The 51,114-nt window shown below is 47.1% G+C and overlaps 18 protein-coding genes across 18 annotated transcripts; 9 read left to right on the plus strand and 9 right to left on the minus strand.

Moving 5' to 3' along the window:
- The first annotated feature begins 1,642 nt into the window (after positions 1-1,642).
- POJ06DRAFT_258495 (uncharacterized protein) lies at positions 1,643-2,285 on the plus strand. The gene is given in 2 exon segments (XM_056188270.1): positions 1,643-1,719; positions 1,730-2,285. The coding sequence occupies 1 exon segment, from the start codon at positions 2,035-2,037 to the stop codon at positions 2,197-2,199; it is 165 nt and encodes a 54-aa protein (XP_056041535.1). The 5' UTR covers positions 1,643-1,719; positions 1,730-2,034; the 3' UTR covers positions 2,200-2,285.
- A 542-nt stretch (positions 2,286-2,827) lies between these two features.
- Positions 2,828-5,453, plus strand: POJ06DRAFT_239831 (uncharacterized protein; the record flags this gene model as incomplete). The annotated part of the gene is made up of 5 exons (XM_056186057.1): positions 2,828-2,860; positions 2,893-3,126; positions 3,187-3,235; positions 3,259-3,518; positions 3,579-5,453. 5 exons carry the CDS (start codon positions 2,828-2,830, stop codon positions 5,451-5,453), a joined length of 2,451 nt encoding a protein of 816 aa, XP_056041536.1.
- Positions 5,454-8,237: 2,784 nt separating this feature from the next.
- POJ06DRAFT_270063 (uncharacterized protein) lies at positions 8,238-8,507 on the plus strand (the record flags this gene model as incomplete). Its single annotated transcript, XM_056189417.1, has 1 exon — positions 8,238-8,507. One exon carries the CDS (start codon positions 8,238-8,240, stop codon positions 8,505-8,507), a length of 270 nt encoding a protein of 89 aa, XP_056041537.1.
- Positions 8,508-8,638: 131 nt separating this feature from the next.
- POJ06DRAFT_258505 (transferase family-domain-containing protein) lies at positions 8,639-10,545 on the minus strand. Its single transcript, XM_056188271.1, has 2 exons — positions 10,075-10,545; positions 8,639-10,019 (listed from the first exon to the last, which is right to left on the minus strand). The coding sequence occupies exons 1-2, from the start codon at positions 10,441-10,443 to the stop codon at positions 8,916-8,918; spliced, it is 1,473 nt and encodes a 490-aa protein (XP_056041538.1). The 5' UTR covers positions 10,444-10,545; the 3' UTR covers positions 8,639-8,915.
- A 308-nt stretch (positions 10,546-10,853) lies between these two features.
- Positions 10,854-12,509, plus strand: POJ06DRAFT_302830 (Alpha/Beta hydrolase protein; the record flags this gene model as incomplete). Its single annotated transcript, XM_056190783.1, has 4 exons — positions 10,854-11,636; positions 11,690-12,037; positions 12,100-12,235; positions 12,309-12,509. Exons 1-4 carry the CDS (start codon positions 11,107-11,109, stop codon positions 12,507-12,509), a joined length of 1,215 nt encoding a protein of 404 aa, XP_056041539.1. The 5' UTR covers positions 10,854-11,106.
- A 2,871-nt stretch (positions 12,510-15,380) lies between these two features.
- Positions 15,381-16,406, minus strand: POJ06DRAFT_277366 (uncharacterized protein; the record flags this gene model as incomplete). The annotated part of the gene is made up of 1 exon (XM_056189713.1): positions 15,381-16,406. The coding sequence occupies exon 1, from the start codon at positions 15,942-15,944 to the stop codon at positions 15,381-15,383; it is 564 nt and encodes a 187-aa protein (XP_056041540.1). The 5' UTR covers positions 15,945-16,406.
- Positions 16,407-17,521: 1,115 nt separating this feature from the next.
- On the minus strand, positions 17,522-17,934 carry POJ06DRAFT_258515 (uncharacterized protein; the record flags this gene model as incomplete). The annotated part of the gene is made up of 2 exons (XM_056188272.1): positions 17,522-17,745; positions 17,766-17,934. Coding segments are annotated over 2 exons (318 nt in total), but the record flags the coding sequence as incomplete, so codon positions are not given.
- An 8,789-nt stretch (positions 17,935-26,723) lies between these two features.
- On the minus strand, positions 26,724-28,742 carry POJ06DRAFT_145307 (uncharacterized protein). Its single transcript, XM_056184585.1, has 3 exons — positions 28,649-28,742; positions 27,005-28,598; positions 26,724-26,953 (listed from the first exon to the last, which is right to left on the minus strand). The coding sequence occupies exons 1-3, from the start codon at positions 28,692-28,694 to the stop codon at positions 26,872-26,874; spliced, it is 1,722 nt and encodes a 573-aa protein (XP_056041542.1). The 5' UTR covers positions 28,695-28,742; the 3' UTR covers positions 26,724-26,871.
- A 1,367-nt stretch (positions 28,743-30,109) lies between these two features.
- POJ06DRAFT_213346 (uncharacterized protein) lies at positions 30,110-30,969 on the plus strand (the record flags this gene model as incomplete). The annotated part of the gene is made up of 2 exons (XM_056185486.1): positions 30,110-30,395; positions 30,422-30,969. Coding segments are annotated over exons 1-2 (621 nt in total), but the record flags the coding sequence as incomplete, so codon positions are not given.
- Positions 30,970-35,300: 4,331 nt separating this feature from the next.
- Positions 35,301-36,356, plus strand: POJ06DRAFT_258536 (uncharacterized protein). The gene has a single exon (XM_056188273.1). The coding sequence runs from the start codon at positions 35,593-35,595 to the stop codon at positions 36,268-36,270; it is 678 nt and encodes a 225-aa protein (XP_056041544.1). The 5' UTR covers positions 35,301-35,592; the 3' UTR covers positions 36,271-36,356.
- Positions 36,346-37,518, minus strand: POJ06DRAFT_226058 (uncharacterized protein). The gene is made up of 3 exons (XM_056185717.1): positions 37,318-37,518; positions 36,898-37,265; positions 36,346-36,845 (listed from the first exon to the last, which is right to left on the minus strand). Exons 1-3 carry the CDS (start codon positions 37,487-37,489, stop codon positions 36,384-36,386), a joined length of 1,002 nt encoding a protein of 333 aa, XP_056041545.1. The 5' UTR covers positions 37,490-37,518; the 3' UTR covers positions 36,346-36,383.
- Positions 37,519-37,976: 458 nt separating this feature from the next.
- POJ06DRAFT_296685 (NAD-binding protein) lies at positions 37,977-38,836 on the minus strand (the record flags this gene model as incomplete). Its single annotated transcript, XM_056190561.1, has 2 exons — positions 37,977-38,668; positions 38,726-38,836. 2 exons carry the CDS (start codon positions 38,834-38,836, stop codon positions 38,006-38,008), a joined length of 774 nt encoding a protein of 257 aa, XP_056041546.1. The 3' UTR covers positions 37,977-38,005.
- A 454-nt stretch (positions 38,837-39,290) lies between these two features.
- POJ06DRAFT_282832 (uncharacterized protein) lies at positions 39,291-40,057 on the plus strand (the record flags this gene model as incomplete). The annotated part of the gene is made up of 6 exons (XM_056190063.1): positions 39,291-39,385; positions 39,414-39,464; positions 39,514-39,604; positions 39,695-39,758; positions 39,819-39,940; positions 39,974-40,057. The coding sequence occupies 6 exons, from the start codon at positions 39,291-39,293 to the stop codon at positions 40,055-40,057; spliced, it is 507 nt and encodes a 168-aa protein (XP_056041547.1).
- A 1,508-nt stretch (positions 40,058-41,565) lies between these two features.
- POJ06DRAFT_258544 (uncharacterized protein) lies at positions 41,566-42,553 on the plus strand. Its single transcript, XM_056188274.1, has 2 exons — positions 41,566-41,775; positions 41,878-42,553. The coding sequence occupies exons 1-2, from the start codon at positions 41,653-41,655 to the stop codon at positions 41,932-41,934; spliced, it is 180 nt and encodes a 59-aa protein (XP_056041548.1). The 5' UTR covers positions 41,566-41,652; the 3' UTR covers positions 41,935-42,553.
- A 532-nt stretch (positions 42,554-43,085) lies between these two features.
- POJ06DRAFT_258545 (uncharacterized protein) lies at positions 43,086-43,681 on the minus strand. The gene has a single exon (XM_056188275.1). The coding sequence runs from the start codon at positions 43,608-43,610 to the stop codon at positions 43,242-43,244; it is 369 nt and encodes a 122-aa protein (XP_056041549.1). The 5' UTR covers positions 43,611-43,681; the 3' UTR covers positions 43,086-43,241.
- A 545-nt stretch (positions 43,682-44,226) lies between these two features.
- Positions 44,227-44,621, minus strand: POJ06DRAFT_292717 (uncharacterized protein; the record flags this gene model as incomplete). The annotated part of the gene is made up of 1 exon (XM_056190404.1): positions 44,227-44,621. One exon carries the CDS (start codon positions 44,619-44,621, stop codon positions 44,253-44,255), a length of 369 nt encoding a protein of 122 aa, XP_056041550.1. The 3' UTR covers positions 44,227-44,252.
- A 2,407-nt stretch (positions 44,622-47,028) lies between these two features.
- On the minus strand, positions 47,029-47,409 carry POJ06DRAFT_177982 (uncharacterized protein; the record flags this gene model as incomplete). The annotated part of the gene is made up of 2 exons (XM_056184734.1): positions 47,029-47,316; positions 47,359-47,409. Coding segments are annotated over 2 exons (339 nt in total), but the record flags the coding sequence as incomplete, so codon positions are not given.
- Positions 47,410-49,188: 1,779 nt separating this feature from the next.
- POJ06DRAFT_296687 (uncharacterized protein) lies at positions 49,189-50,479 on the plus strand (the record flags this gene model as incomplete). The annotated part of the gene is made up of 3 exons (XM_056190562.1): positions 49,189-49,461; positions 49,490-49,689; positions 49,751-50,479. Exons 1-3 carry the CDS (start codon positions 49,362-49,364, stop codon positions 50,477-50,479), a joined length of 1,029 nt encoding a protein of 342 aa, XP_056041552.1. The 5' UTR covers positions 49,189-49,361.
- Between the last annotated feature and the right edge of the window lie 635 nt (positions 50,480-51,114).

The raw sequence follows: 51,114 nt of genomic DNA on the forward strand, positions 1-51,114 counted from the left end.
AACGAATAAATCACTGAACTGTCTCCGCTGCCAATCTCTCTAGGTAGTGTAGAGATCATGGTTGCGATTGCTAGTTCAAAGGAAACATTGCCCTGTTTTGGTCGGGTCCTGGAATTTCTCTTACTGTCTGTAATTCAGATAAGATGGTAAGTGCAGGATACAACTTGCAAATGACAAAATCAAATACTAACGAGAAGGGCAGTAATGAATCGGAAGTCGCATGTTGTATATAGAGAATAAGTGAGCGAAGGCGCGTGTTTTCAAGTTTGACGTGACGCGCGCACCAGAGAGAACCCTAACCCACAGGACTTCCAGCTCAGCGCGTGATTGGAGACGGCCGTGCGGGGAAACCGGCTAGAAGTCTCCTGGTCCCGCACCTTGCTGACTTGCTGCTCCCCGCACGCGCTTTTTAAATCAGCAGTATTGTGGATACGGATTGTGGTTAAATCGTTTACAGAACCGTTGGCAAATGAACGAAGCTAACGATTGACATTCGAAATCATTCTTCTGTACTGGTCGGATGAGAGGTTTATTTGATTGTGTCAGGTCTATTCGTCTCGTGTTAGACGCTTATTGCTGAGTTCAGAGTTGCTCGATGCGTCGGAGAATGTAACAGAGGAGCACTCAGAAAATTATATGCACATGCGGATCATAATGTTTCAGATAGGTTGCCGTTGTTATTACTGTACTTGTGATGAATGCTGATCCTCTACTAACAGAGTATACTTTCCTTGCCGTTCTTTACCATGGTGGTACCTTGGTCATCTGCGTTGCATTTTATCAGTCTAAGTATCAATGTGTGTTGTCGTATTTGCTAACACGCTAGGGTCTTGGTTCCATTTGAATGAGCATGGCTGTTTTACTTCGCCTTCAGCAAAGTAGACCCGTTTTGCGCTATATGTGCGCATCTGTAATCGGACTTGCATTGGTAACTTCCTTGGTAGGTGATAGTTGCTAGTAGGGGTTAACCGTTTACTGTTATGGCTGACGTGATTGTGTCTCTTTTAGGATACAAAACCGCCGGCAGTGATTAATAATTACTGTCGTAGGCAATCTTATATCCTGTTCTAGTGATATCTCTTATACCGCTACAACCAATACATACCTTAGCTGCAGATGTGCTGTCTACTTCGAGAACCTCTACTTTCTGGTTTACTTGTTTAACCTAGCAGCGAGCTATTGAGGTTTTGTATTTTGGCCTGTATTGCATCTCTGAAGGGATCTGAACCCGCTGACAGTGATTAATGACTACTGTTCTCAACGTCCTTTCTATGGTATCTGTCATACTGCTACAACCGATACACTATCGGTACGTACTGCAGATGTGGTGTAGTCTAATGGGCTGTACCCTGTTTCTTCTTCAACCTAGCTGCGAGCTGTTGTGCTTTTGTTTTCAGGTTGTGTTACGACATTTGCAGAATTTTACCACTCTGTTGCCGGTTCACTGAGGTGGTGGATCCGGGGAAAGGTCAGCGTAATGGTAGCCGGCAAGAGTACAGAGGGCACAGGGATTGGGAATGATTGGGTGGTCTGGTATATATACCTGCTGTATAGTACATGTCGAATTTGTCATCTATATGAGCAGGCATGCATATATAGTAGATGGGTCGTATATATCTGTATCTAGTTAGATATTCAATATATGTAGTTATTTATTTAGCAGATATTACAGCACAATGGAAACCAAAACCCCTGAATCAAGGAATGCGGTCTGGTACATCACCTTGATGAACTTGGCACGTCAGTCTGTTGCACTAAGTACTAGTGGACTCAGTGTGTCATTGTGTTTTCGCTACTATGGCCAAATTTTTCAAGTGACACACTGGGGCCAACTACAAAATGACGGACCTGGTCCTTCCTGCTGATATGCTCTGTACATCAGAGTAGCGTACCTAGTCATCGTCTGAATAGCGCACCTAGTGCCTCAGAATGACCAATCCGGTGCAAAATCTCTTTCCATAGGGAAGTGTCAATTGATGTTATGGAAGGTCGAGGTAGGAATCCAGGGTCTTTCATCTAATTCTCACGGAAGGAATGCACTCTGTATTACGCAGTGAACCTTTGATCACGCGGTACGACACTGTCGCTGGTGAGGGGGATTGTGGAGATACTCTTGCCTGTGGTGCGAATGCCATACTCTCGGCGTTGACGTCGGACAGTAGCATTCAAATGGACTTAGACGATGTTTGCACTTGGTGACATTGCCGAGATTATTGAAAGTTCAATGGACGGTGCATCGGGTGGAATATATGATCGATTAGAGGATATTGTTGAGCTTGACGTTTCTATGCTTGGGAAGGGGTGTGAGTTAGCGCTGGCTACTTTGTACAAGTACACAAATGCGCGAATTGGAGATCGGACTTTGATAGATGTACCTCTGGGGAAAGTGTAAAAGATGCCGCAATGAAAGCTTCCAATGGCGCTGATAGTACAAGGAAATTGGAAGCTAAATTTGGCTGACCCGGATACGGATCCGCCAGATTTTTCGGCGGATATCCGCCAAATCCGCCATCCGTTCTCTTTGGTAGTAAGGTAGATTGCCTTCACCAAGCAAGACTAAAAGTAATACTATGTAAAGCTGCCAGTAACTCCTTTCAGGGCGCAGTCTGCCTTGATTGACTAACCATGCCATTTCAAAAGATTTCTGTCCAATACATTCTCCAGAGCTCCAGAATGCAAGTGGTAACAGCCTAGGGAGACGGCATACGAGATGATGTAACTTACTCAGAGGCCGGTCCAATTGGGTCTAGCGCCCGCCAAGAAGGGTTTAGCGTCCTGGGTGGCGGAGACATTTACGGTTAGATGCTGACCCTAGACAGGGTAGAAAATGGTGGATAAGGCGAATGTTGTTGATTGGCGGGTTTGCTCAAACAATTTCTAAATGCGTCCTAGAGCATCCCGTATGATGTCTGGTCTGCAGTTGCCCCGCTCAGGATTTACTTGTCTTCTGCCACGACCTCGCTTCTCCTCCGCATTTCCGCCGCATTTCCGCCGCATCTTTCTCATCGTATAGAACAACACCCGTTTGTGAGTCCATGGATCAAGGGCTTCCACCGAATGTCAGCACTGTGGAAATCTCCGCGCCAAGACGGACGTTGCGTAAAGGAACCCACAGCTGTGCTGAATGTACGGGACAGACCTGAGCCATGTTAGAACTCTTTGATTAACACTGATTATCTACTTCAGGCAAGAGACGAAAGATACGATGCCACTTCGACCGTACCTCCGCCGCCGTGTGCGTCGAATGCCATCGTCGAGGGTCCCCTTGCATGAGCCAGGACTTCGTCGATGTTCCCGCACCGGAAGATGAGGACCTTGGAGAGAGACTGAAAAGGGTAGAACAGATGCTTGAGAAGGTCACGGAGAAACTTTTCACACAAAGTCTCGGAAGCCAGCATATCGCATCCACCGCTCAGGCTCGTCCATCGGTCGCCTCGTCGGAAGACCAAAGACACGACACCCTTAACGATCACGGACAGTTCTTAGTGATTAGCGACACAACCACTGATGCGACTAATGTGCGTGCCGTCTTATAACATTGCATTTTCGAGTCTCCAGTAAGCTGATGTGCATTCTAGACAGCATCGGAGAGCTCTGCGGAGACACCAGCTTCGCACATCAACTCCCAGAGTCCTGAGCGATTGCCCGCCGAATTGAATCGGTTCGCCCTGCCGAAGTATGCCGATTCATGCCGAGTTCTCCATGCAGCCTTTCCGTCACAGCATGATGCGCACATTCTCTTCGAAGCTGGTAGAGCCGCCGTCTTCCTACAGGCGCTCTGTATTCCTTACAATGAATTATTCAATGAAGGGAACACTCAAACCTCGGCGATGCTATCTGCAATACCTCCCATTACAGCGCACCCAGTTCTTCTCGCAAGAAAGCTACTGCACCACTCCCTGTGTATCCAACAACTGGATCCTTCCTTCGATCGACGCGCACTCCAGGGCAACGATGATCTCCGCTCTGCCATGCAGAGATACTACGATCTCGCTTCTACCATGGTAACCTGCCACGACGAGCTTCTTGATTCGCTTGAAGGCCTCGAGTGCCTTATATGCGAAGGCGTCTATTTGGTCAACTGTGGAAATCTCCGCCAAGCATTGGCATGTCTGCGTCGTGCCTCTACGCTAGCCCAGTTCATGGGCCTGCATCGAAAAGCGCTGTATAAAGGGACACTGAAACAGCTCGACCCGATGACTCGTGTTTCAGGGGAGTTCACCTGGGCTCATATCGCCTATCTTGAGCGGTACATATCTCTTCTACTTGGCATGCCGACATCTATTACGAGCGCCCGATTCGGAAATGAGGAAAAGTCAGTTGGGCAAACAGATGCGGAATGGTTTGAAAAGGTGCAGATTGACATATGCGAACACATCATCGGAAGAAACCAAGAAAGGGACTACGATTTCTCAGCGACTCATAAGATCGATAACATTCTGAACCGAATGGCAAGCAGTATGCCAGCAGATTGGTGGACGCCCATGGACCTGCCACCGGGCACGGGACCGGACGAAATGATGTCGCGCGTCATATGTGCGCAGATGCAAATCGTTCACTACAATCTGATCACAGTCCTGCACCTACCGTACCTCCTGCGGAGTGACACACCGAACCATCGCTTCGACTACAACAAAGAGACGTGTCTGTACGCAAGTCGCGAAGTGCTTAGCAGATTCATTACTTTTCGTTCGGTCGTTCGGGTGGTATACTGCTGTCGTCTCGTGGACTTCTGTGCGTTCACAGCCGCCATGACCCTTTTGCTCGCGTATTTGAATGGAGCTTGTCACACTTCTAGCATGCAGTCTACCCATCAGCGGGTCGGCGATCGCGCGCTGATAGGCAAGACGTTAGAGACTCTCGATGAGCTCAATCGGCTAAACGGCGACGAGCTGTCCCGCGAGACAGCTAAGCTAACGAGGAGGCTGATGGATCTGGAAATAGAGACTGCGAAAGGAAATAATGCATATACCTGCAGAATTGCCGAAGAAGACCTAAAGAACACTACCGGAGAAGACCAAGGACGGGCCTTATGCCTTACGATTCCGTACTTTGGGTGCGTCAGGCTTGCATCTGAGCCTCTATCTCAAATATGGGCCTTGGAAGTTCTGCCGACCGGTCTTCCTTCCGCGCCATACTCTTCGTCCCCGCAAGCAAGCATGATATATCCCCTCAGTATGACGGCTACACATCCAGTACAGTCATGGCAACCACAACAGCTTCCGCTACCCGGCGGTCCGCAGATTCCCTTTTCAGTCTATCATTTGGCGAATATCCATCAGCAAGGCGAGCAGGAAATATTGTTCGACTTACCAATGCCGGACCTCATGGCCGGGGCGGAGGACTGGGCATTCCAAGGCGTTGATGCAGCGTTTTTCGATAGTCTGACTGGTGGTGCTGGTACCAGTCTGATTAACCAAGGTAGTTGGGATACTCATTGGAGCGGTATTTAAAGCACCAAGCTTCTGCAAATAATCTCTGCATAGCACTGCAACGATGCGTGTAGCTATTTGCTACGGGTGCCGAAATAGGAGGCTGCAGTGAGAAGTTCGACTAAAGGCTATATCAATCAAGTGAGTGCCTTGACGCTCAAACAACGGAAAATTATAAGTGTCCTTCTTTCATTATTCCGAATGTGTTCACGACGCTCAAGGCCTGCAAATTTGCTTCTCTGCGCTGTCGAAAGTATGCGTTGATCCCACTCCACGGGCAGTGAACATGTGACATCCGTCTTCAGATCCACGGCGGCCCGTTTGGAGTATTCCCGATGTCTGCGCGATTACGGAAGGTGGAGGATAAGAGGTGTCAGGAAGAAACGCGACTTTCTAGCGGACCAGCTTGTAAACATTGATTGAACAAGTATTCTCCTTACAATCGCCGAATCACACACATTTCTGCTTTGACGGTTCGTATAAAGGTAATACAAATACAGATATACATTCTAGAACATGTATTTTGCAAGAAAATTCTTAACTTTGGTGAAGCCTTTCCCTATTAGAGATATTTTGCCACACAGTTCCTTAAAAGTTCCGCAGCACCCTAAAGAGGTAACCCTAGCCTTAAAGTTATTTCTTGCGGCGATTCTAAAACAAAATTTTGCACATTCAAACTTCCGTAACATTACATTAAGGTTTAAGCACAAACTCTCTGGGGCTTTATAGACGGTACGTTCAGACCAACTACGCGTCCCGACTGAGAACCAAAGGCTTGTGTACTCTCGGTATAAACATGCCCATGGCTTTAAGTACCAAGCAGTGGTGAGTCCGGACGGCATTATTAGATGCCTCTTTGGACCCATGGAAGGGAAAGTTGGAGACTGGATGATGCTTAAAAATCACGACTTGAAGACATCCTTAAGCAAGTGGATTCTATGTTCCCTGCTGGCCACCATTTGTGGATATATGGCGACGCCGCATACTCCAAAGGTTATGGTATCATGGGACCGTTCAAGACTAAGCATCATCTGACGCCGGATAGCCTTGGTCTTGGCTTTAACTTCAGCCATGTCCTCTTTTTTTGGCCAGCAGATCTTGCTCTTCCCTTTCGACGTCGTCAAATCGTTGCATGAACGCATCGAGAGCCTGTTTAAGCTCAGTATCTCAGCGGCGCCTGACCGATATCGGAGCTGTTCGCGGCGTTCTTTAATAAGGTTTTCCACCGTCTGGCCGGGTTTTCTAATGGGTACACCTGTACTAGTGAGATTCCAACGTATGCATCTGTAGCAACTCGCGTACCTGTCTCGGCTTCAAATACTCGCGCAATATCTTTCCAGAACTGACCCTTTCGCCTTAGCACATACTCGCCTTGGTGCAAGACACAATGCCGCATAAGCTTCACCTTCAGGTCTTCGTTAAAATAGCTTCGCTTTCGAGATCGGTTACCTAGCGCCGGTTCTGGTGTCGGTGAGGGGCTTGGATCAGTCCGGGCCGTGGAGCAAGTCGCGGTTGACGGAGCAGCTGTGAGACTTGGCGTAACGGGCAAGTTTGCAGCAAGATGTGTGGAAATGTGTAGAACACTCTAGCCTACGATCGTAGATTCTGGAAGATTCCATTGTGTTCCTAGAAGGTTCCAGAAGACCAAGTCCCAAGTATATATAGAGGACTTAGGAACCTGTCTTCTGTATGTGGTTTAAAGAGTGTGCTTTAATATATAGTTTTATATATATATTTACAACACAAGAACGTGCGAGATTGGGGGCGATACCAGAGACAGCCCATCTCCAGAAGACTCTAGATCCGAACTTTCTTGTCTAGACCGACTTCTAAACAAATTTCTCGATGCAGACTTCGACGGCCTCTCCGCAGACGAGCCGCTTGATGACGACGAGCTTACGCGAAACGTATTGAATATTTTCGAGCAATGCTATGGATAATCTTGATATCTCTAGCAAACTACCAACGCTCCGTCCAAGTGCGGTAGGTGAACGTCAGCCGCGGGTTCTAAGAGACGCGAAGTAATGTACTATGGATGCGCAACACACGTCAAAGTGTAGTATCATAGTACAAGATTGAAACGCGTAAGGTCAAGGTTTGAGCTAGTCCAAAGTAGGGATAGTATTATTTTCTAAAGTGAGATAAGGACACCTCCAGAAGTTCCTTAACGCAAGGGAGCTTTGGGATCACCGTATTCCTAGGTAAGACGTGCGCGTGGCGATGCTGACCTAATAGGGTAATTTTGTAAAGGAACTTTTAAGGAATTGGTGGCAAAATATCTTTATTGATTTGAATACCCCGGAGAACTGAGTATCGTTAGCATGATTCACCAAAAGAATTATGAAGAAAATTCCTATCATACTCCGCCCTGCGTTTTGACCGACTTAGAGCTGCGCATGTTATCCCTTTCAGTGGGAGCAGTCGTCGGCGGTTAAGGCGTCTGTTTTCTATATTTGCGGGCCAGTGGCGGGAAGATATGGAAACTTCATTGACTGGCCAAAGCATCAACGAATCATCAAATGGAATATTATTAGATGCTCTGAGCCATGAGGCTTTTGATTTATATCTATTCGGTGTGGAATGCCAGGACAAGCACTACCGCATTAGAAGATTAGTTGACGAAGAAAGGCTTGCTGCCTGATCAGATTTTCCGCCATAGTGATGGTGAAGAAGTTCTCTTTGGTCAGGACCCTCAACATCATACTCTTCCTTCGGCTCTCTTTTGCAATATCCATTTAGCTATTGGCCGGGTTCTGCATGAGGCTGGGATAGCTGGAATGATAGATGAGGTCCTTCAAGACGAAGATGAGTTTAATCATGGGAACATGGACGGTGAGGCATGAGGCTGGGATAGCTGGAATGATAGATGAGGTCCTTCAAGACGAAGATGAGTTTAATCATGGGAACATGGACGGTGAGGATTGTGTTCGAGTGGGTGCTTCATATCTTGAGAGAGAGTTGACAGGTTTGCAACAGTCCGATGACTCAGTTATCGATCTGCAAACCGATAACACGGACTCAGAAAATGAGAATGGTTTTCCACCAAAGTCTTCGTACAATATGCCCCTAACTTAGCCAATTACTTCTACCAGTCCCTTCTCTACCAAAATCTATCCATACTCTGAACAGCTGAAATGCCGAAGCTTCGTCATCGAGTCTCTCAGCTACTGTAGGGACCAGATCCTCCGCATGTGAACTTAATGGAGCTGTTTTTTAGAATATTTTATTATAACATGTACAACATCGGGGAACTACGCCCCAGGGTCAGGGTTATATATCCCCTGGGCCGGCTCCCAGACTCATGTAAAATGCCGGAAATGCAAACCACGCAAACAATACACAAAGCCACAAACCACAAAGCCGCAAACAAACCCGAGCACAGACAACGACAAGGACGACAAACGGCAAGGTTCACAGTTACGTACAAAAGCCCCTCAGCCCACCGAAACGCTGATTGTCCAGATCACCTACTGTTTACCTAGACTATGGGCCTCTTGGGTGAGCATACGCTAAAAGCGTCTCGTCCTTCATCAGCCTGTCCATACAGCTCTTTTCCAGGCAAACGCACACCTCGATGCCTTCATCCTCCGAAGGATACTTGTGTGCCGCTCGACTTGGGTACAGAAACACAAAGCCTTCAAATGGAGGACTTGGCCATCTCAGTGCTTTGGGCCATCCGAATCCGAAATTGTGCTTCTCGTATGCCGTCATCCCCTGCCAGCTAGAAGCCCCAAAGTCCATGCCTAAGAAAGACTTAAGGCTGATCTCGAGCCAGCGCTTGTCGTCGCGACCCGCAATCCACTGTAGCAGGCCCGTAAGATACTGCGGTGTTACAGTATTGATGGATGCTCGTACGGTTGCCGCGACCTTGGAGAGGTTGTCCGGCGCGATGATGTCCTTGATCGCCAGCGGCTCGCAGCGCGCCCCGCAAGAGCCAACACCGAGAAATCGTTCAGGGAGAGCTGGGTTCCACACCTTCCTCGTGTCTACGGCGTGGACTAGGATGGCCTTGGAATCCAGATTCGGCTTGAGCATTTCGAGCTTCGCGCGGGACACGCTGCTCCAAAGAAGAGCCATGACCACATCATAGGTCGATACCCAGCCGTCCTCTACCTTGCTCGATACTTGCAGTTTAAGTGCCTCGGCTTTGCTTTTGGGAAAGTGCCACATCTGGCAAACGAGGGACGGCATCTTGAAGTCGGCTGGTGGTGGTGGCATGGGACCACCAGCGTCCTTGACCAGCGGAAATGCGGTTTCAAGCTTCTCCATTTGCTGAGGCGTAGGCTTCTCAACGTCAAAGGGAGATCCTTGTAACTTGAATTGGTGGTTTGCAGTAACGAATGGGGTCCCACTTGCGGCGGCCGCACTGTTCTCTGCCCATGTTGTCAGGAATCCATCACAGCCTGGACCATCAGATAGGGCGTGATGGACGGCAACGCCGACAATAAGGCCACCTCTGATGAAATTAAGCTGGAACGCCGCAACGGGGATTCCTTCCTCGTTGTTATCACCAAGGGGAGAGTGCAGCTGTTTTGCTGTTACGGACTCGGGAAGTAGCTTGTTGCCGACAATCAAGCTTGCAGGGAACTATGTCGTGTCAATAAGCTTGAAACTGATAGTAAGGAGAACAGTAGTCTCATACATCTTCCTTGGCAAGATCTTCATAGCTAGGGAATTCGTCTTCGCGCGCCATGTGTTTGATGTGCAAGTTAACTGTCGAGTTCCTTTTCTTCGACACCCACATTCGGCCACTGTCCGCGTCCATTTCGAGAACGCCAGTCAGAATCGGAAATTGGGACAGCGCGAACTCCAATCCGGCGGCCATGCTTTGAACAATTGCCCCAGCGTCTGCGTCTTCCGGCAAGCTGAACACTTCGGCGATCAGGACGTAAATCTTTGGCATGATATGGCCCATAAGTGACAATGGGAATTGTTCGGATTCTGGACTGGATTCCCATCCTGTTGGACGAAGCCGGAGCTCTGTTGAAGGATTTTCACCACTGACGGTCATTTCGATCCACTGGTGGTTCAAGGTGTTGGCTCAGATGATTGTATTTATTTAACGATTTGTCTACAAGACGTTCAATGCGAAATGTAAATGTCACCTAGGTACACCCGACCGAAGCCTTATATACAATTACTACGGCGGAGAGCGGACTGAGATTTCTACATCTCGACAAGAAACAAATTCTAGCGAGAATAATCAGCCGCGATTCTCCGGAGGAAGATTCACCCATACCAGCGAGTTCGTCTCCAAAGGGGTTAGGATGTGACGAGAGCCAAGAGAAACCCTAGCGAGCTTCGGCGGAGCACGGCGGAGCACGGCGGAGCACGGCGCCTGCCCAGAAGGGTTTAGCGTCCACCCTGTTGACAAGCTCAGGGTCAACATTTCGCACGGGAGAAGACTAAGCTTGCCGGCGGAGCTGAAGCTCAGCTTTTGGACAATCAAATTATCCCTAAGCTGAATCTCCATCCTGATTCCAAACAGCTTGCTTGCGCAGAAATATGTCCAGCACCACTATAAATAGGCCTCTTTCCACCATGCTCAATGTTCTATCTCTCCTTTTCTCTCCTCATCGATCATATAGATTCGTTTTCTAGCCTGATCTTATTTGATTCTAAGCCGAGTCTTGCAACGACCGTCCTCTCGCATTAGCCCTTCACAACCGTCAGAATGAAGCTCTTACGGAACAATATGACAATGGGCCTGGCCGTTATGTGCTCGTTAAAGTCAGTAGCTGGGAATCAGGCATGTTCCCAAATTCCTACTCCTAGCTGCTTTTACGGGAGCTTGACGCAGCCATACTACCCGCCCAATGCTGTTTGTAACGACTACATGATTCCGGTGGACATCGAATACACCAATGTCGCTTTCAATGCCACTAGGTGGGGTGATGACTACGGGCTCAACAACTTCTTAGATGTTTTGACTACCCGTGCTGGCGTTGACAATTCCCCACCTGTTGGCCCTGCTTCGCCGTCGACGCAAACGGCTACGGTGAACATTGCCGCAACATTCTGCACTCCTAAGAATAAAAACGGAAAGGAGAAGACTGTTATTCTTGCAACGCATGGTGTCGGACCAGCACGCGCCCACTGGAATGCACCTGTCCAGCCAGGCCAATACAACTTTGTCCAGCATGCGATTAGTCAGGGGTACTCGGTCTTCTTCTACGATCGTCTTGGAACTGGAGCTTCCGACAAGTAAGCTAGACCGTAATATCGAACTTTGACGGAGGAAAGCTAACTTCGATCAGAGTTTCAGGATTTGACAATTCCATCTTCAAGGCCATTTCCGTGCTCCAAAGCATCTCCAAACTCGTCAGAAATGGTCTCTACACGGGAAGCTTAGGAAAGCCAAAAAAGATTGCGGTGATTGGATTCTCATTTGGTTCATACGCAACCCACGGAGCGATTGCAATGGATCCAACTATTGCGGATGCCGTCATCTTAACAGCGATCGGATTCAACATGACTGGCATCAACGTCAATGGTCTACTTCGCTCGTTTGTTCCACGCGTTGCTTCACTACAAAACTCTGCTCTCTACGGCGACCGTGACCCTGGCTATGTGACCTGGGTTGATAAGTATACTCAGATCTGGAAGTGAGTGTTGATCTTCAATCAGAACAACGAATTGAATGCGAACAAGTATTAATATTCAATAGCTATTTCAAGTATCCCAACTATGATCCCGTCATAGCTGATTATGCCGAAGCCGCAAAGCAACCATTCGCTATAACGGAGTTCCTCTCTTTGCTCAGCGGTCCTACGGACGCTAGCGCATTCAAGGGTCCTGTCCTGGTCAGTACACCTCATGTTCCCTATGGCACCAGTATAAATTTTCTTTACAAAGCTTGCTAATAATACAAATTAGGCTATCACTGGTGAATATGACTATATCTTCTGTGATGGATACTGCCCCGGACTCTTGGAAGAGCCTGGGAGAAGTTATTACAAAAATGCAAAATATGTACCTTATATTCACCCCGGGGCTAGTCATCAGCTCTTTCTTCATTACAACGCTACCGGGGCGTTCCAGGTTATTACTAACTTCTTGAGTGACAATGGGTTGTAAACTGTTTCGTCTTGTCCTGGATATTGTTCTCACTACCGACAGAGAATCAATCGATCCAGGACTTGGCGAACCCCCTGAGGAAGCTGTTTCAGTGTGTGCAGTTGTAGTTTGGTGAGCGCGGGGATGGACGACAAGATCGTTGAGGCATTAGCTAAGAACTCCATGTTTAAGTTGTATTTAGTGTCCAAAATGTTCGTAGGGAGAGGCCTAGGGAGACTAGCTAACAAAATAGCTGTACTGCTAGAATCAATAACTAAGATAAACTCGACAGCGCATACATAGACGTCAGGTGCTCTGAGCACCCTTCCTCTTTTACTTCTTGCTTGGTGTCTGTAGAACCTCGATTTAGTGATCGTATCACTAACCCTGCTGCGACAGTAAACTGAGCTACTTTCTTTATTCCGGGTACCAAGGTATGTCAAGGATCACTATAAGTGTAATTTACTTTCTGTACGCAAAATTCCTAATTAAGAATTTTTGGGAGTTTGCTTGTGGTCACTAATCGATAATTCGTTGTCACTAAAGCTTTGAAAGCGTAACTATGACTTGGTATGGAAGGCTGAATGAATTTTCAATGCTCTCCCATAAGGGGACAACTGGTAGGTGTAGACACCCGCCCAACGCCCACAACACGAAAGGGTTATTTGGTGCCCAAATGGAATACGTATATTGCATACATTACAACGCCGGATATAGGCATTTGTTTTTAATACCATTGCGCAAAAATCCGTCCTTAATAATGCTACATAAATGTCCGCTTGTACACTGGCAGTTTGTCTGGTAGTAATGACATGATGACGCCGGCGTAGTCTGGCAGTCGATTTATACTGTAAAATGCGCTTCGGCAGACGGATTATACGCGAATGTGCGAGCTTTTCGGAAGTTTCGCTTTTTCTACCATTCTTCCATTCGAATCACTAGTTTGCAGCAGCTTGACCATCAAAGTACTCATTTTTAAAATGAAAGAATTCAACTATTGTAATGCCCTGACCTTTGCACCTGTTATGGTATTTCTTTGCGCTAAAAAGATTGTTTTGCTACGGTAAGAAAGTCAAGGCCATGATCTGGAAGCGACGCGAATCAATTCACTGGACGACAAAGTATACCTCGCCATTATACCTTTCGAACCAGTAGCACATACTGGAACAAAATAACAACGTCAGGTGAATATTAGCCGGCTCTGGACGGCAGGACTTTCGGCTCCAACGGTATCATGTGACTCAATGGTACGGCATATTCCGCATCCATCCAAAAATATTTGTCTTCGTTGATTCACAATTAATACGAGAATTCAAGTGTGCTGGCAACGGCCCCCAACAAAATAATGATGATGAACCCTGGATTTCATGGCAGCATGGAGGATCCATTTGATTTCGGCCTGGACAATTATATTGCGATTATACAGATCTTATCAGCACCGAAATTGAACAGGAGATCGCCCAGGCACTCGGCACTGTCATAACGGTGAGACTTGATATTGATCCAGTCGTGCTGCCAGTGAACACCATGAAGATAACCAAAATTTAAATATTGATAAGGGACATTACGCAATACATATATGTCAACTCTTTTGAGATCGGCTTTTGGATGGCAATCCTGATCGATTGATTGATTTGAACTCCCCATGGATATCGCCCTTTCTTTCGCCCTAACAGATACACCAATCACTCAGCAGGAATCGTAGCCGACATCCCAGATACTTTAGCGACATGATGGTATTATTGCGAGTCGACTTACTTCATTTCATTGTCCATCTCCATGAGAATGAAAACTTCAGCGCACTCTGTGGGACGCACTCACATCATTCTTCGTCCACGCAGCCGCGGGATTCGAGAAACCACCTTGCATTACTGTAGTGGCAATTGACTCAGCCCACATAATTGCGAGAAGGCTGGCTTTCAAATATTGTTTCTGTAATGAGTCACAGCAGCCGAATTATCCAAGCTTTCTCTTTTTTTGCGAAGATGAATATTCCATCTCCCGCGCTATGAGTATTCTCTGACCTGTTAGCTTAAGACCAAAAGAGCATGCAATGAAATAATATTGGCGATCTTTTCTTCGGGGCTCAAAAACAAGTTGCCCTTTCCCCTTCTACACCGAGAATAGCCTGGTCTAAATATCTGTGCACGTTCCATATGTCTCTTCATATACTTCAATCGTGGTGTGGTGTACGACTTCTCACACGGTGGTGGTCGAAGCGAATCCGGTTGTGGCTGCAAGAGCAGTCGGGTTCTAATCAGCGGCCGAATCCGACAGCGTGATTGAACGCTCTAATTAATATTTTATGGCTGCTACCTCGAAGCAGCTGGTATTGTGCCATCGTAATTGTTAACTCTAGTGAACCTAGTTAAGCCGTAGTTGACTTCCAGTTACGTGTCGAGAGCTGGGATGACTTGCTCCCAACCGTCGCGCGCCTGCGAAAATTGTCTTCGTTATTGATGCTTTAAGAACTGCTTGGTTCGAACTGGCACCACCCTTCCATTGCATTCCACTTTAGCCGTTGTTTACTAGAGACCTAATCGCGAGCGAAGCAAGGCGTCATAAGAAATCAGCCAATCGAGTTACTGTACGGAAATCCTGTGTTTCCCATTTACTGTATTTGCTAACGATATTCAATAGGAGGTGAGGGATAGCAAAAGTCTTAACCCTCAGCCAAGTTTGGGCTGGGTTTTGTCCGTCATACGAGGTGTCGTGACTATATATGATGCCATTCTACCAAAGGGGAACAGAAGCATTATTGAGGATTCGTAAGATCGATACTTCAATTATTACGGGAACAACGACAACAATAGCGACAACTACAACGACGAAGAGAGGCCCAGCAATCCGAATAGGATCGAAAATATATTAGCAATATAGTTTATACGTTGACTAACTCTTTCTCGGCCGTCCTTTGCGCGGCGCATCTCTTGGTGGATCACGCGATGCCTGCAGTTCTTCGGGACTACATGGGTCCCATTCACTGCAAAGGTCGTCAGTCATACTTGGCAAATCCACACGCCAGCGCGCGTGAATGGCGTCCAGAAGGATGGGTCGGCCGAGTATTATATCGTGCCGACACGGGAGAAGAAAGCGCTGCTTTGCTGTGCACTCGCACGGTGTGCCCAAGTCATATCCTTCTGCCATCTTCTTCTTTATTTCCTTCTCAATAATTCGCAGGGCACTGACACTGACGCGTGTGATCAGGTTGGTAAGCTCAATTCTTCCATGAATAGAAAGAGGGATCCTAAAGTTCTCGCTTGACTTTGCTATATCTTTGAGCTGCTCGCTCCAGGCGTCGTGTTCTAACAACCGCAGCGCCGATGCATGCAAGGTAGCGGACGCTGATAGCGTGCCTGCCTTCATAGCATGGTGTGACGCTTCGACAGGAGACGTTGTACTATATCCGAAGTTCACGTTGTGCCGGATATACTGCTCTAGCCAGCATTCTTTCATCTCGCCACCCAACGAATCTAGCCATTGTTCTTTGACGTAAGATATGACTGCAGACTGATGATGATCTATTCAAGCTATTCTCCAAGCTTTTGAGCAGGTCTCGTGAATGGGCTGAGACTAGATTCAACATGTCATCTTCATCATCATCTCGAATGCCAGATTGCGAATTTGCTCCAGCTCGAGGTGCCGACCTTGACACAATCGCTGTCAATAATAACATCCGGATATGGATCAGATATCTTGGATTCAAGCGATGAATTTGGAAAGTGAGAAGTGGTTTGAGGATGTGTTGGGCTGGTCTTAGGTTGCTCTTTAGCTAACGTGATCGGCAAGCGAGTGGAATCGACCCAGCGAGCGGATCGGTTGAAATTCCATACAAAGTAGCGATTTTTAAACCTCTAAAACTCGACTAAATCTTTCTTAATTACGCTCAATTTAAAGAATAGAGTAGCTAGATATCGACGACTTACATTATCGCTTTAAAAAACGATTGATATTTATATTTACTGAAATCCTGTAAACCCTGAAACCCTTTAGCCGTAATTTAAGATACCTGGGTAATTAATAAGATTATCTCTAAAAGAAGAGACATTGATAATGATTTATAGTCCATTATTTATAAAATTTAAAATTTAGATAAGAACTGCTAGCGTGGCTAAGATATACATGTTTAAATATCGCTACTTTGTATGATATGGAATTTCGACCGATCGGCCCGCTGGAACGATCCACTTGCTTCCCGATCACGTTATTTCTAATTCTATATAACTATATCACTTAGGTAGAAAAGCATTGTTGAAATAATCAACTTTATACTCATTAGAGTCTTGCACATAAGGAAATGAAACACACTGCGGAAACAAGAAAATAAGCTCAGTACCGAAAGTTAGATCTGAGTATCGAAGTTTTGCTGATGGTTTAACAGTAAAGGTTGAATATACTCGTGGAAAAGCACCAGAGTGGCTTTGAAAGCCTATTGAGCATTAGCTCTAAGTAAATATTGAGCCGCACCATCAGAAGAAAAGCTACGGCCTCGTAAAGTGGTTCTCAGAAGTTCAATTCGATCCTACCCACTCACAGTCTAGGAAGCGGGAGACACATTGGCCGCCTGATGCGGAACCTATCATCTTCCCGTCTACTGATAATCCTTTATGGGAAAGACGAAACTTCTCCAGTGCACGGTCTTGGTGGAAAGGTTGATACCAGATACCGCAACGTCGTCTTCTCGCTCAAGCGAGCCCCCAATGTGCTCGTCCATCAGGTTCTCACAAGAGGATTAAGATTCAGGTCTCTATGGATGATTATTTTAGGACTGAGAAGCGATAAACTCTCAACTTGGAAGGAACCACAAACGGACGCGTTCCCTAGGCTCACTAGGGAGTTTGAAACTTAAAAACTTCGGGACGTCTTTAAACGGCCGACAAAAATCGTCGGCGAAAATCTAATTTTGAAGGCGCAAAGAAACCTGATTTTGGTTTTGAGTTTTCCTCCTTAAAAGTGGCCCTAACCACCACCACTGGCTCGGTTGCGAGTGCGTATGAAAAGTCTCGCTTAGGTTTGTTTATTTTGCTACCATACAACAATTCGCCAGTCCACGCCATCGGCTTCTAATCAGCTTCTAATCAGCTTCTAACATGCAATCTACCGTCAATCTACTCCTCACCACCAGTTTCTCGTCGCTCACGTTCAGCATTGATAATACATGTTGTGCCTTCTTCGGTTAGGAAATCGGCACTCGCTCTCCGCAGAGATCCAAGCCAGAGATTCACCAGGTTTTCCCGCTGGTCAGGATCACTATCTCCTCAAGCTCGTAGTAGCGACTGCGTAGCCTTTCAAGGGTCTCCTTAAGCGTTAGTGCACGCCGAGTGGGAGCACCAATATCGCCACGATCTCCTTCTCGTGAAGGCTCACGTCCGTGGCCCTCATAAACTTCGAAACCACGGTTTGCAAACATGACCACGAAATCGTTCCAGTGGTCTTCCGTCAAGATCTCGTACGTACGATCTGCTAGAAAAATATGACAGCATGGCAGATAGTACTTCCTGAAGAAAAGACAGTCGCACTGTACATTGTCTTCGTCGATCCGATCAGGATCATCGTCGCCCATATGAGCCAACGCACCTAGCTCCTCAACAATCAATTTCTGCACAAGTAAAGGGAACCTTTTCAACTGTGGCAATTCGTCGGCTTCCTTGAGATGCTGTGTTCGGAAGTTTTGAGCAGAGCGCTTTGCGTCTTCCTGGATGCGTTCACCTAAGGCCAACAAGTGTGCCACAAGGCCCTTGATTGAATATCTGCACTTTTAGACACTGCGACTATAGATGCGGAAATAGGATAGGATACATACTTCTGTCTTAATGACTTTCCACTATTGTGTTTCTTAATCACGCTATGGAAATTCTCAACACCATTGGTCGTATCGATCTGTAACAGGATGGCCGAATGTTGGCGAGCGTACGCTGCCCACATTTTTTCCGATCCTTCCATTCCTTTCGAATATACTGTCGCTCATGATCGGGAGGAGCAGCTCGCAGTGCAATCGATTTCATTATCACACCCGACTTCCGTGGTCTTTGAGACCAATGCACTAAGTAGGCGTCGCTGGCAGCGTTTTGTGGCAGCAGTATTGAGCCTCCTCTTAAATGTTCTCATAGCGTGCACCTTGCACAGCAGATGCTCCTCTCTTCCCCCACCAGCTTCTAGTCCTGGAAATGCCATTTTAACGGCTTTCTGCTCGGTAGCGCTATCATCTGTCAGTATGTACCTAGGTCTCCAATCATCGGCCCACAATTTCAGCGTCTCCAAAGCCTTGCACACAATATCCGATTTCTCGCTCTGAACAATTGCATGGGCGCAAGGGATAAGAATCCCACACTCGTCTCGAACCATGAAAGTGAACAGAGGATAGTTATGGGCATTGGTAGCGTAAGTGCTGTCAAAAAGAGTCAGGTAGCCTCGTAGGCGAAGCTTGATGATGTTCTCCCTTGCAGCAAATACGAAGCCGTCAATTTCTGCATCAGCGTTGCTGACTGCTAGTCTTCGGACTAAATAGTTCGGTCGGGTCGATAGAAAATCGATAGCTTCGGTGATATCTTCTCCAGCAGTTATACTTCTATTGGTGGCGCGCGCATCTGGATTCTGCGTTAACGCCTTCAACTGTAAGTTTATTACTTCTTGAGTACGAATGAAATTGCCCCCAATTTGTTTGAGAACTTGCCGACCTTCCAGTGATCTAGTGTCTGACGCCGCGTTGATTATTTCTGAGGGTCTATACAACTTTTGGGCCTCTGCTGAAAAGTGCTTTCGAACAAACTCATTGCGTTTGATCTGATCAGAACGCTCTAGGTCGTGACTGTGCTGTCCTTTGGGCTCAAACCGGTATGACAACGGGCCTTCATTGACATCACATGTAACACGAACAATTAGTCTAAATGGACATTGTCCTTCCTTTCGCCGCGGCGTGTGTCGACATAAGGCGTTCAGATTTACCTGCCCTGGCGGCTTGTCGTCGGGGTTCGCGATTTTTTTTGTCATGAGAAGCCTTTCCAAAAAGGCGGCACTCATAATACTCTGCCCTAACATTATTCTTGTTTAACTGTCCCGATTTTGCACGCTTATATATGTTGGCTGCAAATGGAAAGTATTTCTTGAATCTATATAATGATTTAGTCATGCCTCTACTCTACTGTATTTTCTTATCTGGGCCTACTCTTCACTAGTGAGAGTCAAACCGTCTTTAGGATTGAAAAGACGCTCTCTCCAGACTTCGACATCAGCTGGGATATTTAAAAAAATTGCCTGGGCCATTTATATGTAGCAAACAATGTGGATGTATTACCAATAATAGCGAACGTTGACGCGTTCGACCGCAACACGCGAGATCGCGTCGCGCCGGTAGAGCCTGCTACAAGGTTTAATTATTCTTCCTTGAAATGCATGAAGTCATGTTTTGGCACCATTTACGGGAAGTTTTTGGAGTTTGGCGGCCATCTGTTTGGCAAATTTGCTCCGGGCTTAACAGAATAGTGTCGTCGAGAGGATAAAGCTAGACCAAAAAGGGAAAGGTCATAAAATCAGGTCAAAAGTTGGTCGAGCCGAACTTTAAATCTGAAAATGCGAAAATGAGAGACTTCCCGCACACAGACCCGTGAACCAGTAACCCTGACCCTGAACCTCTTCAGTGTCTCGGTTGTCTCTCTTTTGAGCACGTCATCTCTTACACGTGATCCCGACTCATTTAGCTGGCACCACGACACCCTCAAATTTTCAACACTACCTCTTTTTCACTGGACAGGTGCGGTACATAATATTGCGAATGCGAATAGAGAAAATTGTATTCGTGTCCACCCCTACTTGCAGCCGCTGTCACTACATAATTGACGCTGGGAGATATATTGATCATATTTAAGTTAAAGAGGTTCTACTGTAATGAGCCGTGAAGTATCTAGGCTCATCGAATTAGGCTCCGCGAACTCATTCATCTAATCATTTCCAGTCACGGTGAATGACCTGTATGGATAACTAGCCCTACGTCCTCAGACTCGGGAGCATCGCAATCTCCTGAGTAGAGAATAGGACTATGGATCCTCTGGAATTAATATCTTCTGAGAGGGATCTGATGTCACGTATTTTCTTTGCCAGCGGAGTCGCAAACCAGGGCTGTTTACCAAACCAAGGTCGGCCTCCAAAGTGTAGAGAAGAGGGCCGGGTTGAACAGGGAAATTGGTACTGCTGCAGGTGGGACATAAGGAGACTATAATTGATCATCAGCTATATATCCTGTGATCAGCCCCACCGAATGTACCAAACTGTCAATCAGGAGTACTTTGGATAGACTTCCCATTTGGGCCCTTGTTAAAGAATCCTTGAGCTCGCTGCTGGAAGGGATGACAAGCAGCTTGCCTTCGACAGTTTATGAGCCCCTTGTAAAGTGACAAGAAAATCAACATCCTAAAAGGCAGATTTCAATAAACCTGTCAGGAATACGTCCTGAGGATCTGACGTCATGAGCCGCATGACCGCAAAATCTTTGCTCCGTGCTTGCGTCCGAGATGACGAAGCCTTATTACGACTTCCCGTTCGTTTTGTTCTTGCGTACGATGAGATCATCGTACAGTTTGCTTTTGGTTACTTTGATTTGTAATATTGATTACGCGAATAGTTACTTGTTTTGTTAGTCTCGTGCGCCCGGCTTAGTCCGCGGCTAAAAGTTTTGTTGCAATAGTTAGACGCCGGAGAAGTGTATATAAGAAGTGGTTCATACCCACTCTCCGGCATAGTTGATATTCTAAAATATATTGACATAAGCCACAAGCTTTCACGTCCTTATAATACTTCAGGGTTGACCGACTGCCAACCCCTCACATTATATCAACTACCCTAACCAGTGCAGCACGTTAATCGAATCTCGAAAGACACCGAACCTATGGAACAAGGACAGTACGTTCAGTTGTTGCAGCAAACAATTGAACAACAGAAGGAAATGCTGGCCCAGCAGAGTGCGGCTCTGGTAAGGCAGCAGGAACAGACAGAGAGACTGCATGCGATGTTCATGGAGCATATGGCGCTGCAGTCGGCGCAGAAAAAGGCTGGGGACGAGAACCCGGAGCCCAAGGCGTTGAAAGACACACCCACGAAGACCACGAAGGCGAAGACACCGGACATATTCAGCTCTGGAGCTGACAAAGTCGACCGCTTCCTCTCAGAGTTCGCCACTTACATGGAGCTGACGGGCTTGAACCATGAAACCCCTCGCAGAAAGCTCCTGTATTTCAAGAGTTACCTTCGAGGACCGGCACACGACTGGATCAAACCGATCGTGGACAGGATGGAAGAGAATTTCAGTGACTTTGACGGTGTCATGGCCTTGTTCTCGAAGACGTTCGGAGACCCAGACAAGATGGGTACATCCGTCAGGAAAATCCGCATCCTAAAACAGAAGACCTCCGTCTCTCTGTACACTGCGCAATTTGCATCTCTAGCAGCGCACCTGGGATGGAACGATAGGGCCCTCTGCGATCAATACTACGCAGGGTTAAAGGATAACATCAAGGATGAAATTTCTCGCGTCGGAAAACCGGAAACGTGGAGCGAGATGCAGCAGTTAGCATTGCGGACCGACGGTCGCTATATCGAACGACAAATGGAAAAGGGACGTACCTTCACACCGTCCACGACGACGGAGAACACATCGACTCCCGAACCAATGCAAGTGGATGGGGCTAAAGTGCAAGGACGCCTCGATCCACAGGAACGAGAGAGAAGGACACGACTTGGTCTCTGCTTCATCTGTGCAGAGAAAGGACATCTGAGCGCGGGCTGCCCGCAACGGACAAAAAACGGGAGGACCCAGTAATCCTGGACGCAGTACTGGGTACGGATAAAGCGTCCCGACTTTTCAATGTTGACGTCAAGATACTGAACATGGGAGAGCCGATTCTGTCCTCAGCGCAGATCGACTCAGGGGCGTCACATTGCTTTGCTGATGAAGAATTCTTGGAACATATGAACTTGAAAACTCGATCGAAAGGCTATATTCAGGTTGAATTAGCCGACGGAACTATGATACGAACGACACAGGTCATCGACCTGGAAATGGAACTGGAACAGACACGTATGACGGTGGAGTTCATCGTCATCCCGCTGAAGCATACCAACATCATATTGGGATATGATTGGTTACACCGATACAACCCAGGTATTGACTGGGTTGACAAGAAGATTAACTTGCGCAGGACCTTGGTCAGCCTGCTGCAAACTGGACGACCTGAATTGACGAACGTCCCGAAGGAGTATCACGACCTCGAAGAGGTCTTCCTGAAAGCGTCGGCCGACAAATTACCGCCAAGGAAACCTTACGACCACAAGATCGAATTGGAACCCGGAGCAACGGTACAGAAATCGAGGATTTATCCGTTATCGGACCCAGAACTGAAGACACTAAAGGAATATCTGGACGAATATTTAGCGAAAGGTTTCATTCGACGATCGAAATCACCGATAAGCTCACCATTATTTTTCGTACCAAAGAAGGACGGTACGTTGAGACCGGTGGTGGACTTCCGAGCTCTGAACAAAGTCACGATTAAGAACGGCTACCCATTGCCGCTGATTTCAGAGTTGCTGGACAGAATCCGAGGAGCTAAGATCTTTACGAGGTTGGACCTGCGTGGAGCCTATAACTTACTCCGAATCGCTTTCGGCCATGAGTGGCTGACCGCATTCAAGACCAGGTTTGGACAATTCGAATACCTGGTTATGCCGTTTGGTCTCACCAACGCGCCAGCCACCTTCCAGGCCCTCATGAACGACGTGCTGCACGAGTTCATTGACGTGTGCGTGATCGTTTATTTGGACGACATTTTGATCTATTCGAAGGATATCGACACACACCGCCGACACGTACGAGCAGTGTTAAAGACCCTCCTCCAGAACCACTTATATGTGAAAGGCGAGAAGAGCGAATTTCACGTAACAAAGACCAACTTCCTGGGGTATACGGTGTCGGATGACGGAATTGAAATGAATGACGAAAAGGTCAGCGCTATTAAGGAGTGGCCTGAACCAAAGAACTTACGGGCATTGCAACGTTTTCTGGGCTTCGCCAATTTTTACCGACAGTTCATTCGGAACTATAGCCAGAAACGCGAAGCTTTTGGGCCGTTGTTGAAGAAGAACTCACCATTTGTGTGAACCCAGGAGATGTCAGACGCTTTTGCCGCGCTTAAAGAAGCATTTATTTCTGCACCAATGCTGCAACATTTTGACCCCACCAGAGAAACGGTTATTGAAACAGACGCCTCGGGCACAGCGATCGCCGCAATACTGAGTCAGCGACAGGAGGACGACGGCCTTTTCCATCCTGTGATGTTTATGAGTCGTTCTCTGAAAACCGCGGAGAGGAATTATCATGTGCATGACCAAGAACTGTTGGCCATTGTTGACGCATTCAAGGGCTGGCGACACTATGTTCTTAGTCTCACTCAAAAGATCAAGGTATACACTGACCATAAGAACCTGGAATACTTCACGACCCGACACGACATCTCCAAACGACAGCTTCGGTGGTCCGAGACGTTAGGCAACTTCAGTTATACGCTTGTCTTTCGTAAAGGCCAAGAGAATAGTCGTGCCGACGCGCTATCACGCGTTGAAGAACCCAGCGACTCGAAGATTCAGGGCGTGCTGATCCCTGGAGATATCGAGGTTGAAGAAACAGTACACATCGCTGTTGCACGTCTTATGATGGAGCCAGGAAATGAGATCGAGGATCGCATTCGAACGTTACAACCCAACGACCCGTGGCTACAAGACCTCGTTGACAAGCTGAATCAGTCCACGGACAACCCCGATATACAAGGATCCACTTTGACCGACGGTCTCGTATACAAGGACGCTCGTCTCTGTGTCCCCGATAATCTGCAACTCAAGACCGATATTGTTTCCGCTTACCACGACCCGATCACGGCGGGCCACCCGGGCATTCTGAGAACGTATGAACTGGTTAGTCGGGATTACTTCTGGCCCCGTATGAAACGATTTGTAAAGGATTTCGTGCGATCCTGTGACAAGTGTCAGCGAACGAAGATCCCCCGACGCCTTCCATATGGTACCTTACAGTCTCTACCGATTCCGGAACGACCCTGGACATCGCTTTCTATGGACTTCATCACGGATCTTCCGGTTTCGAATGAATTTGATTCCATCCTCGTCATTGTTGATCGCCTAACGAAAATGGCACGCTTTGCTACCGTCAAGAAAACGATCACCGCTGTTGAATTGGCCGACGTCTTTATTGAACACATATTTGCCAACCATGGCGTTCCTACTGATATAGTCTCGGATCGCGGCTCTGTGTTCTTGTCCCGATTCTGGTCAGCTTTCCTGGATACGGCTAAAATCAAGGGCAAGTACTCAACTGCATTTCACCCTCAGACTGATGGACAGACCGAACGAGTCAACCAAGTGTTAGAACAGTTCCTCCGTCGTTATGCGGCGCGACGACAAGATGACTGGGCGGACCTGTTACCGTTTGCGCAGTTCACTTACAACAACACCCTGAACGCTTCCACGAATCAGACTCCTTTCTTTGCGAATTACGGTTATCACCCCACCTACCATTTTGACGTTCCATCTGGTGCCGCTACCATGACGACTGGTCACGATCGTCTACGGACCTTGGAAACCCTCCACAAGGAAATTCGCGCCAGCATGGCATTGGCTCAGAAAGATCATGCTCGGTATTACGACCAGCATCACAAAGACCATACCTTTGACGTGGGTGATAAGGTTTTCCTATCCAGACGCAACATCAAGACAAAACGCCCCTCGGCGAAACTCGACGACCGTTACTTAGGACCATTTACCGTCCTCGAACGCATAGGGAAGACTGCATATCGCTTGGACTTACCCCGAAAAATGCGCATCCACAAGGTGTTTCATGTCTCGCTTCTCAAGGAATATGTTGCATCCGACCTCCCCCGCACGGCCAAGCCCCCTCCGCCACCTCTTGAGATTGATGACGAGATTGAATACGAGGTGGACGAGATCGTCAATAGCCGACGCACTCGCGATGGCAACATCGAATATCTGGTAATCTGGTTGGGATGGAATGAACAAGGGTGGGAGCCCCTTGAACACCTTACACATTGCACTGATCGACTACGGGAATTCCACTCGCGCTTTCCCCGGAAACCCCGCCCCGCGAACCTAGACTCTTACTTGTCAGACGAGTCCTTGAAGGGAGGGTAATGTCAGGAATACGTCCTGAGGATCTGACGTCATGAGCCGCATGACCGCAAAATCTTTGCTCCGTGCTTGCGTCCGAGATGACGAAGCCTTATTACGACTTCCCGTTCGTTTTGTTCTTGCGTACGATGAGATCATCGTACAGTTTGCTTTTGGTTACTTTGATTTGTAATATTGATTACGCGAATAGTTACTTGTTTTGTTAGTCTCGTGCGCCCGGCTTAGTCCGCGGCTAAAAGTTTTGTTGCAATAGTTAGACGCCGGAGAAGTGTATATAAGAAGTGGTTCATACCCACTCTCCGGCATAGTTGATATTCTAAAATATATTGACATAAGCCACAAGCTTTCACGTCCTTATAGTACTTCAGGGTTGACCGACTGCCAACCCCTCACAAAACCAAGTTTCTACTTTAAAGAAGCAAGTGATTCCAAATGTCCATTGAATACTGCATCTATACAATTTGCCTCGCTCGACCTGTGAGTTTAATAATGCTGAAGTTTCATTATTGGAAATTGGTTTCTCCTAACCTAATTTAGCCATTTCGTATTACCGTATTCATTAGAAATGAGCTCCTGTAAGGGATCTATCAGCGTATAGACTGTGCAGTACTAAACTAGAGTGCTTGAAGGCAACGTAATAGTGTTTTAGAATATCTATTTCCATATTAAAAAAAAGCAAACAAGGGCCCTATCGTGAAACCAAAAGACAAACACGAAACAACGAGCACAAACGATTGACCAAAAGCAAGAAGCACGGCTGCTGTTGGACATAGCCTCACATATAGCTGCATTGAAAATATTATTAATCGTATAAGTTAATTGAACTAAATTACTACGACTAACTACACTATCGGGCCTCCTTATGGGATATATTCGGTGGTGCATACAAATCCCAATAATGCGCCGATAACAGTATGCCCGTGTACGCTTACTACCAGCATAGGCTATACAATCTCATTATATTCTCCATATTCATTCTCAGGTAATCATCGTCATTGATGGATACGGATATCCACTAACTCCTATCATTGAAAGTTCTAGTCGAGCTTCCACTTTTCACTGCTATTAGAAACATCTCATCTTTTTCAAGTTTTACCAACGGTAGCTGTTAGATATATAAAATATAAAGCTGTTGCCAATTCGTGCAATATCCAAATGTTCGAGATATAAGGTGATCGATTTATACTTGGAAATTATACTCAGCGATGATTTTGTCGGCCGCAGTTATACCGATCACATAAGCTGTAGCCTGAGTATGGTTACTATAGTTGGGCTGTTAGTACCTTCTTATAGAGTGGTAAAAGTAGGCTTACTTAGTAAGTATTGGTAGTACGCTCATATCTGCGACTCTAATTCCCTTCAGGCCAAATACCCTGAAACTGCTGTCTATGCAGGCTTCATCCTCCTCTTTACTGATGCCCATCTTGCATGTGCCGGACATGTGCCAAGAACTTCCTGCTTCCTTCTCCCAATAATCCAAAATATCTTCATCGCTGTCACTCTTTGGGCCGCTAGTAACTTTCACTGTATCCTTCATGAAATCTGCAGTTTGCATCATTTTCAGCGTTGCTCTTGTGGCCACAATGGCTGCACGTTTGTCGAATGAACTTGCAAAAAAATTCGGATCGTATAGGAGTGGCTCCTTTGGGTCTGACGATTGTAGTGTAACAGAACCACGGGACTCGGAGTTCATGGGGAACACAACTATAGCCTCCATTGCAGGAGTATTCTCAGGGTCAATGAAATACTCCGCATTGGCCGGATTGAGCTCAACTTCAAATGCAGGAATAGTAGGCTTGAGCAAATGCGCCTGGCGATGCTCGGGCAGATTCTGGAATTCTTCACTTTCAAAAATCTCTTCACTCTTCAAATATGCCTGAGCATACACGCAACCAATTTCAGAAAGCGGACCTGTGTGGTCGGCGTACCATTGAGCGCGAGCAGCTGCTTGCAAAGACTTATCAGAATAATATTTCTTTCGCTCGTCCAAGTGAGCAGCTCGCTCCCAAGAAAGAAAGACAAAAAGGTGGTCCTGCAAATGTTTCCCAACGTAAGGAGAGTCTTCAATTACAGTGATATCGAATTTGCTCAATTGGTCAGCTGGACCCACTCCGGAATGCATCAAGATTTTAGGCGTGTCAAGACTACCGGCCGAAAGAATTACTTCCTTCGCGGCAAAGTATTTCTGGTGGTCGAGCGTCAAAATGCCTTTAGCCGTTTTATTCTCCAAAATAACACTGCCGACCTGAGCATGAGTCAGGATATGGAGATTTTCAGGTACATTCTTCAGTAAGTCTGCTGCATTCGAGATCACCCCTTTGTAGGCGGCATTTGGAGCGACAGACAAGCCAATCGGGTTCCCTGAGTTAGCGTCAGGATTCAGAGGAACTCCTCCTGCCTCATTAAAGATGTCCATGATAGTTGTCAAGCTTTTCTCCCACACTGACGGGAAGCCAATATTCAAAGGCCCACTGGCGCCGTGGTCTCCTGCGTTTGCATTGACATACTTGGCCTGCTCTTTAGAGATATCTGGCGCAAATCCGTGGTAAGACTCCAAACTCTTGAATCGCTTCTGCATGTTTACCCACTTCCACTCGTCGTCACCAACTAGCCGCGCAATCTCGTCATAGTCATCGCTTGGACCACATGTGAAGGCGGCGAAGTTAATCGATGTACTACCGCCCAAGCCTTTTCCTCTGTCGTACGGAATGACTCTCCCGTTGAGATGCTTTTGCCGAACGGTCTGGTATCGCCAATTCTGCCTTTTTTGCAGCCTGTTAATCCACTTATTCCCGTCTATACGCGTCTCCACGAGATCGTTTTTTCCTCCAGCCTCGGCCAACAGGACAGATGGGCGCTTCTTGCTGCCGGCAAGGCGCCATGCAAGAGCGCATCCGGCAGCGCCAGCTGTGGAATTTTAGTATTTCATCTCGCAACAGCTGAATTTAGTAACTTACCGCCCACAATAATAAAATCATACTCATCTTTTGGTAGAGTTGCCATTCCTCCCTCTTGAATTCCCTTTTCCCTTGAACAAGATAAGCAACTTTGTATCGACTTGAAACCCTAATCTAGTGTGTGTGTCTTATGTGGGGATGTCTTAGCGTCATTACAGGGTAATACACTACCGTCAAAACGTTTGGACCCTTGCTAGTACTCATGCGGAACAGAAACAACATGAGAGAAAAAGATCCAGACACTCAGAAAGACATAACTGCAGGTCAGTGCTGATAAACAAGATTATGACATTTTTAGAATCTATAGAACGTAAGCGAACAAAAGCTAACCAGGGCTGTAGGCGGATAGGTGGATAGGCGGATTTGGCGGATGCAGATGGCGGATATGGCAGATAATTTGTATATTCTCTAATTAAATTTAAAGAACGGTCAAAATTTAACATCATCAGACCCCATAAACAATCGTGTATACAAAGAAGCGCAATATCAAATAAGTCAACCTATGGTATGAAAAGTAGATGACGAACTGAAATAGGGCGACTATAGAGATTATTCTAGCACTGGCGTACGTGCTCACATGGCGGGGGGATGACGGACCTAATAAGTTGGGTCCGCCACAAGCGAGTCCATTTAGGAAATTCAAATGTCATGTTAGTGAACTTTGCGAAATTTTTAAAGAAATTAGATAAGTTATTAAGATATAAGTTAACAATGGATTTTGCAAAATTTTGAAGGCGGATACAAAGGCGGATACATATCTCCTAGGGGTGGACATGAATACAATTTTCTCTATTCGCATTCGCATTCGCAATTCGCAGAATAAATTTTTGTTCGCAGCGAATAAAATGTCAGCTGCGAATGCGAATGCGAATAATATTCGCATATTCGCAGGGCTTCAAAAACCCAAACCCTGACGAACACGGCCCCTGGTTCTATAGCATCAAACTAACATGTATTTTAATCAAATCCTCACCACCTGTATAGCGAAGTGAGAGCTAGAGACTATCTGGCGATGCCCGCGTCGGAAGTGGCAGTCGAGAGACCGTTCAATAGCGGCAGGGATATGCTGGGCCTTCGTAGATACTTACTAAGTAGGACACTATGAGGAAGCTTGTTTTGTTAAGGGAAATGTACTCCGGCGACGAATGAGGAAGTGCGGGTTTGGTTATTTGTAGCGTTATGCGCTGGGCCATTTGTAGGGCTGCTCCTAATACGAATATTCGCAGTAATCGGCATTATTCGTATTCGTTATTCGCAAGTCCCAACCGCTGCGAATAATATTCGCAATTTTATTCGCAAATCCTGAGCAGTGCGAATAATATTCGTAATTTATTCGGCGAATAATATTCGTTATTCGCCGAATATTCGCATCTAAATCACGTGCTCAGGGGTATGCCTCCTAATAAATTTAATTCACAGTTTCAAGAGCCAAGATGGCCCCTTACAGCCTTCCAGCTCAAAAATGTGATGTAAGGAGTAAATTGATAGCGAGCTGCGCACTTTTCTTGCTCTGTGACCTAGTGAGAGGTTGCTTTTACCAGGTACATATATCGAGAGACTGAAGCTGGAACAACTTCAATGCCCAGATTGACAGCTTCTTCGTCTGTGCAATTATCCTGCCTAACAGTATCTTCCGAACTATTTATTTTTTAATTTCGGATTCTATAAATTGAAATGGAGACCAGAGGAAACCGCCTGGATTACCTAGCACTGAATGACGGCTACGAAAGTCAACCAGATACTCGCTGTTCTAGCCAATTCTAGGGGCCACAGACCCTGGTTCATCATCGTCGCACTATTCCATCAGTCAGTCAGAGTTATATACAGAGATTGATCCAATTCTTCAGCTTTCCGACTCTAAAATTCTCCCTTCCGAATCGGTATCACAGCCGCAAAGTCTCAATTCGATTATTGCGGGGTCGTCCGTTAGTCAGAAGGGCCCAAAAGAATCATGGTTTTGGCAATATTTCACCTGTACGGAAACACGCAGCGAGTGGTTTGACAACCGCACCAAAAAGAGGAAATTTGTGGATAGGATCATCCAATGTGCAGTTGTTGACGACGGTACTGGAAAGGAATGTAATTGGAGTACGACCGATTCCAAGAGGCAATCCTCTTCCACCAACATTGTACGCCATCTAAGAGAAGCTCATTCGATACTGCCTTCGGGCGCCAAACAAGTCGTCGCTCCATCAAAGGCTACTATCACAGGCTTTCTCAAAAAAGGCAAGGAGAATGCAAATCTGACCCACCAACAGATTCTGGAGAAGAACATTATTCGCTGGGTGGTTGCATCTTGTCAAATTTTTACTGTCATCGAGGCAGCGGAGTTTCAAGAAAATATTCAACGACATACCGGGAATTTCACTTTCATTCACCTCGCGGCATACAATGCGGCGGAGAATCATGGACGACTTCGAACTATATAGAGCACAATTGAAGGAGGAGCTTTCAACAGAATGCAAAACAATCGCCTTGTCGCTTGATGTCTGGACCAGTAAAAATAACCTGCCAATATTAGGCGTGATCGGTCATTGGCTTACAGAAGATTTCGAGTACAAAGAAAAAGTCCTAGAATTTAAGGAGCTTGAAGGATCACATAGCGGAGCGAATCTCGCCGATACCGTGGAAGAGCTGCTTATTGAGTTAGACCTTGAACTCAAACTGATCTCAATCACAGGAGATAACGCTACAAATAATGAGCGAATGGCTTCTGAGCTATTTGAACGCCTACAAGAGAGGCTTGCCGAACCGCTCTTCCGCGGTATAGACAGCTATGTTCGTTGTCTTGCACATATATTGAACCTCGTCGTGAAAGATATCCTTCGTGCTTTGAAGTCCGGCACTGCGAACGAAGCATATACTGTATGCGATAGCATTGAGAGCGGAGATCATGAGAGCTTCGGAATGCAAGAACCGCTTGCCAAGCTTCGGATATTGGCCGTCTGGATATCCCGAAGCTCTCAACGAAGAAAGCAGTGGAAGAGAATCTGCACGCTAATGAATCTTTCGACCAAATACATCGAATATGATGTCGACACAAGATGGAATTCTACCTACCGGATGCTCGATGATGCTCTCAATGCACAGGCACAAGTTGATGAATTCCTCCGCTACATTAGCTTTCCTAGGTTCACTGCGGCAGAATGGGACTGGCTCCGCCAGGTTCATACCGTCCTTTCAAAGTTCAATGAGCTTACCTTGATCGTATCCGAAAAGCGGCCACAGATAAGTAATGCAGTGTCCATGTATTATGATCTGCAAGATATACTGGAACACGCATCTGAGCGGAGAGAAGAGTTCAGCGATATCGATCCAAGGATTGCACGCGTGCACGCGCTGTGACGCAAGGTATGAAGAAATTCCAAAAATACTATACTTTTATGGATGCCTCCGACACATACTACATCGCGTTGATACTTGATCCACGGGTTAAGGGAGATCTGCTGATGGATGAACTCGAAGACGAGGTCCTGATAGGGGTGGGTACGATTACGGTACCGTCAACTTTGGAGATTATTCGTAAAGTTAATCGTAAAAATTAAGGTTTAGTCGTAAAGTAATCGTATAGTATAGATTGAAATCGTATAGTAATCGTATAGTAATCGTCTTCCTAATTAGGAAGGTAGGGTTATAACCCCTGCCGGGAACCACTTTTTGCCTCTTGTCCTCTGAAATATTATCAACAATTAGAGGAAGTTACTATTCATTACTGCATTGGCGCCTTAGACATGGAGCCTTCTACACGTTCTCGTCGCCAGCTGGCTATAGATTACGTCCTATTGAATGATGGGTACGAAGGAGAGGAGCCGATGGAGAACGTCTCGCTCGCCAGCGGCCTACAGTCACCAATTGAGAGCTCCTTTGAGCTAGGCCGGAGGATTGTATTAGCCAGATTGTCGATCGACCATTGTCGAGGAACTTGACTGAGGAAGCGCAAGGGATCTCACCAGTCATCACGGACGATGTGATATCTTCTCAACCTACACGTGGGACTGCGAATCACTGGCTCTGGGAGCAGTTTGAAGTTACAACTCTAAGCCAACAGTGGAAGGCTAAGCGATCCAAAAGGCTTAGAACGATCAGCTGATAACTTGCAAGCACTGTCGGAATTGGTCTATCAAGGACTCTGCTAGATCGACATCTACAACTAACATGTCCTATCACGAACTCGTTGGAATCGGGGACTATGAGGACACTCACATTACTGGCAGATCAATACGCGAAGGAATCGGACATGTAATTAGGCATTTGTACTTCATTCTTCTTTAAACCTTATTAAGCCTTAGGTCACGTGCCTGACTATACGACTCAGGTGATTGCTCGTATAGTTAATCGTAAACTTTACAGCCAATCGTATAGTAATCGTATAGACTATACGATTGCGTGTTACGAGTTGCTCGCAAATCGTACCCACCCCTAGACGAGGACGCCGCTAGGGAGATCCTATGTTGAAATCCAACGGTGCCAGGCAGGACCTGCAATAAAAGTAGGTCCCTAACCCTTATGTCCTAAAAGTTGTGGCACCGTTCAGAGAATTTCCGCTGAGACTGGTGGATGTCAATCATTTTCCAGCTCTCTGGTTCTTAACGTTTGCGTATATCCGTCGTTGAGTTGTATGTACACACTCCCCATTTTGGCGGAAAATAAGCCTTTTACGAGGTGGCAATTGGGAAGCTAGGGATCGGCACGGATACACGGATAACGGATACGGATATATCCGTGGATATCCGTCGCGGATACGGATACGGATAGAGAATATGCGGATATGGATACGGATACGGATAAGGTAATATTGATTAGTCATATCCGCGGATATATCCATGGATATCCACGGATATCCACGGATACGTAACAAATACAAAGGTGTAAAATAATAATACTGGGAGAGTTTAAGTGAGTTGCGATTTGCCAAATATTCAGTTGTATAGGGAACGGAAGTCCATGAATCCAGAATTTGGTGCGCGCTTGCCTGTGAGCGGAGGGAAGCTTGAATCAGAACATGGATCTGATTAGTCGCAACTGCTTATATACTGGGTTAGGGTTTGGTGCCCGTCATTGAATGCTGGATATATAGCGGTTTGCAGCCCAATTGAGTGATCAATATAGTCAGTCGTATCGTAGGATCATCCTCTTTCCATAGTTCTGGGCTCCAAACCAAAAACGACTGAGCAAGAGCCCCTTCAAGGTCACGTGAGTCGTATCCGTGGATATTACGGATATCCGTGGATACTGCGGATACGGATACGGATAAAGCCAATATATCTGGAAATTAAGGCTGGCAAACAATTCAACTGGATTGACGGATTGATTGAATTGACGGACAATCGGTCAATTCAATCAACACAATCGGGCCGACTTTAGTAAATCAATCAATCAATTCGAAGAGCCGGTTGATTGATGAAATTGACAGATTGACGGGCCGGGGGCCGGCGTGTGGCACACGCGTTGGATCTTCGGCCCACCCAAGCCAAGAAAGAAGAGGTCGAAAATAGCTACAGAATTCAGTGGCAGGCTGCAGTCAACTGTGCCTGGGACCTACTTGATAAGTACTACCAACGACTAGAAAATTGTCCGGCTTATTACGCTGCCGTTGCCCTCCACCCGAGGTACAGCTGGCGATACTTTGAGACGAAGTAGTCAACGCGGGAATCGTGGATTACTGACGCGAGGGCAGCGGTCCAACGACTATGGGATTCTGACTACCTTCCGGCCGTTGCAGTTCAAAGCTTCATTCGTGAGCCCATTCGATCAATATTCCGATACTGTGGGCCCACCGTTGATGCCTGACTTCGACGAGCCCAAGGACCTCCCCGATGACGAGTACGAGCGTTGGCAGCTTAGGGCGGCTACTACGGATATTGATGTGGAGGACCCGTTGGAATACTGGTACAACAAGAGGTCAGAATACCCTCGTCTTTGTCAAATGGCCGTGTATATTTTATCTATCCCTCCCATGTCGGCTGAATGCGAGAGGCTCTTCTCGTCAAGTGGCCCCATGGTGACGCCTCTACGGTCACGGCTTGAAGCAACAACAATCGGGTTAGCACGGACGGTACGGTCGTGGTTGAAGGCCGGGGTCATTCACAATAGCGTTATGGACGTTCCGGACCTCGACTCCAAGAATCATCGTGAAGAAGGGTCAGACCCGGTCAAGGACGACTTCAACGAGGGGATCGGGCGAATACCGGGGCAGTGAGTCCGCCGGAGGACAGCGACGGCGACGGCGACGGCGAGGTCGAGGTTGTTACACTGTTTGACTAAGTGCTGTATCAATTGTCAATTCAATTCAATCAATTCAATCGGGGCCTTCGATTGGTCAATCCAACTGGCCATCACGGTAGATAGCCATCAATCAATTCAATCGGACCTCTCGGTTGATTGAATTGAATTGTTTGCCAGCCTGAAAGACGCTGATCGATCTCACGGACAAGATGGACGCTGAGACACACCGCGAACGACTAATATGGACTTATTGCTACATGCATGACCGGCAAGCATCCATCCGTCTCAGCAAGGCATTCTGGTCCCGCGGACCTGGTCTATGCTTCCAGAATCCAGACGTTGGGGCGTCGATCATGTCAGACTCATCCCTCAATTTCCCTACCCTTTCCATATCCAACGGCAATCGCGAAGATTACTCGTCCCATGTCCAAGCCCACATCGAGCTCACCCAGATCCTGACAAATATCCACGATACACTTTACCCGTCCCGTGATCGCACAATTGCACTTGTTCTTGTTGGCGAATATTACCGCATACTAGACGAATATACCCGGTCGTTTACTGCGTTCAATCTTACTTGGCGGTCGAAATCATGGGAAACGTTTCCGCTTAACGAAACCGTTTGGCTCACGTACCATTACGCTAAATTGTACGCCTACGGATTTGCCTTTCAGGGCCACTTACGACGCAAGACTATTAAGTATAAGGAAGCACTGAGCATGGCACCCCAAGATCGGCCGACGCTGGCGAATATTGTTTTTCCTCGCGGTCTCGCCGGGTCGCCTGACTCGAAGTTTATTATCGAGTCGAAAAAAGCTGCCACAGAACTTCTGAACCTCTGCATCGACAAATTACATGCGGGAGGGGCCTTGGCCTATCTGCCGTCCCGCTACTATGGCTATATTTCCTACGCAGTTGTTTTTCTGATCAAAATAGTGTTTACAGGAGCTCTTGTCGCGAAGGAGCAGCATAATATTCTGTCACTCGTGAAGCGGACTATTGGTTGTTTTGTCGAGTTTGCGGTGACGGTTGATAAGGCTCATCCTCTTGTTCGACGAATAGGACAGTTGCGCAAGCTCGTCCGTGCGCTGTGGAATGCAGAAGGGACCACTATCACGGCGGCAACGACGCCATCCGCGTCTTCCCAACTAAACGTGGCGCCTCCGCAAGAAACGTCGTACGGCGGCAGTGGAATAAGCGGTGGCACATCCGCGCACGGCGATGGAGATTTAATGGACCTATTATCACTAGATTTCAGCGCTGCTGGATCAGAAGCATCGGAAGGTAGCGCCGATTTGACGTCGTTGTTGTCGTTTGATATTGATTCAGAGATTTGGATGTCATACTTCGATGCTACGGCATTTGGTCAGGATGTAACTGCCCCAGCTATGGTTTAGTGATTTGTATATTTAGGAATATGCGTTTAACTTGGCTTACGTATACTTTCGTAAAGAATGAAACAGCAATATATGGTGTTTATGGGATGACATGAAGAGTAACAAGCGAATGTTTACAACGACGTCTCGTAACTAACCGCACGAACAAGGAATTTATCAACCATTGCCTTTACGCCCTCATCAACAGCCGGTAAAGGCGACCTCGTTACACCTCCAAGTCCGGGCTGAATAAACTTATCTAATGCATACTTGGTTCCACTAATCCCCGCCTTGACTATAACCCAATCCGCCTCTGTGACGACATCCTGCAACTCTGTGGCCCGGGCCAACTTCTCCGCAGTCGGATCCGTGACAAAGTCAGCAATGGCGTTGTACAAACTCACGATAAGTTTGGGGAATACGTTGCCAGTGCCGGTTATGCAGCCGTGTTGTCTGGCTAGGACGGCAGAGAGGAGATAATCGCTAAATCCGGGCAGAATGAGAAATTGCTGCTTGCTTGGGTGGCGGGCTTTGTAGGCAGGTGATGAAGTGTGGATGCCTACGCGGTGGCCCTTGCCAATACCAGCGCAAGTGAGCTACGGAAGTTAGTCGTCACCCTATCCAAAAACCGCAAGCTCTGATACTCACTTTAACACCAAAACAATTAGGATGCTCCGATAGCTCAACCAACATATCCGAATCCAGATCGATTCCTGACGCAGCACCAGGGAAATTATAAATCATAACCGGAATAGGACTCTCATCAAACACAGTTGTAAAAAACTCCTTCAACGCCTTTCTGTCCCTGCCGATTGCGAATGCGAAATACCCAGGAGCGATAACAATCGCCCCGTCCGCGCCGACTTCGGCGACTTGCTTTGTGAGCGTGATGGTTTCACGGGAAGAACCGACACCTGTGCCAACGAGGAGGGGGACGTTGGTGAAGCAGTTCGAGTCGAGGGCTTCGCGGGCGACTTTGACCATCTCGACGCGCTCTTCTGTCGACAAGTGGGCGGCTGATATATAAGCATGCTTCTGCGACTGATCTGCAATTGAAAGAACGCTTACCTTCACCGTTCGTGCCATGTATAACCAACCCCATGCCCGCGCGCGCCAATCTCAACACGTGCGAGCGGAAGCTATCATAATCGACTTCGCCCGAATCCTCTTTGAACGGCGTAACAAGTGGGCAATAAACACCAGGTCGAAAAGTACGCTTCACACCATTCGATAACGTCATGATCTATATCGGTTATGCAAAAATATATCTTGAGACACGGTAGTAACAGAGAAAAAAGAAGCAGCGGTGGAGAAATGTTATGTAGCTGCTTTTCGGGCTGTGGGGGTGGGGGTGCCGCGGCTATCGACGGCACCCCCGCGGCACCCCCACCCCCGCAGCGTTTTTCCCGCGCCTTTCCAGTCGACCATGCGGCACTGGACCGGCAAGACCGCAACAAATCCCGGGATTTTGATGCCAGTCGGTCGTGTGTTTTCAGTAGACTGCACCGGAATAAGTCCGTGATGAGGACCCAAAGGGGTTAATACAAGACTTTGATGAATTATCTATAACGGATATACAGCCTCAGCTGACTGGATATGGTGTCGGCGCCTCTTCTAATAATGACAATATTTTGTTGCCACTTCATGCAGAGTTACAGTAAATGAGATTACCAAAAATCATTTATTATCGCAAATTAATATGACCAAACCACAAGCAAAGATATATTGTCATTCAGTTGAAACCATTCTCGCAAACCTATCTAGCCATCCATCCACCATCGACCGTAACACAATCCCCAGACATGTAATCGCTCGCCGCTGAAGCCAGAAAAACGACTACACCCTTGAAGTCGTCCGGAGTACCCCATCTACCCATCGGAATCCGCTCCATAATCTGTCTCGATCTCGTCGGGTTGGCGATTAACGCCGTATTCATCTCAGTGGCAATATATCCAGGAGCAACGGCATTGACATTAATACCCTTGCCAACCCAATCGTTTGACAATGCTTTCGTCATTCCAAGGGTGCCGTGCTTCGCGGTCGCGTACGCGGGAACAGTGATCCCGCCTTGGAACGAACAAAGGCTAGCGAAATTGATAATCTTCCCACGATAGCCCTGAGACTTCTTTTCCATAGTCTCAAGCATGTGTCTACCAACGTCTCGAGAAAGAGTGAAGCAAGCCGTCAAATTGACCTGCAGAACTTCATTCCAATCCTCATCAGGAAAGAGCTCCGCAGGATGACGGCGCTGAATTCCACCGCAATTGACAAGAATGTCAATTGTATGCCCCAGACTTTGGGTAATGTGGTTTATAAGTTCTTTCACTTCCTCGGCTCTGGAAAGATCGCATTTGACAATAATGGCCTTGGAGCCCACCGCTTCGATGGCATTGAGCGTCTCCGTCCGGGCGGTATCTCTCTGGAACAATCTTCAATTACGTGAATGATCTAGTGATTATGCGGGTGCGGTACATACCTGAATAAGAATAATATTGGATCCTGCTTCAGCTAATCCGATTGCGATTGCGCGACCAATACCGCGAGTACCACCAGTAACGAGCGCAGTCTTGCCCTCCAATGAAAACATTTTCTCTATCGACAAGCTTAACTTCCCCATCTTGTCCAATTGAAACATAGCAAAATGTGATACGCGACCTTTGGAAACAAAAAACATTTGGAGGGGATTAAGTGTAGTGGACGTAACTGCACTGTGATAACCCTAATCCGCAGAGTGTTTCCCTCATTCATGAGCGGCTACGCTGTTACCGTCCCCGCTCACATGCGGCTGTCGATGGCTGTCGATGGCAACTTGAGGCCACGCAACTAAGAAACCGATCATCCACCCGGAATTTCTCCTGGGTATCTATCTCTTCGTCCCAGTCACATTGTCAGCCATACAAGTCGAGTATCTGTCGTGCTAGGTAAATCACAAAATCAAAATGCGTCACCTTTGGAAACCGACGACTGGAGTGCCTTCCTGCAATCTCAGCCACTACATCCGATAAGCTCAAGTCAATCGAGACGTTCCGAGTTCCGCCTAGATGGCTGTTAGTCTAGTCAAAGTCGAGACAGAGATGGGGATTGTTGGATGGGGTGGGACGACAGTAGAGGGACACTCCGAGGCTGTTGAAGGAGCGTTTGAGGATTTTAAGGGAGGATTTTAGGGAAAGACTTATTGGCTGGGAGGCCGCGAATGTTGAGGATATCTGTAAGTCGTACCTTAGCATTTTTGCTGTCTCATTGCCAAACCGCATACCGACATAGATTCTACCGTGGCGGAGAAGTTTTGATGTCTGCGTTGGCGGGTCTGGACATTGCGCTGTGGGATATCAAGGGGAAGACACTCGGTGTTTCGGTCTGACAACTACTCGGTGGCAAATTGCACGATCGCGTTACGGTACAGTGATGGATTGGCGGAGATCGACTGAAGGATGTCTTGTGACAGGCTCAAGATCGTAAAGGTCAGGGATTTACAACAGTTACAACGAATGCAGTCGAATCCGGGATTTGTTTCAGCGCTTTTTTTCCATAACTGTCCCCTCTAAGTAAAATGCAGCTCGGATGGCTAGCGTCTCCAGATGGATTAAAGCTACCGTTGGAATGCATCAAAGGTGTGCGATCTATCGGTATTGACGTTGGTCTTGAGTTCCATGGCCGCCTTCACAAGACGATGGCTAAACAGCTTGCCCGCGTGTTGGAGCCATATTAGCATTTATTTATCGAGATGCCACTACTTCCGGACCATATCGATGAATTATCGAAACTATATCAGCAGACCACTACATGTGGTGAATGCCGGCTGCCCTAGCAATCGCCACGATCGCTCTGCTCAATATTCCAATCTCTCCCGACCTGACCATTACAGACCCGAGGTTGAGGGTTAGGGGCGTAGCAGTCTTATTCTCCCTCATTTTCTTCATCGCATTATACGCAATCGCCCTGGAAATTGTTCCCTGGCAATGTAACGTGATCTTCCCTATGGAAGTCAGAGCGCGCGGCACGATGATGCTCACCCTCACAAACTGGAGCTTGAATGCAGTAATTTCGTCGCGATATATCGAGGACGGCAAGCGCTCCTCCGATTTTCAGCACAGGCTCAGGAAGATCGTTTATGTCTGACTCTACTTCTGCAGTCGTGTTAGTGGTAGTGCGTTGTCTCTCTGTTGGAGCTGTTTGGTGTAGATCGGTCTTACGTATATAGTTTGCGCAATATGTGGTTGACCGTGTCATTAAGCTTTTTCTTCGCTCCCAACAGTTCAGTTCCCTCGCGACTCACCGCTATCAGCTGGATAACAATAGATAACCGCAATCCACCCAAGCAACGTAATAATCGCATAGATCCCAAACGTACCGCTTGGCGTGTATGTCTTCATCAGACTAAGGAAGGACCTGAGATTTGTGCGTTGCAGTGGCATTGATAAGAGAGGTGCTGTGAGCTGCTCACAGCACTAGTGGCGTTCGAAGTAATTGAATAAGTTGTAACAGACAACCTTGTTCCGAGAGAATCTGAAATGACGGAGCTCGAAGCGATCGATGAACTTGTTTCCACGGAACTAGTCGTACTGGCGGAACTCGACATAGATGGACGAACTCGCAGTGACAGAGCTCGATGACACAGAAGAACCTGTAGCCAGAGTAACTAGGGCTGCTCCGAATATTCGCATTTGCGAATATTATTCGGCGAATAATTATTCGCACGATTTTGCGTTGCGAATAACGAATAACGAATATTATTCGCAGGATGTCCGCGCAACGAATAAAATTGCGAATATTATTCGCCGAATAACATTCGTTATTCGCATATTTATTCGCAACCCCTGAAACCTTAAAGTGCTCATAGTTTATTAGGGTTCCAACACAAGAAGCAGCAAATGCATTAAGGCACAAAACAACAAGCAAGTGAAAGGCGGAGGCATAAACTGCAAAACGAAAGATGCATACCACGAAACGCAGGACTGACGCACTGTAATATGTACGTGGTAAAAGCAACCTCTCACTAGGTCACAGAGCAAGAAAAGTGCGCAGCTCGCTATCAATTCTCCTTCCATCACATTGAGCTGGAAGGCTGTAAGGGGCCATATTGGCTCTTGAAACTGTGAATTAAATTTATTAGGGGGCATCCCCTGAGCACGTGATTAGATGCGAATATTCGGCGAATAATATTCGTTATTCGCCGAATAAATTACGAATATTATTCGCACTGCTCAGGATTTGCGAATAAAATTGCGAATATTATTCGCAGCGGTTGGGACTTGCGAATAACGAATACGAATAATGCCGATTACTGCGAATATTCGTATTCGGAGCAGCCCTAAGAGTAACCGTGGATTCCAGTTCTTCCATTATCTCGGAAGACAGTTGCACGATTCAACCTCGCAATAGAGCGGCCGGGCTACTGAGTGGATGTGGGCGTATTTCGAGACCACAGAGTACAATCGGTCGTGGATAATGAAGAGGACCAAAATCAAGAGGCTCACAGACCGTGATATCCGTTGCATTTATACGATGAACAGACTGGGATCCGATGTAATTGGAGGACTACAGATTCGGGAAGGCAAACTTCAACTTCAAACATGGCAAGACATCTGGAGAAGCATTTAATCTACGCTCCCGACTCTGACCCTGGAGCTTCAGGCACAAAGAAACAGCCTTTTATCGCTACCTGACATTTTGAATACCAGCTAGTCCGAAGTTAAAAGATTTCTATATGCCGATACTATATCGGCTAACTCCTATGCCTGCCGATATTTATTCGTAATTTTATTCGCAAGATTTGCTATGGACCATGCTTACTTGCTACCACCATCCAGATAATGATCGCTGACCGCCAGATGCACTGAAAGCGGTTCAATTTCGTTCCCCAATTTCTCCTGAGGTTGATGAGAGCACGTCGGTTATTACTTTATGGGAAAATGCAAAAATTATGGCTATTGGTACGGTTTCGATGATGACAGACTCACCCCAGAGTGAGTTATCCGAGTGCAAGGAGAAAAGGGAGAACTTATTATTCCAATCCATGGTTCGCGTCCGGAGAAAATTATTGTCCGTCTGAAGGCTGGTGGGATGGGAGAACGCATATACAATTTTCCGATTCCGGGACAAGGTCTATTCTGGGAGGCTGATTCCGTTGCGCGAGATATTCGGGATGGCAAAAAATTTGATGACAATTATCCAGTTGAAGAATCGATCTTTGTCATGGAACTAATGGACGAGGTTCGTAGGCAAAACAATTTGAAGTTTCGGGAAGAGATTGAGTATGTTGAGCAGTACTGAGCCGTGAACGACCTATATAAATATGTTAGTGGTTATTTAGGGGGGAGGGGGGAGGGTACGATGAATATCAAGTGCGGTCTTACAATCGCGGATGGTCATGTCTGTATTCACTTCTTTTCGCAGGTTTCATCTTACTAGATAATAATATAAAATAGAGCAGATACTGCAATAGTGAATATACTTGTAGTCGACTTTTTTGCGAGGTTTAAGTATTCTTGCTTACGGATGCGAGTACGAACAGAAACCAAGAACTTACCTTTAAATGTTACCGAAGTACCGAAGTAGTGATCAAACGCACGGTCTGCACGAAGAAAACAATATGTTTGATGTCTTGCAGCTTGTCAGTGTAAGCAGAAGCAGCAGCAGTACTGGCCGAGACTGCGCTAGCCATGAGACTGCCCGCCATGGACACCATGACGTCAAAATCGACGGACGAACAGCCGGAAGCGACAAGGACTCTGTACTGCTAATGTTCTTGTCATGGAATACATCCTGGGAACTATAAAAGGGATCTCAGAAACCTGTAGAATCATCCAGTGACTGTCAGAAATCTTGTTTTAAGTCTAGTATTAAATAGGTTGATTATTACATCTCTCATAACAAGGAAGGGCAGAGTGCCTACTAATGTGACAAGTGCAACTGATGCACTTTACTGGAAGACCGCCAAATCAATCTCTACTTCCAAAGCTATTATTAACCTACACCTACACACATTTTACTTAATAAACGTTGACCTTCGTGAGGTTCTTCTTGTTCAGACTGTCCATAAGCGCAGCACCGATCGACACAGCCTTCGCCGCGTCCTTCAGGTTGAAGTTGGCCTCCTTATTGTACAAGATCCAGTCCCGGAACGCTTCCATTTCCAGTTTGAAGGCGTAGCCAAAAGCGGTCATCTGAGTGTCGGGCGCCTCCATGCGTGTGCCCTTCTCGTCTGAGATATCGAGCGCAATGAGACGCGGCTGGCCATTGATCAAGATGCGACCTTTGGTACCGATGACCTCGGTCATTGTGTGGTGGCCGTGTGGGTTGTTGCGGCTGCCATAGACGTTCATAATAACGTCACCGGTCTCGAAAGTGACGAGGCCCATGCCGTCGTCGACATCGCGAAATTCCTGGAAAACGGGCCAGCCGTTAGTAGTGCCAGTGCTGAAGGCCGTTGCTGGATATCGTGGATCGGCTGTGAAGAATCGCCCAAATCGCTCGGCGTCGGGCGGGTCGAAGACCCTAACCCGCGAAGTGTGGGGAATCCCCGCATTGGCCACCGCCAAAGAACTGCTCGTCTTCGTCGCTCTCCTTCGCGATCCGCACCCGTTCTTCCTGTTCCTGCCGTATATCTGTCAGTCTTCCTCCCCATATCCTCCACCATGCCTGCCTCGACGAAGAAGGGCCTCCGTTCGTCCATCGCGTGCAAGCGCTGTAACGCGGCGAAGTCGCGCTGCGACGTAGCCCAGCACGGGTCGCCCTGCACCCGGTGCCAGCTCCGCAACTACTCCGATTGCCAGCCCATACAGTCGCGACGTGGCATGTACAACCGCAAAGAGTCAAACCAGAAACATCGAGCGGCCTCCGCGTCGGTTGCAGAGTCCGCGCCTTCGACAAGTCAGAACACTACTGACGCGGAATCCATCCCACTGAGATGATTGCTGCGGGTTCATGACATATTCATCATCAAATGCCTCGTGTCTGTTCCCATTGAATTGCATTAGCACCTAGCGAGTAAAACACATCGCTTATAACGATAGCCGGGCGTACCCAATTGGATGCACATTGATTTGAAATGGCACTCGTCCAAACGGCGGCACCTCGAGCTTGTGGAACTCCCAGCCCAGTCCTACTCTTTCGCCGTTTCTGATCTCACTTGCAGCTGACCGGGCCACATGCTCTGGTGTGAGTAAATTCAGCATTCCCAGACCTTCTTCACGAGATCCAGGTGGACCCCATACCCAGAACCGGCGCTTGTAAGGAAGGGAATCGTAGCTTGGAACCTCGTTGAACGACTTTGACGGATTATAGTTTGATCTGTTGGGGGCAGCCATTGACATCAATTGAATTGCTCGGATGCTGGCCCACAAAGAGAGTGACTGCTGGCTGGCAGACATGCGACAGAGTCCTCCAAATACGTTCGAGTTCCAGCGACCGGCGGCTATATCCAGGATCGGGTAGTCTATAAAATTAACTTTAATAGCTTAGGGCCTGATTCTTTTTTTTAATGACCTCCCATTTAAATTCGAAAAAAAAAGAATCGCCCCTTATAATGGTACTCCCATTAAGCCTAAAAAGAATCACCCCTTCTAATGGTACTCCATTATACCCAAAAAGAATCACCCCTTCTAATGGTACTCCCATTATTAGGGCTGTGACGGATGGGCGGATATGGCGGATTCTATCCGCCAAATTATCCGCCTCGAATAAATATCCGCCGCATTTTAAGTCGGCGGATATGGATGTCGAATAAATATCCGCCAGGTCCCAAATTGGCGGATATTTATCCGCCGTATCCGCCGGCGGATGGCGGATAAGGCGGATAATTTCCTAATTAGGAAAGATCAATGTGGGAGTATATAAGGTCAGGTCCAAGGTTCACTGTAATGTAGCTGAGAAGTGTATATTCTCGAAACGCTTAGATTTCTGCAAGGATTCATTATGTCGCACTGTTCGAATGAGTTATCTATGGAATTTCGAGGTTCGTATTCGAGATTTAAATGGATTAAATTCCTCGGAATTACGTACTTAAAGATTGTGCGGTTTTAACTCAGCTAAAATTACTATCTGAAAGGAAAGAAATGAAATTAAATGAAACTAGACACCCTTGTCAACGGACCGTAAAACACAACCACAAAGTAACGAACGACGCACTATCAAAAACGCACACACATTCTCTCTCCAGGGTAACCGAGACTACCATCCTCACATATTCTGTTTATATCTATCGTCCATGAGCATGAGCATCCTCATGGTCTCCGCCTTCATGGAATGTCGGCGTATCCCAAGCAGATCTCGGCCGGAGTTGAACATCCTCTCGACCGATACCTCAGATGCCGGAATGGCGAGATAGTCCCTAGCAGCCAGAGACATTTGCGGATACTCCTCTCTGTTTCTTCGCCACCAGTCGCATAGCCAATGAGGCTGTTTGGTATCGGGAACAATAACGCGGGCAGTGTCGAACTATCTGTCGATGTCTGAAACTTTGGGAGAGTCCACCGGACGAAGTCTGCTCAGCATCCGGGACTCTAAATCATCGTGCACAGCATAAGTCGGTGCGCGATGCAGTTCAGTTACCGCAGGCTCCGTAACTTGATAAGTGAAGTGAAGCTCATTACGGATAGCCTGCAAGATAAGGCGACCACTATCGTCATCGTCTCGGAGCTCTTGCTGAATTAGATCACCCTTAACTCGAGGATCCAATATGAGTGCAGTGTAGTAAGTATCGATGGCGTCCATGACGGTATAATACTTCCTGTACTTCCGCAATCCATTTTTAACTGCGTCAGCAATATCCTTGTCGATTGCCGAGAACTTTCCACTCCGCTCCGATGCGTCCTCAAGTAACTCGTGGAGTTCGTAATACATCGGAACAGTCAGACTGATTTGCGGCTTCCTGTTGGAGATAAACAAGGTGAGCTCGTTGAATTTTGAGAGAATGTCATGTATCTGCCGGAGACGAGCCCAGTCACTGTCACTGAAGCACGGCATGGGGAGGTCGCTTTGCAGCTGCAGGAACTTGTTTATTTGTGTCCTCGCTTGCAAGCCATCGCTCAACATCCGAAATGTTGAATTCCAGCGAGTGTCCACGTCGTATTCAATGAATTTGTCCGGCAGATCAAGAAATTTGCACACCTCTTTCCATTTCTGACGTCTTTGCGGGCTTCGATCAATCCATAGCGCAAGGATCCGTAACCTTGCCAGGGCACCTTGGTCCTCAAAGGAGCATGTTTCTCGATTGGTCAAACTGTCGCACATTGCACAAGCTTCTCCAGCAGTACCGGACTTCAAAGCATGGAGTATGTCTTGCACAATTAAATTGAGAATATGCGCTAAACAACGAACATAGCTGTCTTGGCCCCGAAAGCGAACTTCGTGTCCATATTTTCTTCGAAGACTTTCATACAATGCTGAAACCATGCTTTCATTGTTGCTGGCGTTATCGCCTGTGATGGTGATCAGCTTGCGCTCAAGCTCCAATTCGCTGAGTGTTCCTTCTACCGCAGCCGCCAGGTTCTCTCCGCTGTGCGATCCCTGAAGCTCTTTAAAATCTAACACTTTCTCTCGATATTGGAAGTCTTCGGTAAGCCAGTGGCCAATAACTCCTAAAATTGGGAGACTATTCTTGCTAGTCCACACGTCCAGAGAAAGAGCTATTGTTCTGCAGGTGTGCAATAACTCTTCCTTCAACTTGGCACGCTGTGCGGCAAAGTCATACACTAGCCTTTGGCGAAGAACACTACGGGACATAAAAGGAAGCGTAATCCCCGGAATATCATGAAATATTTGACGAAAAGCTTCCGATTCAATAGTCGTGAAGGGCTGCCTATCAGCTACTATCCACCGCAGAATATTCTTCTCCAAAAGTTTCTGGGATGAGAGCTTCTCTCTCTGACCGATGTAGGTTAAGATAGAAGACTTCGGTTTCTTTGCTGGCTCTGGCCGTTCCTGAGCCTCAATAGAGTGTCGCTTTCGAAGGTGCTCTACCATATTGCTTGTCGAGCTCTGTCTCTTTGAATCAGTTGTCTTCCAGCTACATTGTTGTCCAGTTTTCTCGTCCAATACTGAACAGCAGATCTCACGATCGATCGTCTTCCGTATGTTGGTCTTTTTGAGAATCCATGGCCGGTTAACATCAGTTATATCAAAGTAATCCCAACACTGCCAGCTCTTAGATTCGGACTTTTTGCAGAACACTTCACATTCTTGTCGACGCGCTTGCAGAATGCAGATCGTCGATGCCGGTACACAAGTACATTGTCTATGTAATCCTGACTATTTTATTTACTTAAGGTGAGAGAGTCGTATTAACGAAAACGGGTGAATTTTGATTTCCAAATAACGTTTGGCGCTAAATTATCAAAGGAAATCCTCTAACCTAATTAGGCTAGTGTAATCATTTAGATTTATCCGATCAAGGCGGATAGGAAGGCGGATTTATTCGACAAGACGGCGGATGAGGATCCGACAAACTTGTAATGGCGGATGACGGATGACGGATGTAAATCCGCCAAACTTGCGATGGCGGATGGCGGATGGCGGATACGGTCAAATTAGGCGGATATCCGCATCCGACACAGCCCTACCCATTATACCCAAAAAGAATCAGGTAACGTTAAATGGAGCTCCCATTTAAAAAAGTAAATGGAGGGACCATTTAAAAAAAGAATCAGGCCCTTATTAGCTGCGTCTGTGCCTGTGCCTGTGCGCGTGCGGGTCTTGTACTTCTGACCGCTTGTTCCTGCGGCTACAGTCTGCGTTTATGAAAACATAAAGTACAACGGGACCTCGATCTGCTAGTGAATCGTTCTTCAAGTCGACAGCCTTCATTGCCCGTGAACGCCGCAGTTGGCATTTCCATCTGACAGAGATCGCACTTCGACAGATCGAAAACGGGGGTGTCGGCATGCTGTACCTTCGCTATCCACAGTCGCAGCGAATATATACTGTTCTTGTAGCTAACCATTGAGTTTGAAACTCAGGTCTCGCAGGTTGAGACGATGCGCAAGGATGCATCGAGTTGGCGGTGTAATTTTAGCTGGCCCGCACTGACTACTAGCAGCGACTAATAGTATACGGGATACGCATCACTCGCAGTGGATTATCTGAGACACTCATGCTGGAATACGCTTTTTGTACCAATTTGCCCGACAAGACAGTGCCGATTTGTCGACAAGTACGTCCGCTGAGTCTATACTTTTACGAGACGAAATCGTCTGCGTTGGCAGATATATCAAAACCTATCACAGTTATGGAGTCGCAGGTGCTTTCTAACTACAGCAAGGCATACACGAGTGAGGCCATTATCACCCGCACTTCCCTTCGTCAGTGGAAGCTTTCTGGTATTGAGTAGCCTTTTGGGCACATGTGCACGTCCTTGTTTTTGATGACATCATTTTCACTGCGAAATTAAGATGGATCGGTTACGCCTTGCAATTTTCTCGCTCGCTGTACCGCTTCTAACACACTCTGACATACTCAATACGGACCCTGTTGACTGCAGGTGTAGACAAGACAGTTGGTGGTGTAGGCATTTCAGTCTCACATCACACAGACCTTGAGAATGAGACGATTATTGATGTTCCAGATAATTTAATGAATGTTTGTGTAGCTCCTCGTTGGCGGTGCACAATGGCTACGAGAGTCGTAGTCTACGCTAGATCCAGAGGAATGGTTGGTTTAAGCCCCACGATGCTGCATAAAGAATACCGAATGTATGACTAAGACAGATTATGTATACTGGCCTGGGATATAAAGAAAAGAATCGAGTTGATATCGAGATCGAGATCGAGATCGAAGCTTGATAACTACAACTGCGGTGCAATCTGCTTAATCGGCAAATGGAGTACGCATGAACTTTAAATTCCTTGACTCGACACCCCGCTGGCGGCATAAAGCCGCGCTGCCCGCAGACCCGAGTGAGATTTCGAGTGCGCTAGATGTAGCACTTAAGTCTCGACCCAACTCGCGGCTAGTCATAGATGCACGATTACCGAGTCAATTTTTAGTCGGAAGAAAGCGCAAGTGGAAGGCGTGGAGAACGAGAATAGCGGTACATAAAACCTCTCTGCGCACGACCTATCCATTCGCTCTCAGGATTCACTCTTCTCTTCGACAGTTACAGCTAATCAACGGCAATGGCGCCTATCAAGAAGCTGAAAGTCGGCTGCGCAGGGTTGGGCAGAATGGGCCAACGTCATGCGAACAACTTCCTGAACAACACCTCGCGCGGAACTAGTCGCTGCGTTCAGTCCTGACTCGCGAGAAATTGCGTGGGCAAAAGAGAGCCTAGAGCCATACGGCGTGACGCTGTATATGGATTACGACGAGATGCTCAATCATGAAGGTTTGGAGGCCGTAGTCCTGGCGACGGTTACCGCTGTCCACGCTGAGCAGGCTATCAAAGCCATCGCGTCGGATAAGCATGTATTGAGTGAGAAACCACCGAGTACTAGTGACGAAATTGTAAGCAGGCTTATGTGTTCTACTCTTTGCACAATATTGTGCTAATAACTAATTTGCAAAGTCTCAACAAGTGGTGGACGCGGCGACGAAGAAACCACACCTTAAGGTTATGTGCGGCTTCTCGCGTCGCTTCGACGCTTCCTACGGGGATGCGAAAGCCAAAATAGACGCGGGCGTCATCGGTAAGCCGATCATCTTCCATGGTCAAACAGGCGACAAACGCGATCCCTCTGGCTTCTTTGTCCAGTACGCGAAGTTCTCTGGCGGCATCTTTTTCGATTGCACTATCCACGATATCGACCTTGCGTTGTGGTTTTTTGGCGAGGACAACGTTGTCAAGAGTATTTACGCCACCGGCGTTACAGCTATTGAACCTGGGCTCCGCCAGCACAATGACTGTGACAATGCTGTCGGCATTATGGAATTCTATTCCGGCCAGATCGCATACTTTTATGTCACGCGCATGATGGCTGCGGGACAGGAAGATCAAACCTTTATTGCCGGCACAGACGGTAAACTCACCGTCAACCAGGACCCTGCCATCAATCTCGTCCAGATCCACGACAATTCTGGCATCAGACGACAGATCCCGCAGAACTATTTCGAACGGTTCAGTGAGGCGTTCACGTGCGAGGCCAATCAGTTGACAGCGGCGGTATTGGATGATTTGCCGACACCGCTGAATCCGCAAGGAGCGGTACATGCTGTCAAAATTGCGAGGGCATTACAGGAATCCATGAATACGGGACAGAAGATCATGTACGATGAATATGAGCAGAGGATTAATTAGACATGTCTACTGAGCAGGATACAGTATACCCTCGCTATAACGAACCTTGTTATAACGAATTCCTCGATATAACGAGCCCACGCCATTGTCTGAATTAAAATCCCTAACAAAATTCGTTATTCCTCGATACAACGACATTCGTTAACTTCCCATATCAGCGCCATACAAAATTCGTTATATCAAGGGTGTGGATGTTCGCAATGACCGGCAGAAAAGCTATCCCGAACAGCCACAAGGCTGCTTTACGCGCTCAACGCCAGTTACGACCTAATGCAAGCAACAACGATCTCCAACAATGGTTCAAGGATTCTTATAATCGGAATATCTCGACTTCTTCAGTGTCTGAAATTCTTTCTTCTCGATATTGTCACCTTGACCAGTTTGCGAGTGATCGCGCCCCGGCGCCTGATGCCAAACGTTTTCGACGTGAACATTGGCCCGAGCTAGAAGCTGCCTTATATGAATGGATACAGCGAGCAGAGGGCCGCATAATAATAACCGGAGAGATTATAAAGGAAAAAGCACAGTTCTTTTGGAAAAGTCTTCCCGCTTACGAAGCGAAGGAGATGCCTACATTCAGTAATGGCTGGTTACACAATTTTCAGACCCGACGATCTATTAGGAGTCTCACACAA

Source organism: Lipomyces tetrasporus, assembly GCF_029532465.1.
Source record: "Lipomyces tetrasporus strain NRRL Y-64009 chromosome Unknown POJ06scaffold_9, whole genome shotgun sequence".
NCBI classification, from domain to species: domain Eukaryota; kingdom Fungi; phylum Ascomycota; class Lipomycetes; order Lipomycetales; family Lipomycetaceae; genus Lipomyces; species Lipomyces tetrasporus.

Bases quoted from the DNA above. Each gene is read 5' to 3' on its own strand.
- POJ06DRAFT_226058 (XM_056185717.1), bottom strand. From the start codon at position 37,489: ATGACGTTATCGAATGGTGTGAAGCGTACTTTTCGACCTGGTGTTTAT. The intron at 37,266-37,317 runs GTAAGCGTTCTT...CTTATATATCAG, and splicing joins ACATGGCACGAACGGTGAAG to CCGCCCACTTGTCGACAGAA. The intron at 36,846-36,897 runs GTGAGTATCAGA...TAACTTCCGTAG, and splicing joins CTAATTGTTTTGGTGTTAAA to CTCACTTGCGCTGGTATTGG.
- POJ06DRAFT_258545 (XM_056188275.1), bottom strand. From the start codon at position 43,610: ATGGGCCTCGTCACTTTCGAGACCGGTGACGTTATTATGAACGTCTAT.
- POJ06DRAFT_145307 (XM_056184585.1), bottom strand. From the start codon at position 28,694: ATGGCAACTCTACCAAAAGATGAGTATGATTTTATTATTGTGGGCG. The intron at 28,599-28,648 runs GTAAGTTACTAA...AAAATTCCACAG, and splicing joins TGATTTTATTATTGTGGGCG to CTGGCGCTGCCGGATGCGCT. The intron at 26,954-27,004 runs GTAAGCCTACTT...GCCCAACTATAG, and splicing joins GTACTACCAATACTTACTAA to TAACCATACTCAGGCTACAG.
- POJ06DRAFT_258505 (XM_056188271.1), bottom strand. From the start codon at position 10,443: ATGACCGTCAGTGGTGAAAATCCTTCAACAGAGCTCCGGCTTCGTCCA. The intron at 10,020-10,074 runs GTATGAGACTAC...GACACGACATAG, and splicing joins AAGATCTTGCCAAGGAAGAT to TTCCCTGCAAGCTTGATTGT.
- POJ06DRAFT_258536 (XM_056188273.1), top strand. From the start codon at position 35,593: ATGGCACCCCAAGATCGGCCGACGCTGGCGAATATTGTTTTTCCTCGC.
- POJ06DRAFT_258544 (XM_056188274.1), top strand. From the start codon at position 41,653: ATGTGGGCGTATTTCGAGACCACAGAGTACAATCGGTCGTGGATAATG. The intron at 41,776-41,877 runs GTAATTGGAGGA...CTGACCCTGGAG, and splicing joins TGAACAGACTGGGATCCGAT to CTTCAGGCACAAAGAAACAG.
- POJ06DRAFT_258495 (XM_056188270.1), top strand. From the start codon at position 2,035: ATGCACTCTGTATTACGCAGTGAACCTTTGATCACGCGGTACGACACT.